Source organism: Lactuca virosa, chromosome 8 (genome assembly GCF_052849685.1).
Source record: "Lactuca virosa cultivar CGN04683 chromosome 8, Lactuca_virosa_CGN04683_v6, whole genome shotgun sequence".
Classification (NCBI taxonomy): domain Eukaryota; kingdom Viridiplantae; phylum Streptophyta; class Magnoliopsida; order Asterales; family Asteraceae; genus Lactuca; species Lactuca virosa.
In genome coordinates, this window is record NC_136433.1 from 96,697,535 (window position 1) to 96,769,623 (window position 72,089).

A 72,089-nucleotide genomic window follows, 5' to 3' on the forward strand; every position below is an offset into this window, starting at 1 on the left:
GCTGGGTCTTTACCTTAAATGGAGGAGAAATTTCTTGGAAGAGTTCCAAGCAAGAGACAGTGGCTGATTCAACTTGCGAATCAGAGTATATAGCAGCTAGCGAGGCAGCAAAGGAGGCGATATGGCTGAAGAACTTCATTGGAGACCTTGGAGTTGTACCAGCTATTAAAGAGCCAATGGAAATTTTCTGTGATAGTGAAAGTGTAGTTGCCTTAGCCAAGAAACCAAGGGATCACGGGAGATCCAGACACATCGACAGAAAATACCATTTCATCAGACATCGAATAGAAGAAGGACTCCTCGTGGCAAAGAGGGTATCATCGGATGAGAATCCAGCAGATCCCCTCACGAAGGGACTGACTCGGGTTAAGCATCTCCAGCATGCTCGGAGCATAGGGCTGAAGGATGATATTAGATTTAGTAGTTAGATAACCTTGAAATTTGTAAAGTGTAATTGACATTAGATGATGAATAAAAGGTGTTTTATTTATGAGTAAAGTGTTGCTATCTCTTGTCGATCGTTTACTATATTTCTTTTGCATGTTTTGACTTCCAGAATAATTATGTTTGGTATATCATATTATTCGAACCTCCACAGTCGGTCATATGTCGGAAGTAGGTATGAATCAAGATTGTCATGATTGGTTGCAGAGGTCTAAGTTGTTGGACATGGCTACAACACTCATGAGTGCTCATAAGTTCTGAGCATTGGACTCAACCCACGCTCACTGGAATCACTTCATGGAATTTATCTCGAGTGATCGTGAGACGGTAATATCATATAAGTCTTCAAACCTAGAGATATGATTTGTTACTTATGAGTTGGTTATGCATTGATTGTACGTTAACGCATTGGTAACTCGATGTTATAAAACGTGCTTTTGTGTATAATTCAATGAGTGGTAGAACAAACATATGAGTCGAAGTTTATCTATTCCTTCTTGGATTAGAAGCTGATATCTAGGCCCCTCGATGATTTTGTTTTGACCTATGTACCGGGCCCGGTCAGAACTAAGTTGATGTGTTCAATTAAGTTCTTTGTCAAACAAATCGGAAATCGGGAAACAAACTGTTGGACAATAAGTAAGACATTGTTCCATGTATTTGTCCGGCTGATATCTAGAACAAAGGATTATATGATCACTTATCTTAAATGGCGTATCATCATCTTCTCAGTTCCGAGAGACCTTGAAAGAGCTACGATTGCCGATCGGTTCCTGAAGTATTGCAGTTATAGTTATTAGACTTATCCAAGTGGGAGACTGTTGGATAAGGTGTCTAAGTCCATAACTATTTCTGGTATGTACTTGACCCGACCCGGCATGGCACCATGCAATTGGATAAACTAAAATGAGAGAAATAACACTTATGGTTTATTAATATATTATAAGTTCTAATATATTAATAATATTATTTAATTAGTTTGATCAAGAATTAATTTAGAATTAATTAAGTGATCAAAAGATAACTAATTAAATATATGGGTAGATTATGTAAATCTTCCATATCTTATATAGTGGGCTAAGAGGCTCCATGGATTATCAAGTTGGGTTCCACCCATAGGATGCTCCATGGATGCTCCATGGGAGTTACAAACCCATGGGTCATGGAAATGAAGAGTCATGACACATTAGGGTTTACATGGTGTAACCCTAGATGTGTCAACACTATATAAGAAACCCATTCTCCACCAAAATCGGCTACACTAAGAAACAAGAGGGCTAGAGCCGATTTTACAAGTGTAAGATTCTCTCAAAGTTTACTCCTTTGCATTTGGTGTTGTGTGAAGCATTTGAGGCATCACACTTGGGGTGATAGGCTCACAAGGTTTCAAGGATCATAATCAACAACAAGGTAAGTTATTCTATCTTTCATTCAAGTTAAAAATGTTCCCCATGTATGCTAGATAGGAATATAACCTTGGAATTCAACTTTGCATGATTATTAGACAAACATAGATCCAAGGTTATTAGGGTTGCATGTACACTTAGGAAGTGTTAGAATGCTCAAAACCCATCACATATATGTATAAATATATAATTAAGACTTAAAGGGCTTAGAACTAATGAGTTGCCTTATTTCCTTTTCCTTGTTTGGATGTGGGCTTAAGGTGGGTTGTTTGTCCGAAGGCCGTTTCCTTCTTAAATATATATATTATACATATAGGAATATAAAAGGTTACTTCCATCAATATTGTTACCTTTGTATCACCTTAAGCAAAGGGGTACATTCATGAGAGATCATGCTAACCAGATAGAACATATGAATTATAATAGGTATAATTTATGAACAAACGAGAAATCTATTTTTACTAGATAAGTATACCAGGTTTAAACTACTTTGTTAAGAGAAGGATATAATTCAATCTTTACTTAAAACTAGATAAACCAAAAATGTAAGATACTACTTCACGGCATAGAAATATACTTGTTACATCGTGTTTTGTAACCAGAGTCTCCTGGAGGGAGAGCGGGCATTATGTGTATAGATCTATATGGGACTGACAATCCTACATCCTAACTGTTAGCTACAGTCCGGCAGGCAAGCCAAGTTGTGACAAATGTCACATTAGTTACGCCGCCAGAAGGTCGTCGTGTTTATACTAGTCAATTAGCATGGTTATAACCTCATCACATTTTAACCCTATTTAACCAGTTTAATTATAGGGTAGTTATTACACCGGTAGTGTATTTTTAAGAAATTCTACTGTATTAATCATTTTCCATAAACAAAACAGAACCGTTTTATGGGATTTAAAACTACTTTACAGAACGGTTTTATGGGATTTAAAACTACTTTACAGAATGGTTTTAGGGGATTTAAAACTACTTTACAGAATGGTTTTATGAGATTTAAAACTGTTGGATTAATGTCTAAGTCCATAACTATAACTGGTAAGACTTGACCCGACCCGGCATGGTCCATTTGGGTTGCATGACATCATGCATTTGGATAGACTATAATGAGAGAAATAACACTTAAGGTTGGTTAATATATTATAAGTTCTAATATATTAATAAGGTTATTTAATTAGTATTGATCAAGAATTAATTTGGAATTAATTAAGTGATCAAAAGGAGACTAATTAAATATATGGGTTGATTGTATAAATCATTCATTCTTATATATGTGGGCTTGTGATCCAAGATTCCTTATGTTGGACTAAGTCCATGGGGTGACCCATGGATACTCCATGGAGGTTAAAATCCATGGAGCATAAGGAATGGGTAAAGTTATGAGTTACATGGTGTAACCCTAATAGCCACCATATAAAAGAATCCCATGGCTCAAGAAACCGTGCACTAATGTGTGAGTGTGAGGGCTAGACGATTTCAAGGAGTGTTCAAGTTTCTCTCAAGTTATTCCAAGTGTATTTGGTGTTGTGTGAACCATTTGAGGTGTCACACTTGGGGCACTAGGCACTCAAGCTTCATGAAGACATTCTACATCGAAGAGGTATGTATTCTATCTTGTTATATTTATTATTTTGTATGCTAGATTAGGATAATACCTTGGATGTTCATAATTGTATGTATAATAGAGAAAACATAGATCCAAGGTATTTAGGGTTGCATGTACACTTAGGAGTGTTAGAATGCTCATAACCCAACAATGGTATCAGAGCCTAAGCTTGTTTTCTTGTTATACTTGCAAAAATAGCTGAAAAATCGAGTTGGATGCATATATTCGATTGTTTTGGCTGGAATTGGACTAGGAACATTACCCTAAGATGTTTTTGGACTTATAAACTTGTTTTTGATGTGGTAATGTTCATGCTAATCCAATTTCTAAGATAATTGTCATAATTTCAAGATTTGTATTAGTTTGTATGTTCATGCTAATTTCTTGAAGATTGATGATTTTAATTATCTTGTTCTTATGAGGTTCTTAGATTAATAGAAAAGTTGTGTGAAATAGTTGTTTTCAATCCATTTTAATCTAAGAGTTGATTCCAAAGTGTGTTTTTGTAACTTGTCCTCAAGTTATATGAAAAGTCACATTTAAGAATCATAAAACTCATAAAAGTTGGCAAATGTTACAAAATGAAGAGTCTAGTTCTAATTAAATGGTTTTATGACTACATAACTTGTCCTCAAGTTATGGAGGTTCAAGAGTCTCTTCATTAAATTAAAAAAAAAAAGTGTAACCTTAATTAGTTCCATAAGTTACAATAAAAAAAAGTTATTTTTTTATTAATTAGTTTAAAGTCTTCCATAACTTGTCCTCAAGTTATGGAACTTGAAGAGTTTTTTTTTTAATTAAAACTACTTTAAACTCATAAGTTATGAAACTAATTAGTTTTGAATAGTTTCAAAACTTGCCCTCAAGTTTTGGAATTTGAAAAGTTTTCACTTATGAATACTTTAATTCCAAGTTAGCCCTTAGAATTTTAAAAGTTAAAATTCAACCCTTATACTTTATAATATTATAAGTTAATAATATTTATATATATGTATAAGAGTAAAGTCAGTCTTACCGTTAGTAGGCCTCATTCACGAAGCCGGTCTATAAGGGGGGTATAAGGTTACTGCCTATAAAATGGCAGTTTAATGGGTGTCCACTCTCACCCACCGCTTCCTTGACTGGTGGAGGGTCGTTAGCCGAACGGGTAGGACAAGGACTATAATTCTTCTTTCATTAAAAGTATTAATGATAAATACTAAGTAACTAAACTCTTATTAATACCCAATCTTAGTTACTTAGGAAAATGTGAATTTGGTGCTAACCCATGAAATTACACTTTGCACTTTGCTTAAGTCGTTAGTGGAGCGTGTGTGGTTAACCGGCACACTAACCTGGACTTAACAAGGTAGGCAAAGGGTAACTTAATATTTATCATAGTATCGGTGGAGCGTGTGTGGTTAACCGACACACTGATTAAGGGGTAAATATTAAGGGTACCAAGTATATTTGCATGGTTATTCACACCTTGTTTTGTGATCCTCGGCATCCCAGTCACAAAACCTGAAGGGCACACTCGAGATTGAAACATGCCTTTGAACAGTTCAATGAATCTCAAAGATCTAGGACTTTCAAATCCAATTAAAACCTAATAAATTATTTCGTTTTTCATGGTGGAAATTGGTGAATCGTCATTCACCTACCTTCAAATATTTTATAGCTTGGATTACGACATCCCTCTACTAAGTTATAAAATAGTTTGTTGGGTCCTAGCCTTAATATTTCATATTGGGTGTCATATTAAGGACTTTAAATCAACTATCTTGAATATCTCCCAAAAAGATGTCTGGTCTAGACATTTATGATCTTCCCAAATCTCTTGAAACAAGCTTTCCTAAATGAAGATGATGTCCCATGGATATCATACTTCTTTCACCTCCTCCAATTATTCTCCCTAACCCACAAGTTCCTAAAAAGTTTAAGGTCACTCAAGCCCTATTGGCAAGGCAAGGTCTAGGTGTGATCACATCTTGGAGATGTAGTCACATATTGACAAGCCGGGAGAGTTGGGTGTCAAAGTCTTGAGAAAGTTGGTGGCTCAACTACTTTCTAAGTCACATAGTGAGTTCTTTTGGGAATCCTATGAAACAGACTAAGACAAGACCCTTAATGATCTTATCTATTTGCTAAGATCAACTTCCTAAAACGCTATGGACATTGACAATGATGACATTGGATATCCAGTAAAGCTCTCTCTTCCCAATGGAAAGGGATCGGCCATAGTCAACTCGGTTGACCCAATGGTAAAGAGAGAGGCGAAGTCTGAGATAGTCCCATTATCAAGGGTCCATAGGTAACTATTGCCAAAGGAAGGGGCATTGGTTACGAAGCTGCCAAATTTACCTAAGGATGTTAAAGTCAATAAGTTTGGCTCTACTTCAGGTAAAGTCCATTGTCTAACTCTATTAAGTACATGCTGATTCTGATCGCGAAGATGGATTTCAATCGCATGGTTCGGTGATCAGAATTTTGGGCTATTACTTAAGAGTTATGATATTTATATTGCTTAGGAATAGATAACAACAAGGTTTTCATATGGACTGTAAGGATAAGTTTTTTCCGCAAAGTTTTAAAATAAAAGAAAAAGGTTTTGATTTTATTTATTTTAAGTATCCTTACAATGGCATTTGTGAAAAGTTGTTGCTTATAAGATTCCATTGATAGCAATATTGGAAAAATGGATTTGATTCTTTCGGTTGTGGTAGTGTCTAATATTACCAAATAAGGAAAGATTCTCATCACCCAAGGTTCAATTGGACCGAAACTTGGAATCATGCAAGTTGTATAGTATGATGAATGAGAGCTTTCAGCTTGGAAAATTAAGACTAACTCCTTATGTGAATAAGGAAAGGACTAAGGGATCGAGTACACATTCTTGTGCACTGGTCAAGTCCACCACAAAAGATCAAGAAGACTATTCGTCATGATTTACTTAAGTTCAGTAAATATGGTTATACTTATAAGTTTAAGTATAAGTCTGTAGCATTGGAGAAGTTTCAATGTGAGACAGAACGAATAAGAAGAATCAAAGTATGGCAGAAAGATAAAAGTTTCTCAAATCTGAAAAGATGGGAGAGTACTTTAGTATCGTGTTTATGATCATCTTAATGATTAAGATACCATATCACAATTGGTCCTCTAAAGTCATCTTAGTGCATTCTTATGACTAAGAAGAGGAGTCATGAATTGTTGAAATGGTTAAATCAAAAAGATGAGTCATACTTCGTTCCAAAACAATTCTTAGAGTCATACTCCAAGATTGTAACTTGAGTGACATATCTTAAAGAGGGTTTGTTAACACTAGTCAAATGTAAGAGTAAAAGGTTATCTACTCTTGTACATTTGAAATTGGTAAGTTGTGATGTTTTGGATAAAACAGAGACCAACTTAGGCCAATTGTGTAAAGTGTTAGTCTTGATAAAGAATCCGCACTATCTCTTGAATATTTGACAAGGGAGTCTTATATGTCAAGAGGACAGTGGGCGTCTTAAAGCTCTTGAAAGTTTCAAGACTTAATCAAGAATAAAACCTAAAGTCCTTCACTAGCACACGACTTGAGGTTTATAACCTATCGTGTTGAAATTTTTGTGCCTATTCAAGTTGGCTTTGCATAGGAGTTCTGAGAGTTCTCAATTGGTTGCACAACTACTTGGAAGCAATGGCAGGCACCTGAGCTGCCAAATGGCAAGAATTTAAGATTGCACAAGTTTAATCAATATGAGTTTGGATTTGTCACTAACCTTGTCTTGTGATTATGGTTTTGACAAATTCACATGGATAAGAACACATACACTATTAAATCTAAGTGTCATAAGGTTTCTCTCTAATTCATGAAAATGATGGTGAGGAAACACTTTCACTAAGTAGATTTTAGCTAGATAGCAATTGTGATATTTGCATTCTCAAAGTCGTTAGTGGAGCGTGTGTGGTTTACCGGCACACTAACATGGACTTGTGAGAAGTGGCAAAGGTCTAAACAATTGAGACTATGATTACGACATCCTTTTTCATAGTTCTAAAATTGTTTAGACACACATGTGAGCTATCTAAAAGAGGTGTATGATTTTGATAAAGTTTTATCAAAACAATCTAGTATCAGAAATCTGAACTTTGGTAAGAAAGTCAGCTGATTTCTGAGTACATGTCAAAGCTAGTGGGAGCATAAGTGTTATGCTAATAATCATCATGTTAGTGGGAGCATGATAATTATGACAAAGGTTGCAAGTTAGCAATGTTAATTATAGAAAACAAAAGTTTCAATTCGTGAGGTTGCAGGGGTTGAAAAAGTTGTTTTGCTATAATTAAGGGAGAGGAAATTATACTTCATTTCAATTCTAAAAGATTAGATTGAGATTTTAATCGTATTTAATCAAGGATATATATATGAATTTCATGTTGGAATGGCTCAACATAAGGAAATTCTATATATGGGTCCATTATTTGCGTTCTAAAATTCGATTATGATTACGGCATCCCTTTTCATAATCTGAATTTTGAGAACTTGGCAAATTGAAATGGAAATATTATAGCAAAAGACTGGTTTAGTCTTTATGTGAGACATCATGAATTGTGTCCCATATGCTTCGGATATAGGATCGATTACATGTGCTATATTCATCCTTTCTAAAATTTTCCAAATGCCTGGGGCATTATGAAGGGAAAAGGTCTAGAATTGGATATGACTAAAATGATTAAGCAATTGTCGAGGACAATCTAAGGTTTACCAAAGATTGGTTGCTCAAGGACAGTTGGAAGTATAATGTTAATTCTGGAAGGACCATATTGACATAATCTGTAAGGAGGCAACTCTTGTTCAGAAGTGATAGTCAAAATGGAATATGGAAATGTTTCAAAGTTAGAAATTATTCAATCTGTGTAAGATTAGGAAACTTAATGAAAGAAGGATGTTTCCAAGGAGCTGATCTCCTTTGGAATGCTCTGTAATGATTGTTGTCAAGTCTTTCTAACTTCGTGCATAATCATTAAGAGGATCAATGCATATTAGTTTAGAATCTAACAGATTTCAGTAAATGGCATGAATTTGGAATTCTTGCATTTGCAGTAAGGATTTCGGACTGTGAAAAGAGGATCATTGGAGTGATGTTCAATTGATCTATTTTACAAAGTAAAGATCATAGACAAACATAGTATGCATACTTGGTGTATGGCATGACTAGTGCTTAGAAAACATAGTGTACATGCTTGGAGCATGGGACAACTATTGTTTTAAATTCAAGTATAAAGTTGATAAAACCGAAACAATGAATAATGAGTAATCAGTATGGTGATAAATAAAAGTGTTTATTTATATTCATAGGGTTTGATACCATATTTGATTCATTTATTCTTGTGTTTCACTTTGCATGTTTTGACTTCCAGAATAACTAAGTCGCTCTTCCTGAATGATTAAGTTATTCAAACCATCCACAGTCGGTCATATGTTGGAAGTAGATATGAATCAAGACTGTCATGGGTTGGTTTGTAGAGGTCCAAGTTGGTGGACAAAAGTGGTGCTACAACACTCATGAGTGCTCATAAGTTCTGAGTATTGGATTCAACCCGCGCTCATTTGAATCACTTCATGAATTTTATCACGAGTGATCATGAGACGATAATATCTTATATTCTTCAAACCTAGAGATATGAGTTGTTACTATGAGTTGGTTATACATTGATTGCACGAAAACGCATTGGTAACTCGATGTTATAAAACGTGCCTTTGTGTATGATTCAACAAGTAGTAGAACAAGCCATATGAGTCGAAGTTTATCCATTCCTTTTACCTTCGGGATAAAAGTGATATCTGTGGGCCCGTCGATGATTTAAAGATGATACATGTGAGTGCTTGGCCAAGCCAGAACTGATTTGATTTGTTCAATCAGTCAGTCATCATGAATCGGAAATCGGGAAACAACAAATGGACAGAGAGAATGATTGATAATCCATGTCTGAGTCCATATGATATCTAGAATGGAGGAATATATGATCCCTTATCTAATGGACAAGTCATTGACAAAGGTCAGAGTTCATCGACAAGGTCAGAGTTCGACAGAAGCTTTTGAGAGCTACGATTGCTGATCGGTTCCTGAAGTCATACGCAATAATAGTTTTAGACTTATCCAAGTGGGAGACTGTTGGATTAATGTCTAAGTCCATAACTATAATTGGTAAGACTTGACCCAACCCGGCATGGTCCATTTGGGTTGCATGGCATCATGCATTTGGATAGACTATAATGAGAGAAATAACACTTAAGGTTGGTTAATATATTATAAGTTCTAATATATTAATAAGGTTATTTAATTAGTATTGATCAAGAATTAATTTGGAATTAATTAAGTGATCAAAAGGAGACTAATTAAATATATGGGTTGATTGTGTAAATCATTCATTCTTATATATGTGGGCTTGTGATCCAAGATTCCTTATGTTGGACTAAGTCCATGGGGTGACCCATGGATACTCCATGGAGGTTAAAATCCATGGAGCATAAGGAATGGGTAAAGTTATGAGTTACATGGTGTAGCCCTAATAGCCACCATATAAAAGAATCCCATGGCTCAAGAAATCGTGCACTAATGTGTGAGTGTGAGGGCTAGACGATTTCAAGGAGTGTTCAAGTTTCTCTCAAGTTATTCCAAGTGTATTTGGTGTTGTGTGAACCATTTGAGGTGTCACACTTGGGGCACTGGGCACTCAAGCTTCATGAAGACATTCTACATCGAAGAGGTATGTATTCTATCTTGTTATATTTATTATTTTGTATGCTAGATTAGGATAATACCTTGGATGTTCATAATTGTATGTATAATAGAGAAAACATAGATCCAAGGTATTTAGGGTTGCATGTACACTTAGGAGTGTTAGAATGCTCAAAACCCAACAAAAACTACTTTACAGAACGGTTTTAGGAGATTTAAAACTACTTCACAGAACGGTTTTATGAGATTAAAACTAATTTCACAAACAAAACGGAAAACATTCTTCTTATGATTTTACGGAGAGTTAAAATTATGTTAAACTATATTATAAGTACAATAATACTTAAACAGAACGGTTTTATGGGATTAAAACCACTATTCAGTTATAAAGCAGAAAATATAGGATTTTCTAGAACTAAATCAATCACTTTCTAAAAACTAAAGCAACAATAACTAATACTTATGAACTCACCAGCTTAAATGCTGATCCTCTCTTTCAAAATAACTTGTATTCTCAGGATTCCAGTAGACAGGTATACTCCCGGAGCTTTCGGGAAGACAGCCTAGCACCGTGCTGCGTCTTTTGTCTTTTACCATATCTACTTTTGATGTTTGAATATGTAATGTTTAAACACTTATGTAAAACTTATACATTAATAATGAAATGGTTGTTTGTACTTTGATTACTATAATGAATGTGTTGTGATACTTGACATGACGTCCTCCGCCCCCAAACGTTTCTGCCTTTCCGGTTTGGGAGTGTGACAGATTTGTATCAGGGCATTGTTTACAGAGCATTGTTTATACCAACCACACATAAACATACTCATAACATATCACAATACAGAACAGCCATGCACATCGGGTCTACTGTGTGACTGGTCCGCCTGCACCGGGCCTTCAGTCCACCTGGTCCACCCTCCGAGTCTAGCCATGTACGTCGAGTCTACAGTGTGATTGGTCCGCCCGCACCGGGCCTTCAATCCACCTGGTCCACTCTCTGAGTCTACAGTATGACTGGTCCGCCCGCACCGGGCCTTCAGTCGGCCTGGTCCACTCTCCGAGCCTCGGCACGTCTGGTCCACCCTCTTGGGGCCTTCAGCCTATCCGGACCGCTCGCTGGGCCTTCAGAATATCCGGTCCGCCCTGGGTATGTTGGCCTTCAGCACAAAGCAGGACCCGCCTCAACCTAACCCCCGTCAAACAACCATGTGCACATAAAACAATCAATCACATAACAAATCCTTAACCAGACTATCAGTCTAACAAATCACATAGCATATCAACATCCTAACCAGGATTCCGACCTAACCGGTCACTAGCATAACATTACCCTATATACCGGGTACCGACCTTAACCAGGTCACTAACATAACACCATCCTAAATACCAGGATGCAGATCTAGAAAAGCAATAACATAACAAACACTACCCGGATTTCCATCTAATAAAGGACCGGCCTTGGTGCCGTAGACCCTGTCGATATAGTGAGGATAACTCACCTGTAATTGCCGACTGAAAAGATAAGACCAAGCTGCTCCGACCACCGACACGATCTCCACCACATAACACTCTGAGATGTGCTCAACTAATGTAGATTCTGGATCTACACAAGCCCCTTGATGCTAGCCTCTATCTCCTCAAGCTTTTTACACCAAAATCTTCTTCCAAGCTCCACTCTCCTCAATCAATGGTGTTTCACACGAACTAGGGTTTGCTGGAACTCTCAAGGTAGCAAGGGGGCTGAGGGAAGGATATAATGTTCTTTATATAGGGTGCAAACCCTAAGATTAGGGTTTTCTCTCTTCAGCACCAACTCGTCGAGTCCTAGCCGCCGACTCGGCCAGTTGGCCACTTAAACCTGCGACAAAATCCCGCTCCGACTCGGCGAGTAAGCGGACCTACTCGTCGAGTCCCTTCTTTTATTTACACTTTTGGCCCTTCATTGAACTTCTGAAATTTCGGGATGTTACATATACATATATATATATATATATATATATATATATATATATATATATACTAGAACGAGTATCACCAGAAGAACAAAACAAAAGTATTTGGATGTTAGACATTACAGTCAAACCTGGACAGTTATGTAATTATATATGGGATCAATATAGCCTGATCAACTATATTTATTTGAGATATGACCAACATGTGTTTGGGAGTGATAGTGGTGTTGCAACAAGCCTAAAACTTACCAACCATATACATAAAGGAATACTAGAACCAAACATAAAGTTTAAAATACTATAGGAGTATTTTAGGATGCTATAACAACAAAACTGAAAACTTATCAACTTCATATATCTAGAAGTTCAAGAATCAAACATATAATTAAAATAGTATAGGAGTATTTTAGGTACCAGAAATAACTTTAGGGAATTGTTAAAAATACCTTCTCTAGTAGGTCTATAATTACTTAGTATATACGTTAAAGTTATATATAGTTGAGATTTTATAGACTTAGAATAGTTGATTTTCACTCTACTTCCTTTTCCTTGTTTGGATGTGGTTTTAGAGTAGGATCACTTATTCGAAGGTCTATTTGATCTGAATTATATATAACCGGTACACACTATGTGATTATAGAAAGACCGGAATGGATCATCTTCGTAAAATTGCATTTGTAACGAAAATGTTTTATTAATCTCATAGATTCTTTAGACATTCCCATTCTCGTGTAAACCACATAAATAGAGGTAACCACCTCACCACAACAACCAACAGAGGAATCAACGAGGATCCAACAGATTTTCATTAGGAGGATTCTGAGAAAGAAACAGATGAAGAGTAAAGAAACTATAGAAACCCCCAAATGCCTTTACTTTATTAAGGGAACCGATGAGAGGTTCGTATGAACTTCCGAGATTCGAACTCTTCATTATGAAGTAATGGGGATCAGTATCAGAATCGGAAGTAAGACGACACATGAATTCAATATACCTACGGAGGAGAGGTATACCATATAGATACCAGGAGAGAACAAATCACTACCGCCTAGAATAGAACGGAAAACAGAGGAAAACCATGCAGGTTACATGCGAAGTGTTTGAGTTCCTTTTCGTCACAGTAATAACTAATAAATAATACAACCTAGTGAGTTAGTGATTACATTAATCACATTAGGTTTTGAGCTTATCGTCTTTTCCTATCACGGCTAATAACAATAAATCGGATCACGAAATCTCAATCGAGAGTGATTACTTCTCAAATTCATAAGTCTATTTTACGTAGACTCTATTATGAATTACTTTCAAATCCTTTCGAAAGTTGGAGCATGATATCCACCAACCAAAGATAACTTAGTTCGGATGACACTCGTCTTATAACCATTCTAGAAACTTACTTCTACTCTTTACCAGGACTGCATCATAGGGATGTAGGTCGAATCATTGAGAATAGTATAACAAAACGAAAATTTTATATGTAGATATAAATGATTAGAATACATCTACAGCCAACCATAGTCGCTCACGAGCTCATTTTCTTATCGTGTAACAGAATCATGCCTCCGAAGAAACGTAACCAACCTACCGGCAAAACACCAATCCTTCAGATAGATTCGACTACTTTTTAAGCTGCGGTCACAGCTGCCGTAGCAGCTGTCATGGCTCACCTTAATGCTAACAACGCAAATGTTAGTGGAAATGTTATCGGAAATCCCGATCACGGTGATAACCAAGTACGACAAAGAGTGCCTGTTTATAAAGACACTCCGGACCTCAAACCTAATATCCTGAAACGAAAGTTCGAGAACGAGAAAGGGAGTAGTTCAACTCAAGGACCTACCGAAGGGCAACAAACTGGAGCAGCCAATACCCCTATCAGCCCTGCTATCCCAACATCGACCACACCGTACTTAGGAAACCTCCCACACTGCAGCAAGTGTAGCTACCATCATTATGGAGTCTGCCGAGTGCCACATTGCAATAGATGCAACATGAAGGGGCATACCGCCCGCTTCTGTAGGACTCCGGTCGAGTTCATCACTTCAACCACCAATGTTGGAACCAGTCCAATATGTCATCTTTGTGGTGAAATAGGACATTTCAAGAGGGACTGTCGAACAGAGAAGAATAACGGGGGAGCAGGAGTTTGATCCCAGAGCATGGGGAGGCATCAAAGAACCCTGCTATATTTTTGGTACGCTTCCAAATCCCAATAATTAATCATAATTATACTTACTCTCTCGTTCGAACAAAAATCACAGCACTCATATAAAACTAGGAACCCTAACAGGTAAGTTATGATGGCTTAGTGTATATATTAGGGTCATTTATAATTAAGATTTGTAGATTTAGAGTGAGTGATTTCGCCTCATTTCTTGTTCCTTGTTTGGTTGTGGATTTAGGACAAGGTCACTCAGTCAACTATCTTTCCAATCTTAATTATACATGACTTGTATACACCAAGCAGTTATAGAGAGACCTAGTAGGGATCATTTCATGAAAGTTCATTTCTTCAAATTATCAGAACCCGCGTATTGTTAGTGCTCGTTAATTTCAGATCAAAAAGTTCGTGGTAATAATACCAAGGACAAAACCGAAAGCACTGAAAACATATGTGCATAATTTAGCACATCGTCCTGATAATCTTTTTTTTCCAAATCGACTTAATATGTATTACGTCAAGAAGTTCCGACATCATCATCCGACATGGTTTGGCTTGGTCCTCACCATGCAAAATTCATATGCTGTGTAAAAGAACTTTTCCCTTGATCAACCGTCAAATGAAATTCTTTCAGTCCATAATGCAAACCCTTATATCATCTGTCGCTTCAGAACTTCAGAAGTACCCATGCGAGGGGTAGCACGCCCTTCTAGCCTACTCGGTAGATAGGAAACTCAAAGCGAAAAGCACTAAAGAAGCCTCAGAAGTCAATAACCACCCGTAGAATACTCAATAGATTTCATAGGAAAACCACTTGTACCGTAAATCAAGTTCGAGAATAGAGACTAGGAACTCATGAGGTTAGACTATCGTTGCTAAGTGTATACGCAAGAGTGGTATATAATTTAGACTAAACAAGATTTAGGATGTGTGATTCCGCCCTATCTCCTGTTCCTTGTCTGGTTTTGGACCTGGGGCAGAGCCACCCATCCGAACGTTTTGTCAATCTAAATTATATACGACTTGTATACACGAGGTAATGGTGGATGATCCAAGTGTGAGTCTTATCATGAACTTCTGCGCAAAGGCCTTCATCATATATCCCACCAGATATTTCCACCTTCGTAAACAAGTGTCTTACCTACGCCAAGGGCTTCATAATCAAGTTACCCAAGACAACGGGTGGACTTGATACCATTTTGGGTGATCGTCGACAGATTAACCAAGTTCGCGCATTTCCTGCAAATTGAAGAAAGCAGGCAAAATAGAGAAACTACTAGAACGTGTGCCCGAGAGATTAGTTAGATTGCACGGTGTCCCAATATCTGTTATCTCCGTTAGAGATAGTAGAATCATCTCCCAGTTCAGGCAGTCACTTCAGAAATCTTTGGGAACTAGGATAGTCAAGATGCATAGCCTACCATCCTTAAACCAACAGACAGAATGAGAGAACGATTCAAGCATTAGAAGTCATGCTAAGAGCATATGTGATCGACTTTGGTAGAGCATGGATACCTATTTATCAACTAGTCTAGTCTTTTACCATACTAACATCTAAAGTTTCTCCATTCGAAACCTTTTGTGGTCACAAGTGCAGATCCTCTCTGCACTGGACTAAAGTAGGTGTCACGCAACTAGCTAGAGACCCAATTTCCAGACAACACCTTTGCTGGTTCGGAAATCATCCGAGAAATTTCAGAGAAGAGAGTACGAATCCGGGAGCGATGTAAAGCTTCCAAAGTCAGACAGAAAAGCTACGCCTTCAATAGGAGGAAACCCTTAGAATTCCAGGTTGGTGACCACGTCATGTGATGGTCTCACCCTGGAAGGGCATGATACGCTTCGGAAAGCATGGAATACAAAAGCATGGAATACAAAAACATAGAACCATTCGAGATTCTTACTAGATTTGATCCAGTAGCTTATAAACCCCGACTACCCCGAGAATTCTATAACATACGCCTTACTTTTCACGTATTTAAATTGAAAAGTGTTTGTTTGTCGGGACTTTTGTTATCCCACTCGATTAGATCGAGGTAACCGAGAACCTCAACTTTATGGAAGAACCCGTAGAAATCCTAGATAGCGAAGTTGTTAGGACTAATCAGATCCCTATCCCGATAGTGAGAGTCCGCTTAAAGTGCATAGCGAGGACCCAAATTCACTTAGAGTCGTGAGGATCATCAGAAACGTAAGTATCTACATCTTTTCCCTTCGTCCATGTGTATCCTTTAGACTTAATTTCGGGACGAAATTCCCTTTAACAGGGGGATAATGTGACAACCCGAAATCTCTATCTTGTAAGTCAATCCAATACAATCAAAAGTCAGACTCGTTTCTGCTATCTGTTTACTGTGTTTAGGGCCAATTTGAGAGTCTCTAAGCCTAGTACACTTAAAGGTTGAGTGTTAGGATGAGTTAGCTTGAGTTCAGTGGTTTGCAATCGAGCCTGGAACACTTTCAGAAGTGGTTCACGGCCGCAAACTAGGTTCACGGCCGTGAACCCATCCTAGGGCCGTGAACTAACCTCCATATATATAAGTTTCACTCATTTTCTCATCACTTTTTCAACCTCCAACCATGAACTACCTATTCTCTCTCAAGTATCATCAAGTGAAGACCCTCTTTTCACTCCAAAAACGTAAGTATCTCATCCCTCTTCTTGTAGTCCCTTTGAAACACTTGATTCTAGCCTAGATGCAACACTTCTTTTCATGATCTTCATGATCTTCAAGAGTTCACGACCGTGAACCCTCCTTAGGGCTGTGAACCCTTCATGTTGGGCCGTGAACACTCATGTGTTCTTGGGCCGTGAACACCCCATAGGGCCGTGAACTCCTCTTGTGTGGCTGTGATCATCATTCAACCTTCCATTTGTGGTTCTAACACTTCATTGAAAGTGTTTCCTACTTCCTAGTGTTTCCCTTACATGTTAGTAGTTATATACACTAATTGTATGCCTATATATGTCAATATATGCCAAATAGGATCCATTTGTGCTCGGGACTTCACTGGGCATATCAAACATCCTATTTCATATCTTCAACCAAATCTCCAACATCAGGTGAGTTCATACCCCTATAATCTACCTTTTTAATGATTTTAAATGCTTTTAAGGGGGGGGGGGGGGGAATACAAGTTGAACACAATTAAATTATGTTAACATTTACCTGTGATATCAATCACATAAAAGATTTCCTTATGCTTTTAAGGATTACCAAATACTTCCAAAATGACTTAAAGTCATGTAAACTCTTTTAAACACTGTTAAAGTCTTTGAATATTGTTAAACTCTTTTAATACTGTTAAACTCTTTGAAAATGTTTTCTAAACTCTTTTATCTTATATTTGTCAAATTCATGTTCATATATGTATAGGTATATAATTAAGACTTAAAGGGCTTAGAACTAATGAGTTGCCTTATTTCCTTTTCCTTGTTTGGATGTGGGCTTAAGGTGAGTTGTTTGTCCGAAGGCCGTTTCCTTCTTAAATATATATATTATACATATAGGAATATAAAAGGTTACTTCCATCAATATTGTTACCTTTGTATCACGTTAAGCAAAGGGGTACATTCATGAGAGATCATGCTAACCAGATAGAACATATGAATTATAATAGGTATAATTTATGAACAAACGAGAAATCTACTTTACGGCATAGCAATATACTTGTTACGTCGCGTTTTGTAACCCGAGTCTCCTGGATGGAGAACGGGCATTGTTTGTATAGATCTATATGGGACTGACAATCCTACATCCCAACTGTTAGCTACAGTCCGACAGGCAAGCCAAGTGGTGACAAATGTCACATTAGTTTCGACGCCAGAAGGTCGTCGTGTTTATACTAGTCAATTAGCATGGTTATAACTTCATCACATTTTAACCCTAATTAACCAGTTTAATTATAGGGTAGTTATTACATCGGTAGTGTATTTTTAAGAAATTCTACTGTATTAATCATTTTCCACAAACAAAACAGAACGGTTTTATGGGATTTAAAACTACTTTACAGAACGGTTTTATGGGATTTCAAACTACTTTACAGAATGGTTTTAGGGGATTTAAAACTACTTTACAGAACTGTTTTATGGGATTTAAAACTACTTTACAGATCGGTTTTAAGGGATTTAAAACTACTTCACAGAACGGTTTTATGAGATTAAAACTACTTTTTACAAACAAAACGGAAAACATTCTTCTTATGATTTTATGGAGAGTTAAAATTATGTTAAACTATATTATAAGTACAATAATACTTAAACAGAATGGTTTTATGGCATTAAAACTACTATTCAGTTGTAAAGCAGAAAATATAGGATTTTCTAGAACTAAATCAATCACTTTCTTAAAACTAAAGCAACAATAACTAATACTTATGAACTCACCAGCTTAAATGCTGATCCTCTCTTTCAAAATAACCTGTATTCTCAGGAATCCAGTAGACAGGTACACTCCCGGAGCTTTCGGGAAGACAGCCTAGCACCGTGCTGCGTCTTTTGTCTTTTACCATATCTATTTTTGATGTTTGAATATGCAATGTTTAAACACTTATGTAAAACTTATATATTAATAATGCAATGGTTGTTTGTATTTTGATTACTATAATGCATGTGTTGTGATACTTGACATGACGTCCTCCGCCCCCGAACGTTTCCGCCGTTCCGGTTTGGGGGTGTGACACCTTAAAAGGATATATATATATATATATATATATATATATATATATATATATATATATATATATATATATATATATATATATATATATATATATATATATATATATATATATAAATGAATGGGAAATTGTCAGAAAAGTCCTAATATTTAGGGAAAAGTTACACTTTAGTCCCAAGATTTTTTTTTGAACGAAAAAGTCCTGAAAACCGGAAAAAAATTACGGTTTGCCCCTTTTTGACCGGTTGAAACCGGTACCAAATTAATTTGGGACTTTTTCGTAAACTAACCCGAATTATTAGGACGTTTCTGTAAAAAAAATATTATGACTTTTCTGTAAACAAAAATATTATGACTTTTCTGTAAATAAAACCCTTATTATTATTATTATTATTATTATTATTATTATTATTATTATCATTATTATTATTATTATTATTATTAAAAATATAAATAAGATTACTATTTTTTGAACTTGTATTATTAATATTGTTAATAAAACATATAAATGCATTTAAATGAAAAAATAATGACATTGTTTAAGGGTAAAGGTGGAGGAGATGGTGATGCTTTTAGCATTGAAATCATGAACTTCTGCTTGTATATATTTTTGCTTGTATATATTTTTACTTTGTATATGGTCATTTCACATTTGTTATTATTGTTTTCATTTCAGAATATTAATACTTAACAATTTAAAAGAAATTGCATATTTGTAAAATTGTTTATAAATAGTTTAAGGTAGAAGGATTTCTCACTTTGTATATAAAATTGTTTAAGGTAGAAGAATTATTTTCCGAATCCAACAGATCCACTACAAACATCTACATAGGTAGCCCATATCAAAATTCAAACGTATTAATTACAATATCTTGTTTAATAAAAGTAACAGGAATAATTCAAAAGTATTAATCAAAATTCAAAAGTATTAATCCAAAAAACATGTCCTATTACTTTTTATTAAACAAGATATTGTAATTAATACTTTTGAATTTTGACATGGGCTACCTATCTATGTAGATGTTTGTAGTGGATCTGTTGGATTTGGAAAGTAATCATTCTACCTTAAACAATTTTATATACAAAGTGAGAAATCCTTCAACCTTAAACTATTTATAAACAATTTTACAAATATGCAATTTCTTTTAAGTTGTTAAGTATTAATATTCTGAATTGAAAACAATAATAACAAATGTGAAATGACCATATACAAAGTAAAAATATACAATCAGAAATTCATTAAAAGCATCACTATCTCCTCTACCTCCAGCCTTAAACAATGTCATTATTTTTTCATTTAAATGCATTTATATGTTTTATTAACAATATTAATAATAGAAGTTCAAAAAATAGTATTCTTATTTATATTTTTAATAATAATAATAATAATAATAATAATAATAATAATAATAATAATAATAATAATAAGAGTTTTGTTTGTAGAAAAGTCATAATATTTTTGTTTATAGAAAAGTCCCAATATTTTGGGTTATTTTACGAAATAGCCCCAAATTAATTTGGGTGCCGGTTTCAACCGGTCAAAAATGGTCAAACTGTAAATTTTTGCCGGTTTTCAGGACTTTTTCGTTCAAAAAAAAAATCTTGGGACTAAAGTGTAACTTTTCCGTAAATATTGGGACTTTTCTGACAATTTCCCATATATATATATATATATATATATATATATATATATATATATATATATATATATATATATATATATATATATATATATATATATATATTAATTATATACAAAATTTCCGCCTTAAGTTACGCCTTAAAAATGACGTGGCTCACCAAGGCTAAGAAAAGCTTTAGACTTGACATTGCCGCCAAGTCACGCCTTACGTTATTTAGAACCTTGTTTAAAATAGATAACATAAACATGGCGCCTTTGTTAAAATTCAAAGTAAAGGTAGAATAAGTTAAAAACAAAGCTAAAAATTCAAAAGACAGTGTATATATAAAAATAAAGCCTCAACAAAAATGAAAAATTGAAATAAATTGGTAAGAAACAGGGACACTCTTCTTAGCCTATGTATGATTTGTTTAATCTTTCAGCCCTTTTTTATTTCCTATGTAAAAGCTGACCAACAAATGAGCATTAGTATAATAATGTAAACAAGTTACTATTAACTATGTTATTGTTAAGCCAGTTTTCAGATTCCTTGCAAAAGGTGTTTGAAGTATGAAAAATTTCGATTTACTTTTGTTAAGAGCTATACTAAAAATGATGCCTAACATCGAATTCAAGTATTGATAGTGATACAAGTCCTTGAATTAAACAATTGTAATTGTTCAAAACTTTGTGTAACACCCTATCTCGGATCGTTTTATAATTCAGTCCGTGACCCGAGGATCAAGTATCATAAGGCTTTGGGCCTTGGGAATGAGAGGTTTAGACCCATTTGGTGGCGAATAATGTAGTTTGTGGGTACCGAGTGTTCGGTTTGTGTTTTGGAGCCCAAGGATATAACGGTAAAGTGATGGTATGGGCTTTTCTTGAATTTTGGATTTATGTTCGGAAAGTTTCAAGGCAAAGGAGAGTTGATAAGATCGTAGAGATTCTCATTACCTTTCCGTGGATATAAATAACGTCGAAATCGGAGTTGGAACAAAGAAGTTATAACCGTTTGAAGTTACAAGGATTTTGGGCTAAGCCGAGTACGCTGGGCGTACTCAATGAGTACGCTAGGTGTACTGGCTCGTTGGTTTGGTCGTGGAGGCGCCCACGTACGCAGGGCGTACGGTCGGCTGGGGTAAACCCTAATTTTTAGGGTTTGTGCCCTATTTAAACACCTTAAGTTGCTTCTAGACTCTCTTATGACCAGCCTCCACCTCTCCAAACCCTAAGAACGAAACCCTAATTGTCCTTTGAGCGTTTTGAGCTTAGAAGTGAACTTTGAGGGTGCTGTTGGTGATTTTGAAGGAAGAGGAACTCTTGCAAGTTGCATTGGTGTGGCTAGAGCTTGTGGACCAAGAATCATTATTAACTTGGAAAGCTATTTGAGGTATAAAGATCTTAACTTGATGGTTCATTTTGTTAGATCTAGTTAGGGCTTGTTTTTGTGCTTTTTATGGTCCTTTAAGTCTTGCATGAGAGTATGAGCTACTCTAGAAGACGAGGATGATGGATCTTAGCATTTTTGAGGCCCTTTGTTCATAAAAATGCAACCTTGATGAGTTATAGTGGACCATCCATGAGTTAGGGTTCTTATTATGAATTTTATTGAGTATCAGGTCCCATTAAGCCATGTAAGGGAGTAAAGTTGCCAACTTTACATGTTAAGACATCATTTAGGATCATATCTCAGAATTGGACATAGTGGCTTAACTGATTAAGCACTTAATAGTGATTTGGGTCGGCTGTGGAGTATGTTACCCAGCGCGTACGCTGCACGTACTGACCAAAGAAGGCGTACGATGGGCGTAAGTCTGAGTACACCAGGCGTACTCAACTGCCATTGACTTTTGTTGACTTTTGGGTTTTGGGCCATATTTAGACTATTAGGGTTTTTAGCCTTGTTGGGCCACTAGTCCTTTTGACTTTGGGCCATTGTTAGGTTTTGGGCTTCCTTGATTTGTCCCATAATGGGCTTTGGGTGTCATTTAGGAATATGGGCCATATTGGGATTTTGGAGCCATTGGGTTGGGCCTTGGTTTTGGGCCAAGTAAGGAAAGGGTGAAGTGGTCTTTCACCCTGGGTATTGGACAAGCGAACTAGATTCCTAGTTAAGGTTTATGGCCCGATTATTAATTGGGATATTTATTTAACTGACTAGCGCAGAGATTTTCCGGTTCAGCAGTCCGATCATTTGTTTGACATTCAACAAACTGAGGTGAGTTTCCTTCACTGTATTCATGGGTCGAAGGCACCAATGCCGTCCCACTAGACTATGTTTGTAGTATGATGATTATCTTCGTGATAATTACCTGTTATGCTTGCATCTGCTTGATGTCTTTGTGAATCTTATTGTTATGATTATATGTGTTAGTGGTAGGGGTGAAATAGACCCGATACCGGTTGAAAGATACCGAAGGGGGTGAAATAGACCCAATATCGGTTGAAAGATACCGAAGGGGGTGAAATAGACCTAATACCGGTTGAAAGATACCGAAGGGGGTGAAATAGACCCAATACCGGTTGAAAGATACCGAAGGGGGTAAAATAGACCCAATACCGGTTGAAAGATACCGAATGGGGTGAAATAGACCTAGTACCGGTTGAAAGATACTGAAGGGAGTGAAATAGAACCAATATCGATTGAAAGATACCGAAGGGGGTGAAATAGACCTAGTACGTTTTTTTTACTGTTCTGTATGTATGGTATGCGGTATTTTGGGAAACTCACTGACCTTCGTGCTTACGGTTTTCAGTTTATGTTTATGGTACTTCCGGATCAAAAGGGAAGAGCTCGGGTATCAAAATTTGACGGATGATTGCTCTTCGGCCGAAGGTTGAGAATTAAAGTTGAAATGTTTAAATTTATGAGTAGAGTAGTGTATGTGTATGTACATTATTCTAATATAAAAAAGGTACTCCCTTACGACAATATAACTAATCAACGAAGGACATTACTTACTAGAAAAAGATTCACCATTGAATTTCGTTGAGTGCTTATGTTATAACTTTTAACCTATGTCATTTAGTTATTTTATCTCCTACACATATGGTAATATGATCTTCGATATTGGAAAATGAGAATTTGAGTCCTTGTTTTGTAACAATATAGATTGAAAAAAAAAGAACTCGGAAAATAAGAGTTGAAAAGCAACTCAACATAGACCGAAAATAAGAAACCTGGTAGAAAATTACAAACCCATAACCCATCAAACAGGTAAAAGTTTCAAAACAAGTTAAGATGTTATGGTTATTTGCAGTTAACATTATGAGTGATTAATTGAAAGTGGCAACGAAGTGACACATAAATGGATTCATCCGTCTTTAAGGATTGCAAGAACTAAAGAATTATAAACGTTTTATGACTTGGTTAATAGTTAATGGGTTTTATGGTTTGATCTAATAGCCGCAACGAAACTATATTACTTATAAATTCACATATGTTTTCAACGAGACTTGAACCCTCAACCTCAAAAAGGGAGGACAACACCTGATACGACTGAGCCTTTTGGTGTGTACACACACACACACACACACACACACACACACACACACACATATATATATATATATATATATATATATATATATATATATATATATATATATATATATATATATATATATATATATATATATATATATATATATATATATATATATATATATATATATATATATATATAGGAGTAGGATCAAATGAGAACACCTAAAAGGTTGAGAACGCGAGAACAGTTCTAAGCCCTCTAAAATTTAAAATCAAAGGTTAATATTAACGGGCCATTTATATAAATTCTGAAAGTCATAGGATTAAACTGTAAATTCTTAATTAACTAAAAGGGTACTATGGTCATTAGGTTTTATCCTATTTTTATCAGCTCCTGAAATCTCTCTCTCTATCTCTCTCTCTCTCCCACAATTTATTATTTCTACCGATACACGTCTCTCCCCCACGGTTTTCTCTCATCTATTCGACCGCTTTCCACTGCTCCTTTTACATCGATTTTGGAATGAGCCCACTCTGTCCCACCATCGTCTCCACCGATATCTCCATCTTTTGTACCGTTCTCCTCTTTGCTTAGTAACATCATCTCTATCCCCTAGATCCGAGCCCCTAATTACTGAAACGACAATGATAGAAGATCAAGAAGGATCTCAAGTCCTCACTCCTCCGCCGCCTCAGCCACTGTGACAACCCTAGACAATCACGGGTTCTGCGATCAAATTATAGGTCAATAGATCACACAAAGGTATATCTGTCTCCGATTACTCAAAACCTTGATGCGGATACAGTTGTTTTTTGTTCAATTTAGTTGATTTCAGTGAATGTTAACCATGGCTGCCAGACTGAAGTTGTAATCCGTATCGCTGAGATTCGAAGGAAACCCTATAGTTTCCGCCTTCCGTTTTTTTTCTTTATTCGAATGTTTCATTAGGGTTTCATTGGGTTCAAAATTTTAACGATGGCAGCCATCGATGTTACGAAATATTCTTAGTCCGACATACAAAGCCGTAGTAACAAAAGATTAAGGCGGTCTGAGAAAAATCATCGTCGGACGAGCACGCCTCTGTGACCCATCGAAGATCCACAATGAAACAATCTCTTTAACCGAGGAAGCCAAAACCGATACCATGCTAGAAATTCTTTGTCTCTTAACAGTGTTTTCTATTCATTTATGAATATATGTGTATTCAAATGTATTCATAAGATTAGATGTATATTCATTACTGATTGAAGTGTATTCATTAGTGATTAAATGTGTATTTAAATGTATTCATAAGATTAGATGTATATTCATTAATGATTGAAGCAATTCATATTTAGATGTTTTCATTTATGGCCATGTTTCTTTAATTGTGTTTTATTTATTTATGAATATAAATTAATTCATCTATTCATTCAAGATTATTATCGGCTTCATATATGACTACAAATATATATTTATTCATGCATGATTACTAATATTCAGATAAAATGATTAATGCGTCAGTATTTTTGATGTGGTTGGTAAAAAAACCTTAAAGCAAAAAAAAATAACGTTTTTTTTTAATTATGGTAAAAACGTTTTTTAAAATCATTTTATTGATTTTGTTAATTAAAAATAGATTATATAAGTTCCTAATATTTGGGTAAAAAATCTATTAATCATATTAAATCCCATGATTTTAGGAATTAATTAATTACTCATAAATTATCCATAATTAATTATATTGTAAAATTCCTTTTATGCCCTTATATGATGATTGGTTCACAATTGTTCTCGCGTTCTCAACCTTTTAGGTGTTCTCATTTGATCATTTTCCTATATATATATATATATATATATATATATATATATATATATATATATATATATATATATATATATATATATATATATATATATATATATATAACCCCAAAAAAAATTAACCCAAACTTTATGAAAATTAAAGGGATAGTTATATTCAATATATTAGTAAGTTTGTAATTTGATTTTTTTGAATGGTTCACTTTTTAATTTGAAGTTATATTTGCTTTTATAAAATAAAACGAAATGTTTTTGGTCTCCAAAATTCAAAAAAACGTTAAGAGGAACTTCATCTTACCATTTTAATGAGTTTTCAATAAAACATTTCAAAAATATTGTTGTTAAGGTGTGTTGTATTTTTTTAAAAGGTCCATATTTTTATAAAATAAAAGATAAAAACGTTGTTTTCTAAATAAAAGGTCTTTTAAAAGGTTTATGATATTATACTATGAACATATTCTGATGCAAAATACCATAATGAAAAATGGTATAATCTAAAATATTAAAATATTATGGATCTAAAATATTTTGGTTGATAATTATTATGATTCTAAATTATATGGTGGAAAATGTCTTTTGATCCACAATAATATGAAAATATTTTAAAATTTAAATGATATGATTTAAAATTGTATGATTCAAAAATATAAAAAACATTAAAAATGAATTAAAAACATAAAAAAAAAATTAAAGCAAAAAAATTTGAGTTTAGTTTTATTAAATAATAAAAAGAGAAAACCCTACTTAAATGACGTTCCTTGAGAGCTTCTCAAATGCGATCATATCTTTGAGTCTATATTACGTTCTATGGATGTACGTCACACGTGATTGCGTCACTTCTAAAGATGATCCTTAACAAAATGACAAAATGGGTGGTTTAGAAATTAGCCTTGTGGTTTCTACAGATTATGGTTTGATCTATATAACAAGTTTTGTTCAATATTTGAAAAGTTGATAGGTACCGGTTTGAAATTTTGTTTTCATCTTTGACATGGACGATCCATATCGACGTCTCTATATATCTTTGTAACTATATATCTTTGTAGCTACGACAAAACTTATTTTTTTGTTTTGACTCCATGATTACATATCTAAGCTTACGCATTTCCCTTCCAGATCATATTCTTTTTATGATTTAAAATTCTGTTTAAAAAAAAAAAAAAAAAAAAATGGTATCATAACTGGACCAGTAATGTAATTTCTTCAAACCATGATTACTATCAATCTTTAGGTTGGACCAAACACATAAAATGGACCAAACCAAAGGGACCATTTCTAAATTTACTCCATATATTTTGATTTGATAATTGATAATGCATTCACCACATCAATTCGTTTCTCCCGCGAATTTAATACTGGGCACACTGACTCCCCCACAGTCCACCTCACCCTTCCTGCTGTGCATTATTTCCCCTGTCGGTACTCCATACTGACCCATAGCCTTATCACCCTTCACCAGTTCTGCGACTGTATACTCCTGTTCCTCTCCAACACCGACTACAACTTCCCACTCTCCTCACCACAAGTTCTGCTTTTCTTTTTTGTCATTCATCAATTGTTTTCGATCATTCATCATCAATCGTGATTTAACTCAACTGCTAAGTCCCTTTTCTTAAATTTCTTCAAATTGTCACGAACCCAAATATCCCGTTCTGAATGCAACTAACTTGAATTAAACCCCTTACAAGATCAGGGTTTTAATCAATTTCCCACCTGGGTATTGTGTAGATCTTGAGTCTTTTTAGTTTAAACTCGAAATTACTAGTTTTTCCATCTGGGTTTTTGTTAAATTCGTCAAATTTGTGAATATGAACTCACATTTACAAGTTTTTGCCTCCAGGGCCTCGTTCAAATATTGAAATTGGTGGTTTGAGCATAAAATCACAAGTTTTCCTTATCTGTTTTTTTGTTTGTTGAGCAATAATGGCTTCTTCAATGCTGTATGGAGCTGAGAATCTCGCAAATATAAGAGGAAGAGTATACCCAAACGGATTAGAGTTTACAGGGTCAGATTTGCATGGCAGAAAGTCTTTTCTGAAAATTAATCTGGCTAGTGGGAATTCGAATTTGAGAGGTATAAGTAAGAGGCTAATTGTACCCAAGTGCAGTGTGTCTGTACCAAGGCCAGCTTCACAGCCTCGGTTCATCCAACACAAAAAAGAGGCGTTTTGGTTTTATAGGTTTCTTTCAATTGCATATGATAATGTGTTCAACCCGGGTCATTATACTGAAGACATGAGAGACGAAGCCTTGGAACCTGCTGATCTCAATAGCCGTGATATGATAGTGGTGGATGTTGGTGGTGGGACCGGCTTCACAACTTTGGGTATTGTGAAACATGTTGATGCTAAAAATGTTACCATTTTGGATCAATCGCCACATCAGCTTGCTAAAGCGAAGCAAAAAGAGCCATTGAAGGAATGCAAGATCATTGAGGGGGATGCTGAGGATCTTCCTTTCAAAACAGATTATGCAGATAGATATATATCTGCTGGAAGGTGTATTTTCTCAAAATTTATCTTCTTTTGGGGGTTTTTGGATGTACGTTCTATAAGTTGTTATATAAAGTTCCCGTTCTCATTTTTTTAACCTACTTCTGCATAAATTATTGGGAAAATACTAAAATGGCAACAAATAACATAAAATTTTCCCATTAGGTAGTTTTAATTGCACCCAATTGACCAGTAAACTTTTTTTTTTCTATTGTACCATTTATGCCGATGATAGCCGGTTACCAACCATGTAGAGTCCATGTCACGTAATTGATGGTATAATAGAACCAAAAAGAAAAGTTTATTGGTGAATTGGATATGACTTAAAAAGCAAATAAAATGTTATTGGTTGCTATTTTATAACATTTTCATAGAAAATATTAAAAAACTTTTAAACATCATTTATATATAAAAAATCTTCGATTTTGCCTCACCTTACTTGTCTTAAAAATATTCAGACCAACCATAAGACAATTAAAATCTTTTTCAACTAGAATTTTCCGTTTTCTTCTAACTTCATTGTTAAACCTATATAACTATTTATAAGACTTAACAATTTAAGCATTATATATTCAAAGATATTTAAAATTATTTTGTTTATTATATTATTTCTTTTCCCAAACAAGTTAAGAATGAAGTTAGAAGAAAATGAAAAATTCTCGTTGAAAGGATCTTAATTGTCTTATGGATGGTCTGAATATTTTTAAGACAAGTAAGTTGAGGTAAAATCGAAGATTTTGGTTATATAAATGGTGTTTAAAATTTTTTAAATATTTTTTATGAAAATATCATAAAATTGCAACCAATAACATTTTATTTGCTTTTTAAATCACTAAACTTATATAATTGTATCTAATTGACCAACAAACTTTTCTTTTCGATTTTATTATACCATCGATGACGTGGACACAATCGGTGACGTGGACTCCACATGGGTTGGTAACCGGCTATCACCGGTAACAATGATATAATAGAACAAAAAAAAGTTTGCAAGTCAATTGGGTACAATTAAAACTTCAATGACCTAATGGTTAAATTTTGTGTTATTGGTTGCCATTTTGGATCATTTTACTTGGATTATTTGGTTATTTATGGATCTAATAATCAATTTGATACTAGCAAAGGGTAAAGCGAAAATATTCTTATACTGTGATTTTATCTCTTACTTCTTTAAATAATCAGAATTTTACAAACACATAAAACAATGGAAAGTGATTGAAACTTAAAGGGAGTGTTTGGTTCGTGGATTTTTCCGGATTCCGAAAGAAATGGAATCTTGAATTCCATTCCATGACATGTAGCTTATTTGATTGCCAAACATATGGAACTGAATTCCAGGATATTCCTTCAAAATCCATGTATGAGGGATTTTATTATTCCTAAAGGTGGATGGTCAGTATTGAGTGCCAAATTTCATTTTTTTTAAGAGTGAAATATGATTTTAGCACTTGGGTGTAGATGGTTTTTGCAATTTTCATTTCAAAAAGTTTTCTTTTGCAATTTTGGTCCCAAAAGGTTTTCTTTGTCAATTTTGGTCCTTATTTAGGGTTCTTGTAACGTTGTTGGTCCCTACTCTAAGTAAGCTCGCTATTTTTGGTCCCATGTATAACTGATTTTGAAAAATTTGGTCCCAGATATATAGTAATTTTACTTGGAAAATGGATCAAAACCGTTACAAAAACCTCAAATAAGGATCAAAATTACAAGAAAAAACTTTTAAAGACCCAAATTGCAAAACCCAGCTAATACTCAAGCACCAAAAATGTAATTTACACTTTTTTATTAAAAGACCAAATTTTCATCATTAATCACATACAAATTCTTCCCTTTAACATAATTTACATCCAATTTCTTTCATATATTTACAAATCAAGCAGAAAATAACAAAGGAATGAGATTGCATTTCACTCCAGTTTCAGTTCCATTCCTTCCAAATGAGTCTGTTGTTATTTGATTGCAGCATTGAGTACTGGCCGGACCCGCAACGAGGCATCAAAGAAGCATACAGGGTTCTAAAGATAGGAGGAAAGGCATGTATAATTGGGCCTGTATATCCAACCTATTGGTTGTCTCGTTTCTTTGCAGATATGTTTATGCTGTTTCCAAAGGAGGAAGAGTACATCGAGTGGTTTGAAAAGGCTGGATTCAAAGATGTTAAGATCACGAGGATTGGCCCAAAATGGTATCGTGGGGTCCGCTGCCACGGTCTTATCATTGGCTGCTCAGTTACTGGAGTCAAACCCGTATCGGGGGATTCACTGTTGCAGGTAATGCCAATTTATGCAAAAACGTTTCATTTTTTGGACCAAAAGATGCAAATATTTTACCAGTTAAAGCATGGTTGTATAATTTGTATATGTTGCATATATTGGCAAAGAGTTGTAACAATATTGGATAGATTGGTAAAAAAGAAAAGGGTTGTTGCATAAATTAGTAAACTTTGAAAAATCTACTGAGTTATAGCACTAAAAATAATTAAGTTATTGGTTGCAGTTGGGTCCCAAAGTAGAGGAGTTGAGGAAGCCAGTGAACCCGTTTGTGTTCCTAGCCCGGTTTCTTGTGGGTGTGATGGCTGCTGGCTACTATGCCATGGTCCCTATTTACATGTGGCTCAAGGACCAAATTGTCCCCAAAGGTCAACCAATCTGAGTCCTGAGAGATGGTTCAAGTCCGAGTTGCATTTTGGTTTGTATGATATGATATGATGTCTGGTTTTCAGTTTAAACTTCAAGACATGTGGTTTGTTTGGATGCTGATCACTCTGTTTATAGTGTAACAAAAGTTTCGTCCTTGCATATTTATGAATCTTTAATGTATTGACATAAAAGTGGATATTCCAGCTATCGAATAACGATCCCTATGTTAAGGAGTTTTGTCGTCCGTTTGTTGATGCATCTTTAGCAACTTTTAATGTGATGACATAATCATAAAACTAGAGATTCCAGCTAAGGATCCCTATGTCATGTGATGACATAATCATAAAACTAGAGATTCCAGCTACGGATCCCTATGTCACTGGAAAACTCCACAATATACCATTTAACATATTTAACAAACATTAGTATCCTATTTGTTTCCATCAAACAATATTTTATACAAAGGGTATCAAAGATTCATTGATTTCTTAGCCTACAATTGACAATGAATACATCCACATCTTTCGGGCTTTGGCGTCTCCGTTCTCATCAAATGAAACACCGAACAACTCACACTCGAATCAACATATCTCCTATCGCTTTTCTTGCTCTTCCAATTTCCATTTTCACCCCTACTCTTTCCCTATATCAAAATCCAAAACGCACCACACACAGGGCATTTTAATAAATTCACATTTTCCAGAACTATATATATTCTCTAGAATCCGAAACACATAACTCTGATTCTCTAATCTAAAATTCAAAGAATATGTCGTTCAAGCTTCCACCAAATCTCATTCCGAATGATTCGAGCCCGGAATGGATGAGCAAAGGCGACAACGCATGGCAAATGACCGCCGCCACGATGGTCGGCCTCCAAAGCGTACCAGGGTTAGTCATATTATACGGCAGCATCGTGAAAAAGAAATGGGCCGTAAACTCATGTTTCATGGCCCTTTTCGCGTTTGCGGCAGTCTTAGTATGTTGGGTCGGGTGGGGGTACCAGATGTCTTTTGGTTCAGAAAAGTTTCTACCTTTTTTAGGAAGACCCAGCATCGCGTCACTACGTGCTAGCTATTTAGTCGAAAGGGCATTTTCCGGGAAGTTGCCAAATGCTACGATGATCTTTTTTCAGTTTGTTTTTGCGGCGATCACGTTGATTTTGATCGCCGGAGCTTTGTTGGGGCGGATGAATTTTTATGCGTGGATGGTGTTTGTTCCGGTTTGGCTGACGTGTTCATATACTGTTGGTGCGTATAGTATATGGTGTCCTGATGGATGGTTGGCCAAGAAAGGTATTATTGATTATTCCGGTGGTTATGTCATTCATCTTTCTTCTGGAGTTGCTGGTTTCACTGCCGCGTATTGGGTATATATAACTTCATATTCAATCACTACAAAATTGATTGCTTTGTTGTAGTGAATGCTCTGAGATTTTACGATGTGGTGATATAGGTGGGACCAAGGGAAAGTAAGGATCGGGAGAGGTTTCCACCCAACAACATATTGTTAATGCTTCTAGGGGCGGGCCTACTATGGATGGGGTGGACCGGGTTCAACGGAGGTGATCCTTACATGGCAAGTAGGGATGCATCTCTCGCAGTGCTTAACACGCACGTGTGTGCAGCTACAAGCTTGCTGACATGGCTCATGCTGGATATCGTGTTCTTTGAAAAACCATCGGTTATTGGTGCCACACAAGGCATGATCACCGGTCTAGTATGCATCACCCCAGCTGCAGGTAACACTTATAATAAAGATACATACAATAATTTGTTTGGATCTAAAATTAATGGATTTATCCAACAGGGGTGGTGCAAGGTTGGGCAGCAATAATAATGGGAATATTATCGGGTAGCATACCATGGTTCACAATGATGGTGGTACACAAGAAAGTCTCACTACTAAAACAAATCGACGACACCATGGCAGTTTTCCACACTCATGCGGTGGCGGGGTCGTTAGGTGGCATTCTAACTGGCTTTTTTGCAGAGCCAAGGCTAAATCGTCTTTTCTTCGACATAACAGACGGGTGGCAACATTATGTTGGACTTGTTTATGGGTTGAAAATGGGCCAGTTCCGAGCCGGGTTCAATCAAATGTGGATTCAGTTATTAGGAATATTATTTGTGGTGGGGTGGAATGTTGTTGTAACTAGCTTGATTTGTGTTGGGATTAGGGCTTTTATGCCTCTTAGATTAAGTGATGAAGTGTTGGAGATTGGGGATGAGGAGGTGCATGGAGAAGGTGCATATGCGTTGTGGGGTGATGGCGAGAAATTTGAGATTTCTAAGCGTAATTCGTCTCAGTCTCATGGGTTTAATGAGTTTTCGGCAAAGGAAGGAAATAATTTCCGATAAAACTTTTTTGAAACTCATAAAGCTAAAACAATATTGCTGTAATAAAATATACATAATGCAATTAAACTTGTATGATATTTCTTATATAAAGAAAATCTCACGGCCAACAATGAAGTATTGAGGGAGTTAATAAAAAATTAACGTGTTACATATAGTTAGAGCCAACTTTCAGTCCGACTAGCACTTGTGAATTGCTATATCTTTGCAAAGAAAATTGTGTTTTTTTAATTTTTTTTTGTCAAAAGTGTTCTACAAAACCGAATCATGCATGTATATATGCACTCAGCAATTAAATCCGGTTTTATGATAGAAAAGTCGTGTATGTTAAGAACAAGCACATTAATTAGGTTTTAGCAGGATTGCCGCTAAGGATTTTGTCCGATGGATCCTGCTAAGGGCGTTGCTCGCTGAAACCCCACAAGGGAAACTGCCTCTGTACCCTATGTTCCCGAGATCAAATTACCTTATACGAGCATGTATTTTGCACCTCCAAGCTCGCATTATAGCTAAAATTGAACTCGTCATGTCTCGAGTTAATCTTGATCATACTAAGAGGGTGTTTGGGAGTGCTTTTTAAAATTACCTATTAACAAAAATCAATAAGTTAAAAAATGTTTGGTAAACACTAACTTCTTAGGCAAAACCCGACTTTTCAAAAAGCCACAAATTTCTGGCTTTTCCAAAAAGCCAATAAGAAGATGCAGAAGCTCTCACAAACATGCCCTAAGTAGCTTGATAACACTAAAACCACTGACATTTATTTTATTTAAATCCTTAATTAAATTAAAATAACTAACATAATACCATACTTATGCATAAATGAAAATTATCTAAAAGACTGAATTTCCATATTAATATAATACATATTTCAAATACTCGTGAATCTAGTTTAGGATTAAACTTGTCAACTCATTTGAGCAACTAAATATATTATACACACAAATTCTAAGGTTTATACTTCAACACTAGTACAAGCCATGTGTCACATCCATTTATTAGTGTATAGAAAGCTAAGCTTAAGCTTCTTGAAGTGGGCAAACTTAACATCCATATATGTAAGTAGTCCTTTTAATTCAAGCACATGTACACTCACTTTTTTAAAAGAACCATTAAGAAATATATTCATCCCAACTTTCATATTACAAGTCTAAGAAAATACTTTGGGATATGTAAACATATATGCTTCAATCTTCAAAAGTAAGATATTCACACCGAGTTCAACCACTAACATTATATTAAAAGGGAATTCGACATCTCACTCCTAAATATCAAATGGGTCTTAAATCCATCCTGATAGCTAAGTTACTTACTCAGTCCCTATCTAACTCTTTCGTTAAGTGATCAACCAAATTCTGTTGTGATTGAACATTTAACAAACTCAACGGGAATGATCTCATGAGTGATCAGGTCATGTACCATAATATGTCTAACTCCTAAATCTCATGAATTTCCATTATACACTTGGTAAAAGTAGTTGCACTCTCACAAAGTATAGAGTTAGAATGAAATTGGTGTTGGTCATAATGTAATCCTATAAATCAAATTCATTAGTTACACTGATCTCATTTTTTGGTTTATAGAATCAATGATTTTTATTTGAGATGCTTGTAGTTCTTCAACATTCCAAAAGCAATGATTTTTGTTGTAAGTTTGATTTTAAATCATGTTCATCGAAGTAGTGAAGAAGCGAAGAACCATGTCTATCCAAGTTGGTAATTTGATATTTTTAAATCTAGAATGGTTTTCGATGTTGGTGATGGTGAAATATGATGGGTGGTGGTGGTGAAGAGTGGTGGACGATAGTGATAGTAAATGGCGTTTAAAGTGGATGAGAGTGTATTTGAATAATTTAATTAGTTTGTTAGTCATTTATGACATTAGCACCTTGATTAAATGTTAACATCGTATTTTTTTCAACAAAACTACAAATAACTTACCTTTTAATAACCATTTTTTTCAATTCGGAAGGTTTCGTAAACAATTTAAATAGTTTGTCGTTAACCTTTAAAGTTAAAATATGACAACTAATACCAAAAGAACCAAACAGCTATATTTTTGTTACTAATAAAAACACATGTCCATCAAAATATATTTTTATAATTAGGTATCTTATATTTATCAAATCAAATAAATACCATTATGAAACAATTTGATTAAAACCGAATTAAAATGGTGTGCTTTTTGAGTCTTTAATCTCTATATTGATCTATGTACTCCAAGGGCTTTGCCACACAGCTTGTATCATGTTTATGTTTCACATTACCTACATGAAATGCATATAAAGAAGGAGAATTACACACAATTTAATAAAAATAAAGTAAAAAAAAATGCATTTCCATAAGAACATAGAGAAATAATTATCAGCAATAACAAACGTTATTAGTTTCAACCAACATTACTAACGAGTAAAAGAGGTCGTATTTGAAAACAACGTTTTGCGACCAAAATAGCCATTGCCTTTTTTTGACAGCTCGATGGCTTATATAAATTTACATTGTCGTCTAGTTTAAAAAATCCCATATTTTAGAGTTGATACATCTTAATCCCTATTCTAATAAATGAATAGTTTTAATCTTTTTTTGCCAAGTGTCACCCTAATACAACTCCTCATTAATATTATGTCATATGTCATGTAGATATATTAGACAACTCATTTCAAAATTCAAATTTATATTTTCTAATTATATGTTAAATTTGATGTTATAATAACTTTAGAATTTTGATATATCTCTTAACTAATAATTTATTTAAAATAATTGATTAATAATTATAAGTTTTTACTATAAAAGTTTAATTAATTTTATAACCGTGGTTCGCACGGATAATAAACTAGTGAATTATAAATAAATTTTGAAAAATGAATCCATGTCAATATTAGAGGCGTGTTCACAGTTTTTGAAAATTTTTAAAAACTTTTAACTTTTAGTTTTTATTCAAAAAGTGTGAATTAAAGAAAAAAATTTGTTCAACAATACAAACTTTTAGCCATGATCAGCCCTTGTTCCCTATTTGGACCGAAAATCCCCCACCCCCCTTTTTTTCTGATCTGATCACTGTTGCCCCCGCCATCTATTTTTTGCACCACAACTTTCATGTTTTGTCCTCCCGTGACATCACTATTGTTTTGCTGCAGTTTTGTCTTCATCTCTATTGTGTTGATGTACATGATGCCGTGCTGCGTGCTTGTCCCTTACTGCTCCAGTTTCATCACTGTATTTGACATGCTGTCCCACAATTCTTCCTGATGTCGTTGTCTCAGTATTGGAATTAAGAGTTCGTTTGTTTCTCTCTTCCCATGGGTAGCTCTCCATCTATTATTTTTATCTTGTTTGTTTTTTGTTTCTTGATTTCCTTGGGACTTATGACATCCGCATCCGGAAGTTCTAGCACTATCATGCCCACAATGGCTCAATTGGTTTTTGCTCTAACCAATGTGTACTCCTAATTCAGTTTCAAATTGTCTATAGATGGGTCAAAATACAAATTGTGGCACAAATTTTTTACTGATATGTGCAAAAGTGCTATGGTTTATGGTCACATCACTGGTAAATCCAAACCTCAAGGTGACGATGATGAGGGTTGGGATGTGACTGATTCCATAACTAAATTTTAGTTTTACACCACATGTGCTCCTCCAAATAATTTCTAGTGATGATCATACCTCCAAGGATCTTTGGGACAAGTTACAAGAGTTTTTTCTTAACAACAAGATGTCTCGTATGCTCAAACTCCAAGAGAAATTCCGCAACACCAAGAAAGGCTCCGCCTCAATTACTGAGTTTTTCCATAACGTCAAAAATATGGTTGATGCTCTTGCGGTTTGTTTTGTGACTCCAAGATTGATGAAGTTGAATTGGTGATGCAGATACTTCGTTAGTTACCTCAATCCTATCACAACATTGTTGATGTTATTACCAACACAAAGTTGTTCCCGTCTTTCCTTGAAGCAAAGAACATGTTACTCATTCATGAGTCTCGAGAAGAGAACACACAACCATTTGGTGATGCACCCCTCACCTCCTTAACGACTATTTACTCTTCAACCATGTCCCATGGAAAATAAAAAAATAAATTCAGACGGGGTAAAAATAATGGGCGGGTTGCTTCCGGGGGGGGGGGGGGGAATAATACTAACATGTCTTCTAGTTCTAATTCTTATTCACGAAATTAAAACTTACCGGTACATAATCAAACACATTTTAGAGCTCAAGCTGCATTCAATCCAACCTTTTCAATGCATCATGGCCTCTTAGAATTATCGCAGATAGCGTACAACAATATTGACACTCCATATGTTGTTGTCGGTCAACAGAAGGTTCGTCTGCCATCTCTCGGTCATCAACAATAGCCACCCCATGGTGGCTTTACTGCTGCTGCTGTTTTCCAGCAGCCCTTGGTTCCACTTCACGGGACGTCTCCTCAATAATTTCCGACTCCTTTTTTTTCCGTATTATGCTGCATTTCAGGCCCCACAATAGCCGTCTTCACAACAACCCACAATTCCAGCTTTTGGTGGACATGTCGCTCAACTCGAAAATCAAAATTACACGAATTTAGCTTCAGTTTTCCAGCCAATGTCAGTGCAACCACCTACGGATAACCACTTCTACATGGACTCTGGAGCTAGCTCACACATCTCCTTTAATCAAGGTGTAATTTAAAATTCATAATGGTTGGAAATTGTCCTATTATTATCGTTAATACTGTTGGTCAATCTTTTTTTCCTTTCTCCAATAATAAGCTCCTCTTAAAAGATATTATTGTCTCCAACAAAATTGCTAAAAATATTATTTATGTTAGACGTTTCTGCACTGATAATTTTGTTTCTGTCGAGTTTGACCCGTTTGGTTTCTCTGTCAAGGATCTTAGCACAAGTACCTCGCTACAATGTTGTGATAGCAACCATTCTGATTTATATCCGGTCCTTCCTTCAACCCTCAAGCTTGTTCCTGCTTCTGCTCTTGTTGCAGCCTCCTTTGACATGTGGCGTCGCCGCCTTGGTCACCTGGGATCTGCAATTTTTATATTTCTTCAGTCTCTTAATTTTATTTCTTGTTCTAGTAAATCATCGACTTTGTGTCATGTGTGTCAACTAGGAAAACATTGTCGTCTACCTTTTACTTTTTCAAACACAATAACTGCTCGTGTGTTCGAACTTATTCACTTTGATCTCCGGACTTCTCCAGTTGCGAGTTTAAGTGGTTTTTAAAAACTATATTTTATTTTTGGATGATTTCTCACATATTTTTATGGATTTTTCCTATACGCACAAAATCTGAAGTTTTTCTATCTTACAAAACTTCCGTTCATATGTTATAAATTAATTCAAAACTGACATCCAATTGTTTCAATGCGATAAAGGTCATGAGTTTAACAACCAACCTTTTCTTGATTTTTTTTTCAAACAAAACAGAATAAAAGTTAGATTCTCGTGTCCCTACATATCTCAACAAAATGGGAAAGCGGAACATACTATTCGTAGTGTCCACAATGTTCTTCGTACATTCCTCATTCAAGCCTCTCTCCCTCCTAAATTCTAGGTTGAAGCTATGCAATCGACGATTCACACTTTCAATCTCATTCTCACAACTATTATCCAATATCGTACTCCATCTGAAATTCTATTTGGTTTCTCACATACTTACTCTCATTTACATGTTTTTGGATGCCTCTGTTATCCCAACACCGTCTCCACTTTCACTCACAAACTTGCTCTGCATTCCTCTGTGTTTGTCTACCTTGGTCTGTCTCTTGATCATCATGTATATATATGCCTATACCTCGTCACTCAAAAAGTTATCATATCTCGTCATGTCATCTTTGATGAAATGCAATTTCCTTATACTAAAATTTATGATTCTACCTTTCCCGCTGCTTATGAGTCTTTCATCCATGATGACTCTCCCTCGCCTCTAGGCATGACACCCAATGATCTACCCACCTCTGCCTCGCCATCAGTATCTACTTTGGCTCTCCCTTCCTCTTTTTCTACCTCAGGTTCCTCTTTTCCTATGGCTCCCTCCCCCCCTCCACCCACCCACCTCCCCACAACACATCCCATGGTTAATAGATCTCGCACTGGCTCTCTTAAACCCAACCAAAATTTCAACTTATCAACCACTTTTGATGTTTTTCCCATCCCTCATTCGACTGTGTAGGCCATGTGTGACCTAGATTGGTGTGCCGCTATGGACTTCGAGATGTCTGTTTTTCTCTCCAATCACACTTGGGAGCTTGTTCCAAAAAACCCCCTACAACCAACATTATTGGTTTTCATTGGCTTTATCGGCACAAGTTTGAGAGTCATGGCCATCTAGATTGATACAAAGGTCATTTAGTTTCTCAAGGGTTTTCTCAACAACCGAATCTTGACTTCGATGACATGTTCAATCCTGTCATCAAACCTGCTACCATTCATGACGTTCTTTGTCTCTCTCTCTCTCTCTCTCTATATATATATATATATATATATATATATATATATATATATATATATATATATATATATCAAAATTGGCCCATTCATCAACTTGATGTTAAAAATGCATTCCTTCATGGTGATCTTGCTGAAACTGTATATATGCACTTACCTTCAGGATATGTGAGCCCCAATCTTTCCAATTACGTATGTCGCCTTCGCAAAGTCTTATACAGTCTAAAACAGACCCCTCATGCTTAGTACCAATGCTTTCTTGTTTATCGTTCCTCCCTCGGGATTTCATAGTAGAAAGTCTGGCACCTCTCTTTTCACCTTCCATCGTGGATCTGATACCATCTACCTTCTCCTATATGTAGATGGTATTATCCTTACTGCTTCGTCTACTGGACTTATTTCCAAGGTTATCTCCCGTCTGTCTTCTGAGTTTCCCATGTCTGACCTTGGACCCTTGTCTTTCTTCCTTTGTAATGCTGGTTCTCGCGATGTATCTAGTCTCTTCCTATCTCAATCTGAGTTTTCTCAGGAGATTCTTTCTCGTGCTGATATAGTCACCTGCAATCCCTGTAGCACATCGGATGTCACTAAATCCAAGATATCCTCTGATGGTGAGCTCTTTCCCAATCCCACCCTATGTCTGAATCTAGCTGGTGCCCTCTAATATCCAACTTTCACTCGTCCTGATATTGCTTATGTTGTTCAACATATATGTCTCTTCGTGCATGATCCTCGTGTTCCGCATTTCCTTTCTCTTAAGCGTATTCTTCACTACCTTAAAGGTATGTTGACACACAGTCTATTGTCGATCACATGGTTTCTTATTCTGATGTAGATTGGGCTGGCTACTACATGTCAGTCTACGTCTGGGTTTTGTGTCTATCTCAGTGATAATCTCGTCTCTCACTCCAGTGCCGAAGCCGAGTATCGGGGGATAACTAATGTGGTTGCTAAAACTGCTTGGCTTCAGAATCTTCTCCTTGAGTTATTATGTTTGTTATCTCGTGTCATTGTTGTACTTTGTGACAATGTCAGTGTCATGTATCTTCTATCCAACCCTGTTCAACACCAAAGAACCAAACATGTGGAAACTGATTTACATTTTGTTAGGGAGCGTGTTGCAGTTGCGATTGAACATGTACGTGTTCTTGATGTTCTTTCCGCCTATCAGTATACATACTTATTTACAAAGGGCCTACCTACACAGTTGTTTCTTAATTTTAGACATAGTTTGAACATTCGACAACCTCCTACTCCAACTACGGGGGTGTGTTAAATTATATATATCTTATTTGGCTGTGTATTTCTCTTCATGTATAATATAGGGGCTCATTTGTAACTTGTACACACACACACACATACACATATATATATATATATATATATATATATATATATATATATATATATATATATATATATATATATATAAAATATTGAACAAAAAGCTAACAACTACTTTGCCGAACATTTATGTATAAATAAACTTACAACTTCCAACCACCGGTTAGTTTTATCAAATACATCAAGATCGACAAATCGCTAGTTTGAATTTGCTTTGGGCTTAATGTTGCATAGGTAGATGTTGAGATTTCCGCTTATTACTTAAAAAACTAAGTAAAATTGAGTCATATATTGTCTTGAAAATTCATAAGGTTATTTTGGATAAACTAAGTTAAAATGAGTCCTGTATTGTGTCCAAAATATATTTAAATGTTTATAGTTTTGTAAATTGTTTTATAACATAATATAATTTTTTCGCTATATTAAATACATTAAAAAAATATGTTGCGGGCCCTACTCAACTCACCCTGATAAGCTGTGACTATGTTTGACACAGTGACATATAAGTTATAAGCTCGTTTATTTAAAAAAATTATATTGTTGACAAATAAAAAAGTATATAAATTATTTTCTAAAAATCTAAAACTTTTATCTATTTTGAGTTGTATTAAAAACTAGGTGTGAAACCCATGTATTACATGAGTTAATTAAATATCAAAATATAAACATTAAGTATTTTTTAAAATTAAATTTTAAAATAAGGAAGGAAAAAACATACTTATTGCGATTTATAATCATATTTATTACATTTAATACTTTACTTATAGAATTATATGTATTATGTGATTTTTTAATTTCAAAAATTAAAAAAACTTAGAAATTGACATGTGGATATTATTTATTTCAAAAATACCATAAAATGACAAGTGTCAAAACTTATGAGAAATTGACATGTGGCAAAATGGATCTTCATTTATTAGAGTAGAAGAAGATTACTATTATTTTGAGTCATTACCCTGTTCACCCGACCTATCGATTTTAGCAAGTGAAGTTGTGATTTAAAAGGGTGTCGGAGGTATTTACATAATTTGTAGCAAGGTTGCTTAAATGCTGGATCATCTTGTAGCGTAGGAGGATTCTGCCCAAATATCATATCGCAACTCATATCCTCATAATCTGCAATCGTATTTATTAATTAATTAATTGCTTCAATATTTCACTTAATTAATTTGGCTATAACAAATTAAACGATTATATATATGAATCTATATGTGTGACTCATGTACTTACTCGGAACCATGTTGAATGGGACGCCGAAGGAACTCTTAATGAACTCTTGTGATGGTATCTTGCAGAGATTGGTGCACATTCCTGCGCAATTAGTCGATTCAAGAAACCTGAATTAACAACAATACTTAATCAATTACTTGCTTATTCATAAACAAACTTACATGTACATTTATTATTTCTTTTATTATTAATAAAAAAAAGTTACCATTTTATGCATATGTAAAAATTGGTACAAAATATATAATGATGGCTGTACTCAAAATTAAGTAGTACCTGCATTTCTTTACATGGACGACATTTCTCTCGATTCTCCCTTCAAACTCAGATTCTATTACCTTATGTTAGAAAACACAAATTAGTAAAATTAATTCAGATTAAATGTGAAAATGTGTATAAAGTAGATAATTAAGAAGCAAAGAAGAATGTCGAGACTTGAGGCTGACCTCACATGGACCAACAAGCCAAGGGAAGAAGATGGTTGTGAAGGTGGCGAAATACTCCCTTGAGAACTTTGAAGGTGGCAACATTGTTTTGATCTGCTTAATTCAACAAGAAGAGTTACATACATATATCTTACATTTTTTTTTTATTTAAAAACTTATGACATACTCTTGCAATTTCTGTTTATGATTCATTAGTATTCAAAATTATTTATGTTTAAATTAAAGTTCATTTTTTTTTTGTCATGTTACGATCAACATGGAGCATTTAAACTTTAATTATAATTGTTTCTATAGTATATAGATGGCAAAATAATTATTTTAGAAGTAGTGTTTAAAGTGTTACAAAGATATTTGGTTAATAATTAGGCATTCCAACTGAATATACATGCCAAATCACATGGTGTGTATTTATTTTAAAGCATATACAAACAATGGATTATTATAGTATGAAATAGTTCAAAAAAACTAAGATAAATTAACTACTGGAATGGAAAATTGCATAAAAACAACGACAACGACTTGCCAGGAAGGAGATAGGTCGAGGAATAGCACTCTGAAGAGCCTTCACAACAAGCTGTCGTTGTTGGATCGGGTCAAAGTTCTTGAAAACCGCTCCGGCAGCTATCACCAAGCTCTCATACCCGCTCTTCTCATTTTTCATCCCTTTGTTTTTGACAAAAGAAAAAAAGTTTTAACAACACCCACTAAAACCTAATCCGTCACCTCTCGTTTTATAACACAAAAGGTGACGGGTTACCTATATATAGATATAATTGGATTATTATATATCATCAAAAATATCAATGTTAACTTCAAATCTTACGGATACATAATATGGATGTCAAATATTTCATTTAAAAGTGTCTTGGTTAATTAATAGAATACATGAAATAATATATTATCTCTAGATAAAATGGAAGAGCAACGAAACGAACCAGTGGTGTCTTGCACCGCTTTGGAGAGATAATCAATGGCGACCTGATCGAACCATGTGTCTTTATAGATTGTCTTGCTTGTGGTGGTATCTATGTTTATGTTATAACTGCTTGTAGCTTCGGTCTTGAGGTTGTTAGTAGAAGTGGATGGTGTCAGTACAGATACAACCGTAAAACGTTTATGTTTGGGTTGAAAACATTGAGTCATTGGTCGGTTGGCCGACAGGAATCCGATCATTGGCGAAGTTGGAAAAATGATGGTTTCCATAGTTTATAATGAGAGAAAGACAGTAATTAAGGTTAGAGTAATAGATATATATGTGTGTATGTATAATGCGTCCAAAAAAGAGAACAACAGAATTTTCACAACTCACTTTGTTTAGATGCCTCGTTACCGCCTATCCCCTTCCCCAACTTGTTTATTCGTTTATTGTTTTCTACACATTTTTTATTCATGCCAAATACATATGGGTTTATATAAAAATCAAGAAAACTTTTGTTCAAGTGATCCATATGGGTTATATCAGAGATTCCTTTTTTATTAAAAAAATTATAAAAGGCGGTTTAATTTGAATATTAGTAGATCATCGACTATCATCGACTTTCCTTTATCTATAGTTTTTTTATTCCAAATATGGACATCTTAATTTAGCACAAAATGACATTCAAACCATTTCACAAATCAGTTCGATTTAACCATTTAGGTTAGGTTTAATGCACCACAACTAGTTTAAATATTAGCTTATTTTTCGAAGTTTTTCATGTTGTCGTTTGATAAATCAATAAATAGCTTATAAAGTAGTTTATAATCTAGATTTTTAAAAAGCTACTCAAGGTAGCTTTTCAACTAGCTTAAAAAGCTTTTTTAAAATGCTCCCGTATATACTCTTTATTATTATAATAAACATATTTTTCTACGTGTCTTTGTATGTCATTTTAAAATTTTCAGCTTATCAGCTAGTTTTTATTGAATGTCATTTTTATCAGCTATCAGCTAGTTTTTCAGTTAATATGTTAAAAATATCCTTATCGACAATTACTAAATTGGTGTTTCTAAAATGATAGATTTAAGTTTGAAATCGTTGATGTTTTTCATAAACATGTTTCGGTAATGTGAAGGTGGTCATTTTACAAAAGGAGAAGCAACAACCATAAGAAGTTAAAAACATTGATAAAGATGTCAAATTTGTGTTAGTTGATTGTCTTGATTTCTAATTTCAAACAAGTTGAACTTTAAACACAAGTTCCCACATGTTTAATTATTATATTTAATCGTCATTGTCTTTTTCTTTATTCAAAAATTGTATTTTCTTTGGATTCCCTGTTCCATCAACGTGACACGAGCATTCGAACAAGTGACCTTTTAAATACAACACTAATTTCACATCTTTAAACATTAGTTATTGTCGCATTAGTTCTTAAATTTTGGACTTTTATGAGATGAAATCCATCATTTTATTTTTATTATTAACCTTTTTGAACAACAAAATAGGAAAATTGACACCGTAGTACTATCAAATTTAGGGTCTTTTCGGATTGGTCATTAAATTTTTTTTTTCCTTAATAGGTCCTAAAATACAATTTACCTATTAAATAAGGGAACCAACCAATTTAATTCCGGTTTTACCGATAACACCTAGTCCATGTGGTTTTTTCTATTTTTTTCGAAATTAAAAATTAAAAATTTATCTACTTGGTTTTCTTTTTCATTTTCCCTTAATAAAACTGATCCCTAAACTGAAACCACTCCACCATTCTTCGTTCACATCTCCATCTTCAATTATCGTGCGTCTTTCACAGACCATCGCCATCGTCGATGTTGTTGGCAATGGAAAATCGCCACCACTTTCCTTCTATTTTTTTAACAGCCAAAGACTCATATATTCACAATTCTAGCAAATTGCTAGAATGAAAAAAAATTCAATTACAAAGGATTCAAAATCTAAGCGTTCCAAAGTACATCAGACTTGGAAGCTCGAAATTTTAACCAAGAAAACGATTGCAAAATAACACTATCAAACAATGTATTTTTCCTAATTTGAACCTCATCGAACACCAAAGAATTTCTGAATCTCCATATCACCCAACACTAGTTACTAAAGTCACTTGTAATCGCAACTTTTTATTTTGAGAAATTGGTTGGTCATCCACCCAAGAAAATCATTCTTTGATCAATAATGAACTTGGGAATGTCATCCCACACCAACGAGCAACAAGAGACCAAAGTTGATGCCACCTCACATTGAAAGAGAATGTGCTATGTTGATTCACCTCTCGAATCACCACATGGACACAATATCGATACTAACTCCATACATTTTTTTGAAAGGTTAGATCTTGTAGGTATTCTATCTAAAATCAACATCCAAAGAAAAATATTAACTTTTCTTGGAAGTGAATTATACCAGGTAGTAACTTGGTCGCCACCTACCAGAGAGATACCATCAATAAACGTTCTTGTAGCCTTAACTGAAAAGACCCCCTTCGGATCTAATGACCAACAAAACATATCAGATGCATCCGAGAACACTACTCCTTGTAATTCCTCCATCAACTGAGAAAATTATGTCTCAACTCTACCTCTGATCTGCCTTTGCCAATCCCAAACCCAACTTCCATTGTTGTATCTATCATAAACCAAGCAAAGAGGATCAGTTTCAAGTTGGAATAATCTATTGACTTTAACATGCAATAGTTGATTCCCCAACTAGACATCAGATCAAAACTTTATCATATTCCCTCTACCAAGTTTTTTTTGTAGAGTTTCCAATGTGATAATACTATTATCATCCATTTTTCGAATTGCAATACAATATTGGCCCAAAATCTTGACATTCTTACTCCTCTACCGAACCTAATGAACCATCATCTTCACCATGGATTGATTTCAGAAGTCTAGCCTTAAATGAGTCACCAATAACCAATGCTACCATTAAATAGACTGAAAATAAAACACATAGATATTTCAAAAATTTAGACATCAAAATTTTCACACAAACTTTTCATAGAAAAAGTTATTCGAAAATAATAATTTATTTCGAAATTACCAAAAGAAAAAGAAATTTTGAAATTAATTTATGTCTAAACTCTACCTCTGATCTGCCTCGGACCGTGAACAACCTTCGAGCCGCATACGAGGTTCATGGCCGTGAACCTCCGGTCTTATCCCTTCGGTGCGGTTTTCAACTAATGTGTCCCATCAAATTTAGACCCTATTTAAGGGTTGAACCTTGAACTTCACCTCACTTCTTCTTCTCCAGCCGTGAACCCCTCCTTCTCTCTCTAGATCTTCAACCACAAAACACCATTCTCTATCAACTAGCATCCACTTTCCTTTGAATCTTCTTAGGATATTGTTAGGATCTTCAAGTGTTCATCATTCTTCAAGCTAGTTGGACCGTAAACTCAAGAACACCAAGTGTTCTTGGGCCGTGAACACCCAGATGGGCCGTGAACTCAAGATCTTCAAGATCTTTGGGCCGTGAGCACCATTCAACCTTCCATTTTCGATTCTAACACTTCTTGTGTAAGTATTCCTTACACCATAGATTGTTTCCTTTACACTTTTGAGGTTAGATTCACTAAATGTATACATATATATGTCTTAATATGCTAAATATGACTCGTTTGTGCTTCGGAACTTCACTCATGAAACTTATCATCCTTTATCAAATCTTCAATCGAATCACCCACATAAGGTGAGTTCATACCCCTATAATCTACCTTTTAAATGGTTTTAAATGCTTTTTAGGGGGAAATACAAGTTGAACACATTATATTTGTGTTAATATCTATATGTGTAAGCAACCAAACAAAAGGTTTGCTTATTGTTATTAATATTGTGTTAATATTTACATGTGATATCAAATCACATAAAAGGTTTTCTTATGCTTTTAATTATTGTGTTTATAATAAAAGATTACCAAATGTTTCCAAAATGACTTAAAGTCATGTAAACTCTTTTAAATACTGTTAAACTCTTCGAAAAACTGTTAAACTCTTTTAAATGTTTATAAACTCTTTAAACTTATATTTGTCAAAATCATATTTATATATGTATAGGTATATAAATAAGACTTAAAGGGCTTAGGACTAATGAATTGACTTATTTCCTTTTCCTTGTTGGATGTGGGCTTAAGGTGGAGTTATTTGTCCGAAGGTCGTTTCCTTCTTAATTATATATATTATACATATAGGAATATAAAAGGTTACTTCCATCAATATTGTTACCTTTGTATCACGTTGAGCAAAGGCGTACATTCATGAGAGATCATGATAACCAGATAGAACATATAAATTATAATAGGTATAATTTATGAAACAAACGAGAAATCTATTTTTACTAGATAAGTATACCAGGTTTAAACTACTTTGTTAAGAAAAAGGATATAATTCGATCTTTACTTAAACCAGATAAACCAGAAATGTGAGCCACTACTTCACGACATAGCAATATACTTGTTATGTCGCATTTTATAACCAGAGTCTCCTGGAGGGAGAGCCGACATTGTGTGTATAAATCTATACTGGATTGACAATCCTACACCTCGCTGCTAGCTACAGTGGGACCTGTCGGTCTGCGGGTGACAAATGTCACAACAGTTTCAACGCCAGAAGGTCGTCGTGTCCATATTAGTGAATCAACATGGTTATAACCACATCACATTTTAACCCTAATTAACTAGTTTAATAATAGGGTAGTTATTATACCAGTAGTGTATATTTAAGAAATACTACTGCATCAATCATTTTCCATAAACAAAACAGAAAACATTCTTCTTATAATATTATGGTGAGTTAAAATTATGTTATCCTTTGTTATGAGTACAATAACACTTAAACGGAACGGTTTTATGGTATTAAAACTACTTTTCAGTTGTAAAGCAGAAAATATAGGATTTTCTGGAACGTAATCAATCACTTTCTTAAAACTAAAGCAACCATAGATGAAACTAATACTTATGAACTCACCAACTTAAATGTTGACCCTCTCTTTCAAAATAACTTGTATTCTCAGGGAATCCAGTAGAGAGGTACACTCCAGGAGCTTTTGAGAAGGCAGCTTAGTACCATGCTGCGTCTTTTGTCTTTTACTATATCTACTTTTGATGTTGAATATCTAATGTTTGAACACTCATGTAAAAACTTATACATTATCAATGCAATGGTTGTTGTACTTTGATTACTATAATGTATGTGTTGTGATACTTGACATGAAGTCACCCACCCCCAGACGTTTCCGCCGTTCTGGTTTGGCGGTGTGACAAATTGGTATCAGAGCATTGTTTATAGTGAACTCAGTATATCAGTCATAAAAGATATACAACTATAGACACATTGGGATAAAACACTCTGACTAAGAGTTATACTTTAAATTATAAAATTATTTTATAAAAGTATAAGTACATGCAGAATATATATATATATATATATATATATATATATATATATATATATATATATATATATATATATATATATATATATACGAGAACAAGTATCACAAGAAGAACAAAACAAAAGTATTTGGAGGTTGGACATTACAGTCAAACCTTGACAGTTATGTAGTCATATCTGGGATAAATATAGCATGATCAACTATATTTATTTGAGATACTCCCAACATGTGTTTGGGAGTGATAGTGGTGTTGCAACGAGTCTAAAACTTACCGACCATTTACATAAAGGAATACTAGAACCAATCATAAAGTTTAAAAATACTATAGGAGTATTTTATGATGCTATAGCAACAAAACTAAAAACTTATCAACTTCTTATATCAAGAAGTTCTATAATCAAACATATAATTAAAATACTATAGGAGTATTTTAGGTACCATAAATAACTTATGTGAAAATTAAAAGACCCTTTCTGTTAGGTCTATAATTACTAAGTGTTTACGTTAAAGTTATATATAGTTGAGATTTTATAGACTTAGAATAGGTGATTTTCACTCTACTTCCTGTTCCTTGTTTGGTTGTGGTTTTAGAGTAGGATCACTTATTCGAAGGTCTATTTGATCTAGATTATATATATAATCAGTACACACTATGTGATTATAGAAAGACCGGAATGGATCATCCTTGTAAAAATATATTTGTAACGAAAATGTTTTATTAATCTCATAGATTCTTTAGACATTCCCATTCTCGTATAAACCACTTAGATAGATGTAACCACTCCAAAAATCAATAGAAGAGTCAACGAGGATCCAACAGAGTTTCATTATGAGGATTCCGACAAAAGTAACAAATGAGGAGTTAAGAAACTATAGAAACTACCAAGTGCCTTTACCCTATTAAGGGCACCGATGCGAGGTTCGCATGAACTTCCGGGATTCGAACTCTCCATTATGAAGTAATGGGGACCAGTGTCAGAATCGGAAGTAAGATGGAACAGTAATTCAATATACCTACGGAGGAGAAGGACACCATCTAGATACCAGGAGAGAGCAAATCATTACCGCCCAGAGTAGAACGGAAAACAGAGGAAAACCACGCGTGATTCATGCGGAGTGTTTGAGTGCCTTTTCGTCACATTAATAACCAATATATTAATACAACCTAGTGAGTTAGTGATTATACTACTCACGTTAGGTATTAAGCTTATCGCCTTTTTCCGTCACGACTAATATCAGTAAATCGAATCACGAAATCTCAATTGAGAGTGATTATTTCTAAAAATTCATAAGTCTATTCCATGTAGACTCTGTTATGAATTGTTTTCAAATCTTTTCGAAAGTTGGAACATGATATCCACCAATCAAAGATAACTTAGTTCGGACGACACTTGATTTATAACCCTTTCTAAAAACTTACTTCTGCTCTTTACCAGGACTACATCATAGGGATGTAGGTCGAAACATTGAGAACCATATAACAAAACAAAAAAATTATATGTATATATAAATAATTAGGATACATCTAGAGACAACCATCGTTGCTCATGAGCTCGTTTTCTCATCGTGTAACAGAATCATGCCTCCGAAGAAACGTAACCAACCCACCGGCAAAACACCAATCCTTCAGATAGATTCGGCTACGTTTCAAGTTGCAGGCACAGCAGCCGTAGCAGCTGTCATGGCTCACCTTAATGCTAACAACGTAAATGTTAGTGGAAATGTTATCGGCAATCCCGATCGTGGTGATAACCAATTTCAGCAACAAGTGCCTATTTGTAAAGACACTCCAGACCTCAAACCTAATATCCTGAAACGAACGTTCGAGAACGAGAAAGGGAGTTGTTCAACTCAAGGACCTACCGAAGGACAACAAACTGGGACAGTCAATACCCCCATCAACCCTGCTATTCCAACACTGACCACACCGTACCTAGGAAACCTCCCACACTGCATCAAGTGTAACTTCCATCATTATGGAGTCTGCCGAGCGCCGCATTGCATTAGATGCAAAATGAAGGGGCACACCGCCCGATTCTGTAGGACTCCGGTCGAGTTCATCACTTCAACCACCAATGTCAAAATCAGTCCAATATGCCACCTTTGTGGTGAAATAGGACATTTCAATAGGGACTGTCCAACAGAGAAGAATAACGGAGAAGCAGGAGGAGTTTGACCCCAGAGCATGGGGAGGCATCAAAGAACCCTGGTATATGTTTGGTATGCTTCCAAACCCCAATAATTAATCATAATTATAGTTACTCTATCATTCAAACCAAATCACAACACTCATATAAAACTAGGAACCCTAACCGGTAAGCTATGATGGCTTAGTGTATACATTAGGGCCATTTATAATTAAGATTTGTAGACTTAGAGTGAGTGATTCAGCCTCATTTCCTGTTCCTTGTTTGGTTGTGGATTTAGGGCAGGGTCACTCAGTCAACAGTCTTACCAATCTTAATTATACATGACTTGTGTACACCAAGCGGTTATAGAGAGACCTAGTAGGGATCATTTCATGAAAGTTCATTATTTCAAATTACCAGAACCCTCGTCTAGTTATTACTTGTTAATATCGGTACAAAAAGGGTTCGCAATAATGATACCAAGGATAAAACCGAAGGCACTAAAAACATATGTGCGTAGGATAGTTCAACGTCCTAGTAATCACTCCTTCCAAATCGACTTAATATCTATTATGTCGAGGTGTTCCGACATCATCACCCGACATGGTTTGGCTTGGTCCTCACCATGCAAAATTCCTATGCTGTGTAAAAGAACTTTTCCTTTAATCAACCGTCAAATGAAATTCTTTCAATCTATAACGACAAACCTAACCCGAACCCTTATGTCGTCTCTCGCTTCAAAACTTTAGAAGTACCCATGCGAGTGGTACCACGCTTTTCTAGCCTACCCAGTAGTCAATAGCCTTGAAGCGAAAAACACCAAAGATGTTCCAAAAGCCCGTAACCACCCGAAGTATCCCCAATGGATCTCATAGGAAGATCACTTGTACCTCAGGTCATGTTCGAGAATAGAGACTAAGAGCTTATTAGGTTAACCCATCACTACTAAGTGTATACGCGATAGTGGTATATAATTTAGACTCAACAAGATTTAGGATGTGTGATTCCCCCCTATCTCCTGTTCCTTGTCTGGTTGTGGACTTAGGGTAGAACCACCCATCTGAACGTCTTGTCAATCTTAATTATATACGACTTGTATACACGAGGTGATGATGGATGAGATAAGTATGAGTCTTATCATGAACTTCAGAGCAAAAGCCCGCAGGCTTACTACAACAACTGGAGATACCTAAGTGGAAGTGGTAGCGGATTGCAATGGGATTCATAATCAAGTTACCCAAGGCAACAGGTGGACTTGATACCATTTTGGGTGATCGTCGACAGATTAACCAAGTCCGCACACTTCCTGCAAATTGAAGGAAACAGGCAAAATAGAGAAGCTAACTAGAACGTGTGTCCGAGAGATTAGTTAGACTGCACGGTGTTCCAATATCTGTTATCTCCGTTCGAGATAGTAGAATCATCTCCCAGTTCATCCAGTCACTTCAGAAATCTCTGGGAAATAGGCTAGTCATGAGCATAACATAACATCCTTAAACCGACAGAAAGAATGAGAGAACGATTCAAGCATTAGAAGTCATGTTGAGAGCATATGTGATCGACTTTGGTAAAGCATGGGATACCCATTTGCCAACTAGTCGAGTCCTGTACCATACTAGCATTTAAAGTTGCTCCATTCGAAACCTTCTATGGTCACAAGTGCAGATCCCCTCTGCGCTGGACTAGAGTAGGTGACATGCAATTAGCTAGAGGTCAAATTCCAGACAACACCTTCGTTGGTCCGGAAAAAATCCGAGAAACTACCGAGAAGAGAGTACGAATCCGGGAGCGACGTAAAGCTTCCAGAGTCAGACAGAAAAGCTACGACTTCAATAGGAGAAAACCCTTGGAATTCCAGGTTGGTGACCACGTCATGTGAAGGTCTCACCCTGGAAAGGCATGATACGCTTCGGAAAGCGTGAAATACTAAATCCAAGGTACATAGGACCGTTCGAGATTCTTACTAGATTTGATCCAGTAGCTTATAGACCCCGGCTACCTCGAGAATTCAATAAAATACACCCTACCTTCCACGTCTTTAACTTGAAAAAGTGTTTGTCCGACGAGACTTTTGTTATCCCACTCGATTAGATCGAGGTAAACGAGAGCCTCAACTTTGTGGAAGAATCCGTAGAAATCCTAGACAGTGAAGTCAATAGGACTAATCAAATCCCTATCCCGATAGTGAGGGTCCGCTTAAGTGCATAGCGAGGACACTTGGGAGCGTGAGGATCATCAGAAACGTAAGTATCCACCTCTCTTCCTTTAGTCCATGTGTATACCTTAGACTGAATTTTGGGACGAAATTCCCTTTAACGGGCGGATGATGTGAAAACCCGAAAAATTTTATTCTTGTAAAACTCAAACATATCGTGTAAAGGTCAAACTCAATTCTTTTATTATCTAATATGGCTAGATTAATGGGTTTTAATTGTATAAACCTTGTACCAAAGGTGTTGGTTGTTTAGAAAGTGAAACAAGTTGAACCGAGAACCCATGCGTGGAAAAAACTTCGGACTGTAAACCCTCCTTCATGCGAGGGTCACGACCGCAAACATGGGCCGCAAACCCTCAGACCGTGAACAAACTTCGGGCCGCATACGAGGTTCACGGCCGTGAACCTCCGGTCTTATCCCTTCGGTGCGATTTTCAACCAATGTGTCCCATCAAATTTAGACCCTATTTAAGGGCTGAACCTTGAACTTTCGCGTTTTATAACCAGAGTCTCCTGTAGGGAGAGCGGGCATTGTGTGTATAAATCTATACTGGATTGACAATCCTACACCTCGCTGCTAGCTACAGTGGGACCTGTCGGTCTGCAGGTGACAAATGTCACAACAGTTTCGACGCCAGAAGGTCGTCGTGTCCATATTAGTCAATCAGCATGGTTATAACCACATTACATTTTAACCCTAATTAACTAGTTTAATAATAGAGTAGTTATTATACCAGTAGTGTATTTTTAAGAAATCCTACTGCATCAATTATTTTCCATAAACAAAACAGAAAACATTCTTCTTATAATTTTATGGTGAGTTAAAATTATGTTATCCTTTGTTATGAGTCCAATAACACTTAAACGGAACAGTTTTATGGTATTAAAACTACTTTTTAGTTGTAAAGCAGAAAATATAGGATTTTCTGGAACGTAATCAATCACTTTCTTAAAACTAAAGCAACCATAGATGAAACTAATACTTATGAACTCACCAACTTAAATGTTGACCTCTCTTTCAAAATAACTTGTATTCTCAGGGAATCCAATAGACAGGTTCTCTCCCGGAGCTTTTGAGAAGGCAGCTTAGTACCGTGCTGTGTCTTTTGTCTTTTACTATATCTACTTTTGATGTTGAATATCTAATGTTTGAACACTCATGTGAAAACTTATACATTATTAATGCAATGGTTGTTGTACTTTGATTACTATAATGTATGTGTTGTGATACTTGACATGAAGTCACCCACCCCCAGACGTTTCCGCCGTTCTAGTTTGGGGGTGTGACAAGACATCCCTTGGTTCGTCGTGCTGTTATTCACGTTATATTTATACGGGTTTACTTATTATATATACTATTTATCTGATATATATATATATATATATATATATATATATATATATATATATATATATATATATATATATATAGTGTATTTTGCGTAGCCGAGAATTTGGGTAGATTAACACTAGGTACTAAGTTGATCCAAGGGGTGGCTATAATAACGAGTTTCAGCGTTTCCTTGCAACTGGCCAGCATGAAAACTATGTATGGTTTTATCTATCATTGTGGTTTAGTATAACAACTAGGCATAATATTAGCTAAAGAGTTTGAGTAGAGCTTCTACTAGGTATAATATCATCCTAAAGTTATGAGCATAATTATCTAATAACAGTTAGTTATAACTATGTAAAGTTGCATTTTGGACATGTATTACACCCCCCCCCCCCACGAAAATTTTTGGAAAATGGGGCCGTGAACTCACCTGTATTTCATGAAACCATTGATATAGGGTAGAAAAACCACAAGTCCGACACTAAAGAGACGCTCGGGAGTCATTGGCACAAATTGTAACATCCCAAAATCGAGACCCAAAATTTTTTGTTTAATTATATTACTTTTTAAAATAGTTACGGAAACATCGTTGTTATCATTTCAAAACCATCAAGTCACAAATCACAAGTCTCGAAAACCATAACATCAAATAGTAAAACTTCAGAGTGCATTCCTAGGGTTCTCAAGCGAAAATCATGTGTGTGCGATGCGCTGCTACCCTGCTGGCTCCTTCCCCTTAGCTGAAGAGGTACCTGAAACCAAAACTAAAATTGTAAGCACGAAGCTTAGTGAGTTCCCCCATCATACCACATACCATTCATCATACATACTATCGGGCAATTCTAGGGTGCCCAACCTACCCATGTCAAGCCATTTCGGGGTGCTGACCTACCCATGTCAAGCCATTCTGGGGTGCTGACCTACCCATATCAGGCCATTCTGGGGTGCCTGCCTACCCTCCGGTCTATCTCACCCGGTTACGGGGACTATTTCACCCCTTACTACTATCACATAATAACATATCATAATCATGCTGTCAGACAGATCTGGGGTGTCCGACCTACCCTTCGGTCCTAATGACCGAATTGGGGGACTATTCCCCTCCTACTACCACTATCACATAGAACATATGATACTGGCACATAGAACACATCAAGTAATAGCAAACCAGACAATTATCACAAAGACAATCATCTCAATTGTAATCAACTACTAGTGGGCCGGCCTTGGTACCTTAGGCCCACTTCTACTGGAAGGTAACTCACCTCAATGTCGTGTAGTGTCTGCACTGTCCTCGGCGTGAAAATCGACTCTCCTCGACTCCTCAATCCCTATACGACAATTTTCTCCAAGTTCTCAATTCATACTCATGACCCTTACAAGGGTCACTCAAGTCCAAGTCAAAGTCAAGGTCAAAACCTTGGTCAAAGTCAACTTTGGTCAAAGTTAACATCTGGTTGACTCGATTCGCCGAGTTGGTCCACCAACTCGCCGAGTCCCCATGTCCACATAATGCCATAATCTCGTCCCTACTCGTCGAGTCAAGCAAGAGCTCGACGAGTCCGTCTTCAACAACACATCGGACTATCTTCAACCAACTCACCGAGTTCGTCCTTGAACTCGTCAAGTCCATCTTCATTCATATGAAGGTGTTCAGTCTATGACTCGCCGAGTTCATCCTTTAACTCGTCGAGTCCGTCTTCATGTGGTTGGGACATTGCCTTGAACTCGCTGAGTTTCTTCTTGAACTCGTCGAGTCCTTTGATCTTCAAGTCCATCACAAACCCCTAACAGGCTGAGTGTTCCTTCCACTCAACCAAAGATCATTTCCAGAAAACATTTGGGGAAAACGCGACCCGACTCGCCGAGTCACCCAAGCGACTCGCCGAGTCCCTCTTTGTCCAAAACTATTCACTCGATTATAATGGGTCTTAATGCATCAAAACCATAGACCTGACCTCCTAGGGTCCATTTTATACGTAAAGTTCCAATCTTGACGTCCATGCATGAGGGTTTTGGCTCAAAAGCCATAAAAAGAGGTATATAAGTGTAACGCCCGCAGATTCGGGCTAGTCAATTTAGAGACAATAACCGTCAAAAAATGACTTTTTGATGAAAGATTATTTATAATGAAAAATCTTAACCAAGTTATATTATATGTCACAAGGGTTCCGTACATATAAATAACGCCGAAATCCGAGTTATAACGAAAAAGTTATGGCTCGTCGAAGTTTTACGGCAAAACCGGCACGACACCACGTAACGTAAAAAGTGAATTTTTGATAAACTACTTTTTAGCCTTAGATATCTGCATGAAAGTTGTAATATACATTAAACCGAGAGTGTGCATAAAAAGAACGTCAAAATCTGACTTCGTATGAGGAAGTTATGATTTTTCTAAGATTTGGCATAGCAGTGCACAGCCCGAAATTCGAATTTTAGATCGGTCGATTTTTGGCCGACGCAACCTAAACGAGAATCAAATATCTCGTTAATAGTAGCGCAGCGGTAAAAAGACAGACGAAAACGGACGTCGGATGAAGAAGTTATGAATTTTTAACGGACTTTTCCTATCCCGGCCTGTTAAAAATATAACTTTAAAAATAAAGTCAAAATTTGCCGACGGAGTCTAAATGAAAGTTGTAGGGTACGGTCCCGCCTACACGTGGATATAAAGAACGTCAAGAACGAAGTTTGTATGAACGAGTTATAAATTATAATAACATATTTACGTATTAAAATAAAGTATAAATCATATATACGTATACATATATATACAAAGTATATATCATTAGAAAGGTATCGACGATGCGGTCATTATAAGACTAGTGTTGAGTATTTTCGACATTAGTTTAGTACAAATATCGTTAAATCTATTTAAAATAGTATTATGAAGGGATGTTTAGTCGTTTATATAACTATACGGTCATTAAGTAATTATGGAGGGTAGTTTTTGTAAATTTAATTACTATAAATAAGAGTCTCTAGCTCTCATATTTCTTGCACCATTCTCTTGATTCAAGAGTTTTTTTTCTTCTTATCCCCCGAGCATTTCGGTCCCTCGTGATTCGACTTCTCTTTCTATAGTTTTAGTATAGTAAGGTGAACGCTGAAGCGCTGCACGAATCTTTCTTAGAAAGATTCAGCGACGAAGTTCTGCCCCTGCAGAGCCCGACTTCTAGCCAAACCCCCTCGTAGGTAAGATACACCTACGTTATTTTAAATATAGTTTTTATTTAAATATAGTAATGTTATTAGGACCTTATAATAAATATTTGGGTTATTATTATGAGTTATATAAGTGCCGTTATAATATCTTTTTAACCACTCGCAGTACGGGGAATCTGGTTTGGAGGGCCGCTTGGGTTGCTGGATTTCAGAAGTGCTTTATGCCAAAATGATCCTGCCCTCCGGTGTTCCATGTCTGGCCTCTGTCTGTACATAGTGGGTGAAGAGTATTGTTTAACGCTTATATAATAGTAATAATAACTAGACTATTAATTAGTCTCGTCGAACCTTAGACTAAACTTAAGTGGTAATGATACTAGGTTTTTTCAAGGGAAAATTGTTTTAAGAGTAACTGTCACACCCCAAAACCAAGAACGGCGGAAACGTTTTGGGGCAGAGGACGTCATGTACAGTATCACAACAATGAATAGTAGTAAACAAGCAACAACATCATCCATTGCATTAATAATATAATTTTAATACAAGTATGTCTTGCCAAATTTAATAGACACCAAAATATAATTCAAAACGAAAGATGAGTCTTGAACGAGCTCCATCTTGTCAAAACCTGGCTCCGGTACCTGTCTACTAGTGACCTGAGAATACAAGTTATTTTGAAAGCGAGTATCAGCTTTAAAGCTGGTGAGATCATAAGTATATTAGTGTATGTATTTGTACGAAAGTATTTGTAAGATGTTTTGTAAGACGTTTTGAACTCTCCTAGAAAACCCTATGTTTCCTACTAAAAGTAGCCTTCTACCAAGGCATCTAGTGTCTGTGTGTGTGTCTCTTGTAAGAGTATGTATTTTCCCAAATCTGACTATCATTAACCAAAAATATAGTTTTTACATTATAGTGCATTGTGTGAATGTTCACAAAGTGAATGTAATGGGAAAATGAAATAGTACTGTAGTGTTGTATTAAGTAACTACTGTTGTACTAACTACCTTAAACCAATTATTATTTAAAGTACCATGTGATCGGCCTGTACCCTGCTACCGACTCATAGAAAAACGACGATGTAAGACGTCGTAAGAAATGACGTTTGGCACCCGTAGACTTGCAAGTCCCACTGTAGCGAACAGCAAGGTGTAGGATAGTCAATCCAGTATAGATCTATACACAAACTCATACGCTCCCCAATTAAGGAGATTCTGGATACAAAACGGCCATGGCAGGTGATGCCATGCTCCGTTACGTGGCTCACATAACTGAAGAAATGTATATGTAATGTATGTGCTAGCTGTATTGTATGTTCTCCCTCTGTTTAGCCTGTATTGTAATGTACTGTGTGTACTAGCTGTATTGTGTTCTCTCTCTATCTAGCATGTATTGTAATGTATTGTGTGTACTAGTTGTATTGTGTGTTCTCTATCTATCTAGCATGTATTGACTCATGTATGAACTGACTCATTGTATGATTCATTGTTCTAGTAACAGTATTAGTAACTCCCTAAACTACACCTATAGTAGCTTACTAGTAGTATGATTTGAATGTATAAACATGTATGTATGCCTTTGCTACCCAAAGGTTTTGTATAGAAAGAAGGAACTTTTATATCTATATACATATACATAATATATAACTAGGATTCAAACGACCTTCGGACAAATAACCGATACCCTAAGTCCACAACCAAACGAGGAACAGGAGGTAGGGTGAGTTATCAGTTCTAAGTCCTTTCAATCCTACTTATATAACTATATCTATAAAGATATACATTTAACAGAATATAAGTGTAAAAGATTTGAAGTAAAAGTATTTGACATGTAAAAGAGTTTAAGTAAAGTATTTGATATGTAAAAGAGTTTGATAAAACCATTTGATATGTAAAAGAGCTTGTAAAACTGTTTGAAAAGTAGTTTGTTGAAAACACAGTTTGAAAAGTAAGAAATCCACTAGTCTGGTAGTTATTAATCACATGTGATTGATATAATAACTATAATAGATCAACTTGTATCCCCCCCCCATAAAAGCATTTAAAAACATTGAAAAACATTTAAAAGGTTAATTAAGGGGGTATGAACTCACCTGTAGTGAGTGGTTTGGATGAACGGATTGATATAGGATGCTAAGTGTCAAGTGAAGACTTGAGCACACACAAGGATCCTAGTTAACATATAATGACACATATATGTATCCAATTAGTTATAAAACAACTAATTAACCAAGTTAAGACATCCTAAGACATGTAAAACACTTTATTTAAGTGCTATAAGTCCTAAGGATTGCATCTAAGGGTGGTAGGACTTGGCTATTGAGTTTAGGGTTCAAGGGGACCCTTTATTGGAGTTTACGGTTTTGTGACCATCACCCCTTGAGTTTACGGTCGTAAACCCATGAGTTTACAGTCGTAAACTCATGGTACTTATACCATTTTGCTATTTGAAGCTTTTCAAGTCATAAGGAAGCATCCTACTTCATGTATAAGCCTTAGGAAGTGTTTGTGGCATCATTTCACTCCTAAATGGAGTTTACGGCCCATGGACCACTTCTCCATGTGTTTACGGCCGTAAACCCCTATGGTTTATGATCTTTTTGATGTTTTAAGTCCTAATCACATCAAGGATGAGATCTAAACTAGTTTACAAGGCTTGGTAGGGACTAGGGCACACTTTGGCCCCTTTATTAGGGTTTACGGTCCAAGGTGTTCTTGGACCGTAAACACCTTTGATCCTTTGATTCTTGGGTGTTTTCTTGATGATTAGAAGTGTAACAAGTCTTATAATACACTAGGATAGAAGTACTTACTAGGTAGAAGCTTGAAAAGGTGCTAAAAGTCCAAGAACACTAGTGTGTGTTCTTGGTGTTCTTGGTGAAACTTGAAGATCTACACTTTTGGAATGATTTCACGGATGAAATCATGTAAGATCACTAGATTAAGTAAGATATCAACTTTTTAGGGATAGAAACACTTACAAAGTTGAAGATCAAGAAGAAAAGTTGGATGATACTTGAGAGGATTTGAGTTTGGATCTTGAAAATGTGAAAAAGTGGTAAATAATGACTAAGTGTCATATTTATACCCCCTTTTAGGGTTTACGGCCATAAAAACCTTTGTTTAGGCCGTAAACTCCAAACTCTTGGAGTTTTGGGACATTATTGTTGCACAATAAACCCTAGAGCATCCTCTCTCCTGTTATCTCCCGAAGTACTAACTTAAAAACACTCAAACTTATTCCAAAAAGCTTGAAAGTTAGCAGAAACTGTTCTGACTTCTATTGAATTGAGTGTTTGTACAGAATAAAAATTTCGGGTTGTCACAGTAACGAAGCGTTGTCCGAGTACTGAGTCACCACCTTATCAGGTGAGTGCATAGTCCCTTTCATGAACATGATTTTAATACAAGTATTTATTGAAGTATTAATTATATGTTTATGTGCGAGTTAATTGATGTTTCCTGAAATACGTGTTAAAGAACATACCTGATTATATATGATGATTTAGGATAAAGAGTAAACATAAATTAATTATGAGGAATATTGGGTAGTATTTTCTTATGGGTACGAGTGAGTTATATTCAGAGAATAGAACTTTAGTATATGTCATTGATCCGAGACATGGATTAGACATAGTCATTGTCCCTAGTCCGAGAGTATGGATTGGACATAGTCAACTGTCATTAATCTGAGAGTATGGATTAAGACATAGTCAGCTGTCCTTAGTCCGAGAGTATGGATTAAGACATAGTCAGTCGTCCTCAGTCCGGGAGTATGGATAGGACATAGTCATTCGTCGTTAGTTCGGGAGAATGAATTTACACATAGACACTTGTCCCTAATCCGAGAGTATGGAATGGGCACAATTATTGATCCGAGAGCATGGAGTAGATCCGAGAGTATGGATTAAGTAAGAGGTAAATTTTAAGGTCCGAGAGTATGGATAGTCTCGTTGTGAGGATTAACAGGGTAGAGTAAGAGTTGCTTATATATATGGTGAAATTGTATATGTTGTGAGTTCTAAATTGTATATATGATATAACATTAAGGGATTGAAATCCCTATGTACTCACCAGGTTTCCCAACCTGACCCACTCAAGCTTATTTGTAACACCCTGTTCTGAAAGTATCCGTTTATGGATTTGAGAGGCCAAGGCTAGGGGCGTTTTGCACTTTTATGGGTTTTAAGTTTTTATTCGAGAGGTTTTGGGCCGGGGGTGTCTCTAGAAGCGTAGGGCTTCTCGCCACCTTTTCATGGATATAAAGTTTGTCGGAAACGAACTTGGAACGAAGGAGTTATGACACTTTGAAGTTATTGGCAATATTGGTCCTTAATGGAAATAAATGGCAAGGGGGGACCATGCATGCAAGGTGGTAAGCGCGCAAGTACGCCCAACGTAAGGCTGGGTTACGCCCAGCGTATAAGGTCATAAGGTCGCGGGTGTTTTTGGCGTACACCCAACGTACTTCCAGAGTCCAGAAACCCTAAAATTTAGGGCATGCCACTATAAAAAGAATGATAAGCCTCAAGGGTCAACCTCCATTTCACCCTTGAACAGCCACCACGAAACTCTAATCCTCCTTTGAGTGTTCTTGAAGCTTTGGTGGCCATTAGTGAGCATTTTGGTGTTATAAAACCATTTTCCAAGCAAGGAAGGAGCAAAGCAAGGTGGTAGATCAAAGGAGAAGTTGTAGATCTGGGACTTTTGCCTCTTTCCAGACCCTTTCAAGGTATAAAGTTCTGAGCTTGATGATTTTTCTCTTAGATCTCGACTGGGAGGAGTTTATGGACTCTTTTAGACCAAAGAATGGATCTTTTGATGAAATCTCGTATTTGAGCTTAGGGTTGCCACCCTCAGAGCTAAAAAGGTCCCATAAGCAGTAAAGTCTCCATCTTGAATATCTTAATGAGTTCATGCATGAGATCTAGCCCTCTTTATGGAAGTGGGATATCATTTTGGGAGTTTGGGCTTGTTTGGGCCATGTAAAATCACCAAGTCAGTGACTTCATGGATTAAGACATGGAAAAGGACTTGGATCTGTGTTTGTAGCTTCTAGAGTAGCATATTAAGCACTTAATGGGAAAGTGACTTAACAGGGGGAGTACGTTGAGCGTACATGTAGGTATGCCCAGCGTAAACACCATTTGGCTAGTACGCTTAGCGTACATAGGAGTACGCCCTGCGTAGTCTGTCAGTTTGGGCTTCGTGTTTTTTGTGACAACCCGGAACTTCAATCTTGTACAATTAATCAATTCAATCATTATTCAACTTGTTTTGTCGATTTCTAGTACTATTCAAGGGTTCATTTAAGGGTTCTAAGCTCGATTTTGACCAAGGTTAAGATTAGGAATGAGTCAGCATGCCACATAGTGAGAAAACCGGGCCATACACACCTCTTGGAGGAGTGTACGGCCGTACACATGGGTGTGCGGCCGTACACATGGGTTTACGGCTGCACACCCACTCCCTTGGCAGCACACTAACTTTTGGTCAGCACCCTTACCCCTATATAAAGGGTAGCCTCCTTCCTTTCATTCCTTTAGCACCTAGGCAGCACACAACTCTATTCTCCAAAGTTTCTCCAACATTGAACCTTCCAAAGCTTCAAGAACGTGAGTACTTCTTCCCCTAGCTTTCAATACATGAAAGACCCCTCTATCTAGGCCTTAAGTGTGCAAAAATGGACATGTTCTTCGTGTTGGAAGTGAGTGCGGCCGCACACCTTCATAAGGTGGGCCGCATACTCTTAAAACACCCTCCATAGTGAGAGTTGGACTTCCATATTCGAGTTGGACATGAACCTAGCCTTGCTACACCCTAGATTTGGCATTTTGGACATCTTTGTGTGGAGTGTACGACCGTACACACCTGTGTACGGCTGCACACACACTTGTTCGGCAGCACACCCAAGTGTGCAACCACACACCCAAGTGTACGACCACACACTCATTCTAGGACCATAAACCCACTCCTAAGACGCTAAGCTTGTGCTACAATTGAGTTTAGACCTAGGACACTTCATGGATTGCAAGTATGGACCTTGAAACACCCCAAGAACACCTTCCATCATGGGTGTACGGCCACACACCCCTTGGGCCGCACACCCATGGCCGCACACGCCTTAAAGGTGGCCATACACCCACCTCATGCAATCCTTTAGAGCTCTAACACTTAGTGCAAGTAGCCCCAAGTTCCTAGCGTGGTTCTCCATCACATTTAGTGGTGAAATACCTCCATTTGACTCCTTTATGTGTCATTTCATGTAATTTAGGGTCAAATCGTGTTCAAGGCTTCACTTGAACATCTAGCGTTTCGTGTCGATCCTTCATTCAAATCACCCGAGGTGAGTTCATACACCTACGTTTTTCCGAGTTTTCATGTTTTCAGGGGGGAATACAAGCAAAAGTACAAGGAAACTTGTACTCAAAATATATTATTTTGTTTAAGATAGTTATACCTTCAGCATGCTTTTAATACGGAAAAACTGTTTTACCAAACGATTAAGAAATCAACTCGTAGAAACAGTTTTCAAAATTAGAGCATTGAACTTGTGAATCAGGTAGTAAAATATATTATTTTATAAAGGATTCATGCAAATCATAAACAGGATTTTCAGTATTATTACTTGTAAATTTGTTAGTCTAAGTTGGAGACACGTCCTTGGTAACACTCCCACATAATCAGAGTGTAGGACTAGCACTTATAACCAGAATCTCTTGTAGGGAGAGCGTGACTGTTGTGTATAGATCTATACGGGACTGACTATCCGCACCTCGCTGCTAGCTACAGTGGGACCGGCAGGTCTACGGGTGACAAAGTCATAAATGATACTGGCCCCCATACGTGCCGTATCAAGTTAATGTATGGTTATAAAACTCGTAATTTAGATAGCAGGGATTTACTTTTGTAATAATGAATCAAGTGAGCTAACCTCAAAGTAATAATCGATAGATTACTGGAGGGTATTACTAATAATACCTTCAGGACTTAGTTCACCATGGTTTTCTTTTATTTAGTTTTATTTATGTAATAAGGCTAATATACCTCTCTGGGTGTAACCAGGGTTTTTAAAAGAAAACTGCTTTTCGAGTATGGTAGATACTTGCACACCTCAGTTTAGAACGGATAATCAATCATCAACCTTTAGGGAAAATATAGGATTTTCCCGGGATAACCCGGCTATTCAAAACAGGATTGTTCAACATGTAATCAATGGATGTTCATATTCCTTCCACGACTCCTTGGATTGTACATATCTTGTATGAATCTGGAAGTCATGGAAGGAATGGGTTTTCAAACACGCTTTTCATAAGAAAATATAGGATTTTCTTTAGGAACACTTTTTCAACAGGATTCAAGAAACACTTTTCCCACCAAAACTAAATGCTTATGAACTCACCAGCTTTATGCTGATATTCTTTCAAAACTGCTTGTATTCTCAGGGAATCAGTAGACAGGTACTTCTTGGACTAGAGGAGCCGGAGCAATAAGAGTCATATTTTCTATATTTTACCTACTTTAAATGTATTTTAAACAAGTTTCAAACTGATGTAAACACTTTTCATGATTGTATTCAATGTTTGGTTGTGTTTACTATGCTTCCTATACAAATGTTGTGATACTACACATGACGTCCTCCACCCCGGAACGATTCCGCCATCACGGTTTCGGGGTGTGACAGATTGGTATCAGAGCCCTTGTTTATAGCGAACTAAGTATACCGAACCTTACATGGTATACAACTATAAATATTAAGGGGCCTAAGCACTCTAAACTAAAAGTATACTTTCAAAAATACAAGTATTTTTATAAAAGTATATAAGTATACCCGAGTATCAGAATTTGTATCGTAAGTAGAACAAAACAAAAGTATTTGGATGTTGGACACTGCGGTTAAACCTGAGCAGTTATGTAATCATGTCTAGGGTCGATATAGCCTGATCAACTATATTCATTCGAGACATGACCAACATGTGCTTGGGAGTAACTATGGTGTTGCAGCAAGCCTAAGAACTTACCTAGAACAATCAACATAAAATACTATAGGAGTATTTTAGCTAGAGCCAAACTCGGTATATAGATTTGTTCCAAGTGTTGATACCTCTTCTTTCTTAAGCGATAACTTACTTGCATTAGTAACCTTCCTGTGCATATCGCTTGGTAAAACACTTTTATTATCAGGATGAGATATATATTGTTTCATATATCTTGAGGACTTACCATCCTCTTCTCCCTGATTGTTTCTAGAAAAGATGCCTCCTCGACCAAGACCCAACAGAAGGGACAACACTCCGCCACCACCACCACCTCCCCAGTTCGACCCCGTCATGTTCCAGGCAGCAGTTACCGTCGCTGTAACCGCAGCAATGGAACAAGTAAACTCTGGTGGGGCGGGAGGTGGAACCGACCCTCAGAGACAAGACGGAAGTCAGGGACATCAAAAGGAGTGTTCCTACAAGGACTTCATGACTACAAAACCCAAGTCCTTCGATGGAAATGGAGGAGTCATCGCTCTGACTCGATGGTTCGAGAAGATCGAATCCATCTTCGAAATTTGCGCCTGTTCTGAAGCAAACAAGGTGAAGTTCGCCGCCTGCACCTTCACCGACAGAGCCTTGACCTGGTGGAATGGTCGAGTCAAAACCCTAATCCTACCGGTGGCTATGTCATGGGTTGGGAAAGACTGAAGGAACTCATGCTTGCGGAATACTGGCCGAGGGGCGAAGTACAAAAGTTGGAGCACGAACTCTGGAATTAGAAGATGAAGGGTTCTGACATCGCTGCCTACACCGCTAGATTCTGTGATTTGGCTCTCCTCTGTCCGGGAATGGTCACCCCGGAAAGCAAGAAGATCGAAAGGTACATTTGGGGACTAACGCAACCAACCAAAGGAAATGACTCTGCTGCGAGGCCGACCACATTTGAGAGCGCCAAGGATCTGGCTCAGACTCTGATCGATCATGGAGTCGATCTTGACGAGGTGACGGCTGCTCCTGCACCACAGAAGAAGAGTAGTGGGAAGAAGAAATTTTGGAACAAGCGCAAGGGCCAGTCCTCTCAGGAGCCATCCAAGAAACAACAAATAGTGGCAGTCCACGCTGCTACTACTCCTGATGCAGTCCCCGTTACTCCAACAAACCCTACTCGCTATGCTGGAAAACTACCTTTGTGAAACAAGTGCAACTACCATCATCAGGGACAGTGCCGGGAGATGTCGTGCACCAGCTGTGGCAAGAAGGGACACACAGCTCGATTTTGCAAAGGACCAGTCCAACCAACCAATCAGGCTCCTGGGGCGGGTGCTGGTCAAGCCTGTTGTGGCTGTGGAGAGGTTGGGCACTTCAAGAGAGATTCTCCCAAGGCAACAATAGGTGGCAATGCAGGAAGGGTGCTGGCAATGGGTCAGGAGGAAGCAGTCGCTGATCCTACCGTTGTTACGGGTACGTTCCTCCTTGACAACTCCCATGAATGCATTCTTTTCGATTCTGGTGCGGAGAGGAGTTTTGTTAGTCATGCATTCAAACATCTAATCAAACATAAATCCCAACCTTTAACCGAAACGTTCATCGTCGAGATGGCTAACGGAGAGAAAGAAAGCGCGAACGACATATTCATAGGCTGTACTCTTACCTTAGGCAATCATTCCTTTTCTATCGATCTTATGCCTGTATCTATTAAGAGTTTCGATGTCATTATCGGTATGGATTGGTTGAGTTTCGTATCGACTTAATCCTCGGAGCCACTCCTGTAGCTAAGTCCCCTTATCATTTAGCGCCGACAGAAATGCAAGAGCTATCCAGCCAGCTCAATGAGCTGATCAGCAAGGGATTCATAAGGCCGAGTTCCTCGCCCTAGGGAGCTCCAATCTTATTCGTGAAAAAGAAAGATGGATCGTTTCGAATGTGCATTGACTACCGAGAACTGAACAAACTGACGATCAAGAACCACTATCCTTTACCCAGAATCGATGATCTCTTCGACCAACTTCAGGGAGCCAGTTATTTCTCAAAGATAGATCTAAGGTCAGGGTACCATCAGTTGCGAGTTCACGAGAATGATGTGCCCAAGACAGCATTCCGAACTCGCTATGAACACTACGAATTTGTAGTGATGCCCTTTAGTCTGACCAACGCACCGACAGTATTCATGGATCTGATGAATCGGGTGTGCCGCCCTTTCCTGGACAAGTTCGTGATCGTGTTCATCGACGATATACTTGTCTATTCTCGGAATGAGAACGATCATAAACAGTACTTGAGGCGGGTGCTGGAAACTTTAAGAGCGGAGAAGCTATATGCAAAATTTTCAAAGTGTGAGTTCTGGATCAGGAAGGTGAATTTCCTTGGTCACGTGGTTAGCAAGGAAGGTATACACGTGGACCCTTCCAAGATTAAAGCGATTGAAAATTGGTCTGCACCAAAGACACCCACAGAAATTCGTCAATTCTTGGGTCTTGCTGGCTATTATCACAGGTTTATCCAAAATTTCTCCAAATTGCCAAACCCTTAACCACTCTGACTCAGAAAGGCATACCTTTCTGTTGGAGTGAAAAACAAGACACTGCGTTCCAAACGTTGAAGCAGGCCCTATGCAGCGCACCTATCCTGTCTCTGCCCGAAGGGACGGAAGACTTCGTGGTCTATTGCGATGCATCCAATCAAGGCCTAGGCTGTGTGCTCATGCAGCGAGGAAAGGTCATCGCCTATGCCTCGAGGCAGTTAAAAAAACACGAAGTCAATTACACAACTCACGATTTAGAGTTGGGAGCAGTGGTCTTTGCATTAAAGATCTGGAGACATTATCTCTATGGCACCAAGTTCACTATCTTCACCGACCATAAGAGCTTGCAGCATATCTTTGATCAGAAGGAGTTAAACATGAGACAACGGCGATAGGTAGAGCTACTCAATGACTACGAGTGCGAAATTTGTTACCATCCCGGCAAGGCCAATGTGGTAGCAGATGCCCTTAGCCGAAAGGAGTACTCAGGGCGTAAGGTGAAGGCGCTAACAATGACCATCCATTCCTATCTGTCCGCACAAATCATAGAGGCTCAGCTGGAAGCCTTAAAACCTGAGAACATGGCAGATGAAGCCTTGCGGGGAATGGAAAAGAACTTAGAGGTCAAGGGAATGGAAAAGAACTTAGAGGTCGCATCCCGATAGTGAAGGTCCGTTGGAATGCCAAGCGGGGACCTGAATTCACTTGGGAGCACGAGGATTCAATGAAGCAGAAGTACCCCCATCTCTTTCCAAGTTCATGATTGTACTTTATTCTTGAATTTCGGGACGAAATTCCCTCTAACGGGGGGATGATGTGACAACCCGGAACTTCAATCTTGTACAATTAATCAATTCAATCATTATTCAACTTGTTTGTCGATTTCTAGTACTATTCAAGGGTTCATTTAAGGGTTCTAAGCTAGATTTTGACCAAGGTTGAGATTAGGAATGAGTCAGCATACCACATAGTGAGAAAACCGGCCCATACACACCTCTTGGAGGAGTGTACGGCTGTCCACATGGGTGTGCGGCTGCACACCCACTCCCTTGGCAGCACACTCACTTTTGGGCAGCACCCTTACCCCTATATAAAGGGTAGCCTCCTTCTTTTCATTCCTTTAGCACCTAGGCAGCACATAACTCTATTCTCTCAAGTTTCTCCAACATTGAACCTTCCAAAGCTTCAAGAACGTGAGTACTTCTTCCCCTAGCTTTCAATTCATGAAAGACCCCTCTATCTAGGCCTTAAGTGTGCAAAAATGGACATGTTCTTCGTGTTGGAAGTGAGTGCGGCCGCACACCTTCATAAGGTGGGCCGCACACTCTTAAAACACCCTCCATAGTGAGAGTTGGACTTCCATATTCGAGTTGGACATGAACCTAGCCTTGCTACACCCTAGATTTGGCATTTTGGACATATTTGTGTGGAGTGTACGACCGCACACACCTGTGTACGGCCGCACACACACTTGTTCGGCAGCACACTCCAAGTGTGCGGCAGCACACCCAAGTGTGCGACAACACACTCATTCTAGGACCATAAACCCACTCCTAAGACCCTAAGCTTGTGCTACAATTGAGTTTAGACCTAGGACACTTCATGGATTGCAAGTATGGGCCTTGAAACACCCCAAGAACACCTTCCATCATGGGTGTACGGCTGCACACCCCTTGGGCCGCACACCCATGGCCGCACACGCCTTAAAGGTGGCCATACACCCATCTCATGCAATCCTTTAGAGCTCTAACACTTAGTGCAAGTAGTCCCAAGTTCCTAGAGTGGTTCTCCATCACATTTAGTGGTGAAATACCTCCATTTGACTCCTTTATGTGTCATTGCATGTAATTTAGGGTCAAATCGTGTTCAAGGCTTCACTTGAACATCTAGCGTTTCGTGTTGATCCTTCATTCAAATCACCCGAGGTGAGTTCATACCCCTACATTTTTCCGAGTTTTCATGTTTTCAGGGGGGGGGGGGGAATACAAGCAAAAGTACAAGGAAACTTGTACTCAAAATATATTATTTTGTTTAAGATAGTTATACCTTCAGCATGCTTTTAATACAGAAAAACTGTTTTACCAAACGATTAAGAAATCAACTCGTAGAAACAGTTTTCAAAATTAGAGCATTGAACTTGTGAATCAGGTAGTAAAATATATTATTTTATAAAGGATTCATGCAAATCATAAACAGGATTTTCAGTATTATTACTTGTAAATTTGTTAGTCTAAGTTGGAGACACGTCCTTGGTAACACTCCCACATAATCAGAGTGTAGGACTAGCACTTATAACCATAATCTCTTGTAGGGAGAGCGTGACTGTTGTGTATAGATCTATACGGGACTGACTATCCCGCACCTCGCTGCTAGCTACAGTGGGACCGGCAGGTCTACGGGTGACAAAGTCATAAATGATACTGGCCCCCATACGTGCCGTATCAAGTTAATGTATGGTTATAAAACTCGTAATTTAGATAGCAGGGATTTACTTTTGTAATAATGAATCAAGTGAGCTAACCTCAAAGTAATAATCGATAGATTACTGGAGGGTATTACTAATAATACCTTCAGGACTTAGTTCACCATGGTTTTCTTTTATTTAGTTTTATTTATGTAATAAGGCTAATATACCTCTCTGGGTGTAACCAGGGTTTTTAAAAGAAAACTGCTTTTCGAGTATGGTAGATACTTGCACACCTCAGTTTAGAACGGATAATCAATCATCAACCTTTAGGGAAAATATAGGATTTTCCCGGGATAACCCGGCTATTCAAAACAGGATTGTTCAACATGTAATCAATGGATGTTCATATTCCTTCCACGACTCCTTGGATTGTACATATCTTGTATGAATCTGGAAGTCATGGAAGGAATGGGTTTTCAAACACGCTTTTCATAAGAAAATATAGGATTTTCTTTAGGAACACTTTTTCAACAGGATTCAAGAAACACTTTTCCCACCAAAACTAAATGCTTATGAACTCACCAGCTTTATGCTGATATTCTTTCAAAACTGCTTGTATTCTCAGGGAATCAGTAGACATGTACTTCTTGGACTAGAGGAGCCGGAGCAATAAGATTCATATTTTCTATATTTTACCTACTAAATATGTATTTTAAACAAGTTTCAAACTGATGTAAACACTTTTCATGATTGTATTCAATGTTTGGTTGTGTTTACTATGCTTCCTATACAAATGTTGTGATACTACGCATGACGTCCTCCACCCCGGAACGATTCTGCCATCACGGTTTCGGGGTGTGACATTTTTGGGCCTCGAATTTGGCCATGCTTGGGTATTTGGGTTTTAATGGGCCATCAGAAGTCAGATAATATGGGCCAATGAATATACTTTGGGCTTAGGGTAAGGCCCGTTAAGGAATTGGGCCCAATGTAGCAAATTGGTCCATTAGTGGGCCACTAGTGGGCTTGGGAAGCTCACCTAGTGTTGGGTCTTTTATGCTATGGTTTGGGCCTTGGTTATGGACCGGGATGGGCTAGGGGTAAATGGTCATTTTACCCTAAAGAGAATTATTGAATTAGACTAAGTGATATTTTGGTATTGATAGCTCGGGGAGCCGAAGGATCAGC

At 36.6% G+C, this 72,089-nt stretch overlaps 3 protein-coding genes across 4 annotated transcripts; 2 read left to right on the plus strand and 1 right to left on the minus strand.

Moving 5' to 3' along the window:
* Positions 1-27,203: 27,203 nt before the first annotated feature.
* Positions 27,204-31,245, plus strand: LOC145129532 (2-methyl-6-phytyl-1,4-hydroquinone methyltransferase, chloroplastic-like). The gene is made up of 3 exons (XM_079064283.1): positions 27,204-28,371; positions 30,326-30,632; positions 30,859-31,245. Exons 1-3 carry the CDS (start codon positions 27,797-27,799, stop codon positions 31,012-31,014), a joined length of 1,038 nt encoding a protein of 345 aa, XP_078920409.1. The 5' UTR covers positions 27,204-27,796; the 3' UTR covers positions 31,015-31,245.
* Positions 31,246-31,440: 195 nt separating this feature from the next.
* On the plus strand, positions 31,441-33,361 carry LOC145132138 (ammonium transporter 2 member 5-like). The gene is made up of 3 exons (XM_079066810.1): positions 31,441-32,370; positions 32,457-32,742; positions 32,811-33,361. The coding sequence occupies exons 1-3, from the start codon at positions 31,771-31,773 to the stop codon at positions 33,359-33,361; spliced, it is 1,437 nt and encodes a 478-aa protein (XP_078922936.1). The 5' UTR covers positions 31,441-31,770.
* Positions 33,362-35,436: 2,075 nt separating this feature from the next.
* Positions 35,437-44,051, minus strand: LOC145132139 (beta-carotene isomerase D27, chloroplastic-like). 2 transcript variants are annotated; one of them, XM_079066813.1, is made up of 7 exons: positions 43,747-44,050; positions 43,335-43,474; positions 42,812-42,904; positions 42,642-42,703; positions 42,369-42,475; positions 42,162-42,254; positions 35,437-35,624 (listed from the first exon to the last, which is right to left on the minus strand). In XM_079066813.1, exons 1-7 carry the CDS (start codon positions 44,012-44,014, stop codon positions 35,551-35,553), a joined length of 837 nt encoding a protein of 278 aa, XP_078922939.1. In that variant the 5' UTR covers positions 44,015-44,050; the 3' UTR covers positions 35,437-35,550. The 2 variants fall into 2 exon arrangements, with proteins under 2 accessions (XP_078922939.1, XP_078922938.1); XM_079066812.1 differs by lacking the exon at positions 35,437-35,624 and having other exon boundaries at positions 41,969-42,254; positions 43,747-44,051.
* Between the last annotated feature and the right edge of the window lie 28,038 nt (positions 44,052-72,089).

Coding starts and splice junctions, on each gene's coding strand:
- LOC145132139 (XM_079066812.1), bottom strand. CDS start 44,014: ATGGAAACCATCATTTTTCCAACTTCGCCAATGATCGGATTCCTGTCG. Junction 43,475..43,746: donor AGCGGTGCAAGACACCACTG/GTTCGTTTCGTT, acceptor TCAAAAACAAAG/GGATGAAAAATGAGAAGAGC. Junction 42,704..42,811: donor GGCTTGTTGGTCCATGTGAG/GTCAGCCTCAAG, acceptor TTCTAACATAAG/GTAATAGAATCTGAGTTTGA.
- LOC145132138 (XM_079066810.1), top strand. CDS start 31,771: ATGTCGTTCAAGCTTCCACCAAATCTCATTCCGAATGATTCGAGCCCG. Junction 32,371..32,456: donor GTTTCACTGCCGCGTATTGG/GTATATATAACT, acceptor GTGGTGATATAG/GTGGGACCAAGGGAAAGTAA. Junction 32,743..32,810: donor ATGCATCACCCCAGCTGCAG/GTAACACTTATA, acceptor TTTATCCAACAG/GGGTGGTGCAAGGTTGGGCA.
- LOC145129532 (XM_079064283.1), top strand. CDS start 27,797: ATGGCTTCTTCAATGCTGTATGGAGCTGAGAATCTCGCAAATATAAGA. Junction 28,372..30,325: donor AGATATATATCTGCTGGAAG/GTGTATTTTCTC, acceptor ATTTGATTGCAG/CATTGAGTACTGGCCGGACC. Junction 30,633..30,858: donor CGGGGGATTCACTGTTGCAG/GTAATGCCAATT, acceptor TATTGGTTGCAG/TTGGGTCCCAAAGTAGAGGA.